The following is a 72,089-nucleotide window of genomic DNA, read 5'->3' as shown; positions in this document are numbered from 1 at the left end:
TACCACTTCTCCTGTCCTGTATATATACACTGCACAGTACCACATCTCCTGTCCTGTACACATACGCTGCACAGTATCCCTTCTCCTGTCCTGTATATATGCGCTGCACAGTAACACTCCTCCTGTCCTGTATATATACACTGCACAGTACCACTTCTCCTGTCCTGTATATACACACTGCACAGTACCACTCCTCCTGCCTGTATATATACACTGCACAGTACCACTCCTCCTGTCTTGTATATATACACTGCACAGTACCACTCCTCCTGTCTTGTATATATACACTGCACAGTACCACTCCTCCTGTCCTGTATATACACACTGCACAGTACCACTCCTCCTGTCCTGTATATATACACTGCACAGTACCACTCCTCCTGTCCTGTATATATACACTGCACAGTACCACTTCTCCTGTCCTGTATATATACACTGCACAGTACCACTTCTCCTGTCCTGTATATATACACTGCACAGTATCACTTCTCCTGTCCTGTATATATACACTGCACAGTACCACTTCTCCTGCCCTGTATGTATACACTGCTCAGTACCACTTCTCCTGTCCTGTATATATACACTGCACAGTATCACTTCTCCTGTCCTGTATATATACACTGCACAGTACCACTTCTCCTGCCCTGTATGTATACACTGCTCAGTACCACTCCTCCTGTCCTGCATATATACACTGCACAGTACCACTCCTCCTGTCCTGTATATATACACTGCACAGTACCACTCCTCCTGCCTGTATATATACACTGCACAGAACCAATTATCCTGTCCTGTATATATACAATGCACAGTACCACTTCTCCTGCCCTGTATGTATACACTGCTCAGTACCACTCCTCCTTTCCTGTATATTTACACTGCACAGTATCACTTCTCCTGTCCTGTATATATACACTGCACAGTACCACTCCTCCTGTCCTGTATATTTACACTGCACAGTACCACTCCTCCTGTCCTGTATATTTACACTGCACAGTACCACTCCTCCTGTCCTGTATATATACACTGCACAGTACCACTCCTCCTGTCCCGTATATTTACACTGCACAGTACCACTCCTCCTGTCCTGTATATTTACACTGCACAGTACCACTCCTCCTGTCCTGTATATATACACTGCACAGTACCACTTCTCCTGTCCTGTATATTTACACTGCACAGTACCACTCCTCCTGTCCTGTATATTTAAACTGCACAGTACCACTCCTCCTGTCCTGTATATTTACACTGCACAGTACCACTCCTCCTGTCCTGTATATTTACACTGCACAGTACCGCTCCTCCTGTCCTGTATATATACACTGCACAGTACCACTTCTCCTGTCCTGTATATTTACGCTGCACAGTACCACTCATCCTGTCCTGTATATTTACACTGCACAGTACCACTCCTCCTGTCCTGTATATTTACACTGCACAGTACCGCTCCTCCTGTCCTGTATATATACACTGCACAGTACCACTTCTCCTGTCCTGTATATATACTATATATACACTGCACAGTACCACTCCTCCTGTCCTGTATATATATACTGTACAGTACCACTCCTCCTGTCCTGTATATATACACTGCACAGTACCACTTCTCCTGTCCTGTATACATACACTACACAGTACCACTCCTCCTGTCCTGTATATTTACACTGCACAGTACCACTCCTCCTGTCCTGTATATATATACACTGAACAGTACCACTTCTCCTGCCCTGTGTATATACACTGCACAGTACCACTCCTCCTGTATATATACACTGCACAGTACCACTCCTCCTGTCCTGTATATATACACTGCATAGTACCACTCCTCCTGTCCTTTATATATACACTGCACAGTACCACTCATCCTGTCCTGTATATATACACTACACAGTACCACTCCTCCTGTCCTGTATATATACACTGCACAGTACCACTCCTCATGTCCTGTATATATACACTGCACAGAATCACTTCTCCTGTCCTGTATATATACACTGCACAGAATCATTTCTCCTGTCCTGTATATATACACTGCACAGAATCACTTCTCCTGTCCTGTATATACTGTATACACTGCACAGTACCACTCCTCCTGTCCTGTATATTTACACTGCACAGTACCGCTCCTCCTGTCCTGTATATATACACTGCACAGTACCACTTCTCCTGTCCTGTATATATACTATATATACACTGCACAGTACCACTCCTCCTGTCCTGTATATATATACTGTACAGTACCACTCCTCCTGTCCTGTATATATACACTGCACAGTACCACTTCTCCTGTCCTGTATACATACACTACACAGTACCACTCCTCCTGTCCTGTATATTTACACTGCACAGTACCACTCCTCCTGTCCTGTATATATATACACTGAACAGTACCACTTCTCCTGCCCTGTATATATACACTGCACAGTACCACTCCTCCTGTATATATACACTGCACAGTACCACTCCTCCTGTCCTGTATATATACACTGCATAGTACCACTCCTCCTGTCCTTTATATATACACTGCACAGTACCACTCATCCTGTCCTGTATATATACACTACACAGTACCACTCCTCCTGTCCTGTATATATACACTGCACAGTACCACTCCTCATGTCCTGTATATATACACTGCACAGAATCACTTCTCCTGTCCTGTATATATACACTGCACAGAATCATTTCTCCTGTCCTGTATATATACACTGCACAGAATCACTTCTCCTGTCCTGTATATACTGTATACACTGCACAGTACCACTCCTCCTGTCCTGTATATATACACTGCACAGAATAACTTCTCCTGTCCTGTATATATAGACGGCACAGAATCACTTCTCCTGTCCTGTATATACTGTATACACTGCACAGTACCACTCCTCCTGTCCTGTATATATACACTACGCAGTACCACTCCTCCTGTCCTGTATATATACACTGCACAGTACCACTCCTCCTGTCCTGTATATATACACTGCACAGTACCACTCCTCCTGTCCTGTATATATACACTGCACAGTACCACTCCTCCTGTCCTGTATATATACACTGCACAGTACCACTTCTCCTGTCCTGTATATATACACTGCACAGTACCACTCCTCCTGTCCTGTATATATACACTGCACAGTACAACTCCTCCTGTCCTGTATATATGCACTGCACAGTACCAATTCTCCTGTCCTGTATATATACACTGCACAGTACCAATTCTCCTGTCCTGTATATATACACTGCACAGTACCACTCCTCCTGTCCTGTATATATACACTGCACAGTACCAATTCTCCTGTCCTGTATATATACACTGCACAGTACCACTCCTCCTGTCCTGTATATATACACTGCACAGTACCACTTCTCCTGTCCTGTATATATACACTGCACAGTACCACTTCTCCTGTCCTGTATATATACACTGCGCAATACCACTTCTCCTGTCCTGTATATATACACTGCATAGTACCACTCCTCCTGTATATATACACTGCACAGTACCACTTCTCCTGTCCTGTATATACACTGCACATTACCACTCCTCATGTCCTGTATATACACACTGCACAGTACCACTTCTCCTGTCCTGTATATATACACTGCACAGTACCACTCCTCCTGTCCTGTATATATACACTGCACAGTACCACTTCTCCTGTCCTGTATATATACACTGCACAGTACCACTTCTTCTGTCCTGTATATATACACTGCACAGTACCACTTCTCCTGTCCTGTATATATACACTGCACAGTACTTCTCCTGTCCTGTATATATACACTGTACAGTACCACTCCTCCTGTCCTGTATATATACACTGCACAGTACCACTTCTCCTGTCCTGTATATATACACTGCACAGTACCACTTCTCCTGTCCTGTATATATACACTGCACAGTACCACTTCTCCTGTCCTGTATATATACACTGCACAGTACCACTCCTCCTGTCCTGTATATATACACTGCACAGTACCACTTCTCCTGTCCTGTATATATACACTGCACAGTACCTCTCCTCCTGTCCTGTATATATACACTGCACAGAATCACTTCTCCTGTCCTGTATATATACACTGCACAGTACCACTTCTCCTGTCCTGTATATATACACTGCACAGTACCACTTCTCCTGTCCTGTATATATACACTGCACAGTACTTCTCCTGTCCTGTATATATACACTGTACAGTACCACTCCTCCTGTCCTGTATATATACACTGCACAGTACCACTTCTCCTGTCCTGTATATATACACTGCACAGTACCACTTCTCCTGTCCTGTATATATACACTGCACAGTACCACTTCTCCTGTCCTGTATATATACACTGCACAGTACCACTCCTCCTGTCCTGTATATATACACTGCACAGTACCACTTCTCCTGTCCTGTATATATGCACTGCACAGTACCACTCCTCCTGTCCTGTATATATACACTGCACAGAATCACTTCTCCTGTCCTGTATATATACACTGCACAGTACCACTTCTCCTGTCCTGTATATATACACTGCACAGTACCACTTCTCGTGTCCTGTATATATACACTGCACAGTACTTCTCCTCTCCTGTATATATACACTGTACAGTACCACTCCTCCTGTCCTGTATATATACACTGCACAGTACCACTTCTCCTGTCCTGTATATATACACTGCACAGTACCACTCCTCCTGTCCTGTATATATACACTGCACAGTACCACTTCTCCTGTCCTGTATATATACACTGCACAGTACCACTCCTCCTGTCCTGTATATATACACTGCACAGTACCACTTCTCCTGTCCTGTATATATACACTGCACAGAATCACTTCTCCTGTCCTGTATATATACACTGCACAGTACCACTCCTCCTGTCTGTATATATACACTGCACAGAACCAATTCTCCTGTCCTGTATATATACACTGCACAGTACCACTCCTCCTGTCTTGTATATATACACTGCACAGTACCACTCCTCCTGTCTTGTATATATACACTGCACAGTACCACTCCTCAAGTCCTATATATACACACTGCACAGTACCACTCCTCCTGTCCTGTATATATACACTGCACAGTACCACTTCTCCTGTCCTGTATATATACACTGCACAGTACCACTTCTTCTGTCCTGTATATATACACTGCACAGTACCACTCCTCCTGCCTGTATATATACACTGCACAGAACCAATTCTCCTGTCCTGTATATATACACTGCACAGTATCACTTCTCCTGTCCTGTATATATACACTGCACAGTACCACTTCTCCTGCCCTGTATGTATACACTGCTCAGTACCACTTCTCCTGTCCTGTATATATACACTGCACAGTACCACTTCTCCTGCCCTGTATGTATACACTGCTCAGTACCACTTCTCCTGTCCTGTATATATACACTGCTCAGTACCACTCCTCCTTTCCTGTATATTTACACTGCACAGTATCACTCCTCCTGTCCTGTATATTTACACTGCACAGTACCACTCCTCCTGCCCTGTATGTATACACTGCTCAGTACCACTCCTCCTGTCCTGTATATATACACTGCACAGTACCACTTTTCCTGTCCTGTATATATGCAATGCACAGTACCACTCCTCCTGTACTGTATATATACAATGCACAGTACCACTCCTCCTGTCCTGTATATATACACTGCACAGTATTAATTCTCCTGCCCTGTATATATACACTGCACAGTACCACTCCTCCTGTCCTGTATATTTACACTGCACAGTACCACTCCTCCTGTCCTGTATATATACACTGCACAGTACCAATTATCATGTCCTGTATATATACACTGCACAGTATCACTTCTCCTGTCCTGTATATATGCACTGCACAGTAACACTCCTCCTGTCCTGTATATATACACTGCACAGTACCACTTCTCCTGTCCTGTATATATACACTGCACAGTACCACATCTCCTGTCCTGTACACATACGCTGCACAGTATCTCTTCTCCTGTCCTGTATATATGCACAGCACAGTACCACTTCTCCTGTCCTGTATATATACACTGCACAGTACCACTCCTCCTGCCTGTACATATACACTGCACAGAACCAATTCTCCTGTCCTGTATATATACACTGCACAGTACCACTCCTCCTGTCTTGTATATATACACTGCACAGTAGCACTTCTCCTATCTTGTATATATACACTGCACAGTACCACTCCTCCTGTCTTGTATATATACACTGCACAGTACCACTCCTCCTGTCCTGTATATACACACTGCACAGTACCACTCCTCCTGTCCTGTATATATACACTGCACAGTACCACTTCTCCTGTCCTGTATACAGTGGGGCAAAAAAGTATTTAGTCAGTCAGCAATAGTGCAAGTTCCACCACTTAAAAAGATGAGAGGCGTCTGTAATTTACATCATAGGTAGACCTCAACTATGGGAGACAAACTGAGAAAAAAAAATCCAGAAAATCACATTGTCTGTTTTTTTAACATTTTATTTGCATATTATGGTGGAAAATAAGTATTTGGTCAGAAACAAAATTTCATCTCAATACTTTGTAATATATCCTTTGTTGGCAATGACAGAGGTCAAACGTTTTCTGTAAGTCTTCACAAGGTTGCCACACACTGTTGTTGGTATGTTGGCCCATTCCTCCATGCAGATCTCCTCTAGAGCAGTGATGTTTTTGGCTTTTCGCTTGGCAACACGGACTTTCAACTCCCTCCAAAGGTTTTCTATAGGGTTAAGATCTGGAGACTGGCTAGGCCACTCCAGGACCTCGAAATGCTTCTTACGAAGCCACTCCTTCGTTGCCCTGGCGGTGTGCTTTGGATCATTGTCATGTTGAAAGACCCAGCCACGTTTCATCTTCAATGCCCTTGCTGATGGAAGGAGGTTTGCACTCAAAATCTCACGATACATGGCCCCATTCATTCTTTCATGTACCCGGATCAGTCGTCCTGGCCCCTTTGCAGAGAAACAGCCCCAAAGCATGATGTTTCCACCACCATGCTTTACAGTAGGTATGGTGTTTGATGGATGCAACTCAGTATTCTTTTTCCTCCAAACACGACAAGTTGTGTTTCTACCAAACAGTTCCAGTTTGGTTTCATCAGACCATAGGACATTCTCCCAAAACTCCTCTGGATCATCCAAATGCTCTCTAGCAAACTTCAGACGGGCCCGGACATGTACTGGCTTAAGCAGTCTAGGGACACGTCTTGCACTGCAGGATCTGAGTCCATGGTGGCGTAGTGTGTTACTTATGGTAGGCCTTGTTACATTGGTCCCAGCTCTCTGCAGTTCATTCACTAGGTCCCCCCGCGTGGTTCTGGGATTTTTGCTCACCGTTCTTGTGATCATTCTGACCCCACGGGGTGGGATTTTGCGTGGAGCCCCAGATCGAGGGAGATTATCAGTGGTCTTGTATGTCTTCCATTTTCTAATTATTGCTCCCACTGTTGATTTCTTCACTCCAAGCTGGTTGGCTATCGCAGATTCAGTCTTCCCAGCCTGGTGCAGGGCTACAATTTTGTTTCTGGTGTCCTTTGACAGCTCTTTGGTCTTCACCATAGTGGAGTTTGGAGTCAGACTGTTTGAGGGTGTGCACAGGTGTCTTTTTATACTGATAACAAGTTTAAACAGGTGCCATTACTACAGGTAATGAGTGGAGGAAAGAGGAGACTCTTAAAGAAGAAGTTACAGGTCTGTGAGAGCCAGAAATCTTGATTGTTTGTTTCTGACCAAATACTTATTTTCCACCATAAAATGCAAAAAAAATGATAAAAAAACAGACAATGTGATTTTCTGGATTTTTTTTTCTCAGTTTGTCTCCCATAGTTGAGGTCTACCTATGATGTAAATTACAGACGCCTCTCATCTTTTTAAGTGGTGGAACTTGAACTATTGCTGACTGACTAAATACTTTTTTGCCCCACTGTATATACACTGCACAGTACCACTTCTCCTGTCCTGTATATATACACTGCACAGGACCACTCCTCCTGCCTGTATATATACATTGCACAGAACCAATTCTCCTGTCCTGTATATATACACTGCACAGTATCACTTCTCCTGTCCTGTATATATACACACTGCACAGTACCACTTCTCCTGCCCTGTATGTATACACTGCTCAGTACCACTTCTCCTGTCCTGTATATATACACTGCACAGTACCACTCCTCCTGCCTGTATATATACACTGCACAGAACCAATTATCCTGTCCTGTATATATACACTGCACAGTATCACTTCTCCTGTCCTGTATATATACACTGCACAGTACCACTTCTCCTGCCCTGTATGTATACACTGCTCAGTACCACTCCTCCTTTCCTGTATATTTACACTGCACAGTATCACTTCTCCTGTCCTGTATATATACACTGCACAGTACCACTTCTCCTGTCCTGTATATATGCAATGCACAGTACCACTCCTCCTGTCCTGTATATATACAATGCACAGTACCACTCCTCCTGTCCTGTATATATACACTGCACAGTACCAATTCTCCTGCCCTGTATATATACACTGCACAGTACCACTCCTCCTGTCCTGTATATTTACACTGCACAGTACCACTCCTCCTGTCCTGTATATATACACTGCACAGTACCAATTATCATGTCCTGTATATATACACTGCACAGTATCACTTCTCCTGTCCTGTACACATACGCTGCACAGTATCTCTTCTCCTGTCCTGTATATATGCACAGCACAGTACCACTTCTCCTGTCCTGTATATATACACTGCACAGTACCACTCCTCCTGCCTGTACATATACACTGCACAGAACCAATTCTCCTGTCCTGTATATATACACTGCACAGGACCACTCCTCCTGCCTGTATATATACATTGCACAGAACCAATTCTCCTGTCCTGTATATATACACTGCACAGTATCACTTCTCCTGTCCTGTATATATACACTGCACAGTACCACTTCTCCTGCCCTGTATGTATACACTGCTCAGTACCACTTCTCCTGTCCTGTATATATACACTGCACAGTACCACTCCTCCTGCCTGTATATATACACTGCACAGAACCAATTATCCTGTCCTGTATATATACACTGCACAGTATCACTTCTCCTGTCCTGTATATATACACTGCACAGTACCACTTCTCCTGCCCTGTATGTATACACTGCTCAGTACCACTCCTCCGTTCCTGTATATTTACACTGCACAGTATCACTTCTCCTGTCCTGTATATATACACTGCACAGTACCACTCCTCCTGCCCTGTATGTATACACTGCTCAGTACCACTCCTCCTGTCCTGTATATATACACTGCACAGTACCACTCCTCCTGCCTGTATATATACACTGCACAGAACCAATTCTCCTGTCCTGTATATATACACTGCACAGTACCACTTCTCCTTCCCTGTATGTATACACTGCTCAGTACCACTTCTCCTGTCCTGTATATATACACTGCACAGTACCACTCCTCCTGCCTGTATATATACACTGCACAGTACCACTCCTCCTGTCCTGTATATATACACTGCACAGTACCACTCCTCCAGTCCTGTATATATACACTGGATAGTACCACTCCTCCTGTCCTGTATATATACACTGCTCAGTACCACTTCTCCTGCCCTGTATGTATACACTGCTCAGTACCACTTCTCCTGTCCTGTATATATACACTGCACAGTACCACTCCTCCTGCCCTGTATGTATACACTGCTCAGTACCACTCCTCCTGTCCTGTATATATACACTGCACAGTATCACTTCTCCTGTCCTGTACACATACGCTGCACAGTATCTCTTCTCCTGTCCTGTATATATGCACAGCACAGTACCACTTCTCCTGTCCTGTATATATACACTGCACAGTACCACTCCTCCTGCCTGTACATATACACTGCACAGAACCAATTCTCCTGTCCTGTATATATACACTGCACAGTACCACTCCTCCTGTCTTGTATATATACACTGCACAGTAGCACTTCTCCTGTCTTGTATATATACACTGCACAGTACCACCCCTCCTGTCTTGTATATATACACTGCACAGTACCACTCCTCCTGTCCTGTATATACATACTGCACAGTACCACTCCTCCTGTCCTGTATATATACACTGCACAGTACCACTTCTCCTGTCCTGTATATATACACTGCACAGTACCACTTCTCCTGTCCTGTATATATACACTGCACAGGACCACTCCTCCTGCCTGTATATATACATTGCACAGAACCAATTCTCCTGTCCTGTATATATACACTGCACAGTATCACTTCTCCTGTCCTGTATATATACACTGCACAGTACCACTTCTCCTGCCCTGTATGTATACACTGCTCAGTACCACTTCTCCTGTCCTGTATATATACACTGCACAGTACCACTCCTCCTGCCTGTATATATACACTGCACAGAACCAATTATCCTGTCCTGTATATATACACTGCACAGTATCACTTCTCCTGTCCTGTATATATACACTGCACACTACCACTTCTCCTGCCCTGTATGTATACACTGCTCAGTACCACTCCTCCTTTCCTGTATATTTACACTGCACAGTATCACTTCTCCTGTCCTGTATATATACACTGCACAGTACCACTCCTCCTGCCCTGTATGTATACACTGCTCAGTACCACTCCTCCTGTCCTGTATATATACACTGCACAGTACCACTCCTCCTGCCTGTATATATACACTGCACAGAACCAATTCTCCTGTCCTGTATATATACACTGCACAGTACCACTTCTCCTTCCCTGTATGTATACACTGCTCAGTACCACTTCTCCTGTCCTGTATATATACACTGCACAGTACCACTCCTCCTGCCTGTATATATACACTGCACAGTACCACTCCTCCTGTCCTGTATATATACACTGCACAGTGCCACTCCTCCAGTCCTGTATATATACACTGCATAGTACCACTCCTCCTGTCCTGTATATATACACTGCTCAGTACCACTTCTCCTGCCCTGTATGTATACACTGCTCAGTACCACTTCTCCTGTCCTGTATATATACACTGCACAGTACCACTCCTCCTGTCCTGTATATATACACTGCACAGTATCACTTCTCCTGTCCTGTACACATACGCTGCACAGTATCTCTTCTCCTGTCCTGTATATATGCACAGCACAGTACCACTTCTCCTGTCCTGTATATATACACTGCACAGTACCACTCCTCCTGCCTGTACATATACACTGCACAGAACCAATTCTCCTGTCCTGTATATATACACTGCACAGTACCACTCCTCCTGTCTTGTATATATACACTGCACAGTAGCACTTCTCCTGTCTTGTATATATACACTGCACAGTACCACTCCTCCTGTCTTGTATATATACACTGCACAGTACCACTCCTCCTGTCCTGTATATACATACTGCACAGTACCACTCCTCCTGTCCTGTATATATACACTGCACAGTACCACTTCTCCTGTCCTGTATATATACACTGCACAGTACCACTTCTCCTGTCCTGTATATATACACTGCACAGGACCACTCCTCCTGCCTGTATATATACATTGCACAGAACCAATTCTCCTGTCCTGTATATATACACTGCACAGTATCACTTCTCCTGTCCTGTATATATACACTGCACAGTACCACTTCTCCTGCCCTGTATGTATACACTGCTCAGTACCACTTCTCCTGTCCTGTATATATACACTGTACAGTACCACTCCTCCTGCCTGTATATATACACTGCACAGAACCAATTATCCTGTCCTGTATATATACACTGCACAGTATCACTTCTCCTGTCCTGTATATATACACTGCACAGTACCACTTCTCCTGCCCTGTATTTATACACTGCTCAGTACCACTCCTCCTTTCCTGTATATTTACACTGCACAGTATCACTTCTCCTGTCCTGTATATATACACTGCACAGTACCACTCCTCCTGCCCTGTATGTATACACTGCTCAGTACCACTCCTCCTGTCCTGTATATATACACTGCACAGTACCACTCCTCCTGCCTGTATATATACACTGCACAGAACCAATTCTCCTGTCCTGTATATATACACTGCACAGTACCACTTCTCCTTCCCTGTATGTATACACTGCTCAGTACCACTTCTCCTGTCCTGTATATATACACTGCACAGTACCACTCCTCCTGCCTGTATATATACACTGCACAGTACCACTCCTCCTGTCCTGTATATATACACTGCACAGTGCCACTCCTCCAGTCCTGTATATATACACTGCATAGTACCACTCCTCCTGTCCTGTATATATACACTGCTCAGTACCACTTCTCCTGCCCTGTATGTATACACTGCTCAGTACCACTTCTCCTGTCCTGTATATATACACTGCACAGTACCACTCCTCCTGCCCTGTATGTATACACTGCTCAGTACCACTCCTCCTGTCCTGTATATATACACTGCACAGTACCACTTCTCCTGTCCTGTATATATACAATGAACAGTACCACTCCTCCTGTCCTGTATATATACAATGCACAGTACCACTCCTCCTGTCCTGTATATTTACACTGCACAGTACCAATTATCCTGCCCTGTATATATACACTGCACAGTACCACTCCTCCTGTCCTGTATATTTACACTGCACAGTACCACTCCTCCTGTCCTGTATATATACACTGCACAGTACCAATTATCAGGTCCTGTATATATACACTGCACAGTATCACTTCTCCTGTCCTGTATATATGCACTGCACAGTAACACTCCTCCTGTCCTGTATATATACACTGCACAGTACCACTTCTCCTGTCCTGTATATATACACTGCACAGTACCACATCTCCTGTCCTGTACACATACGCTGCACAGTATCCCTTCTCCTGTCCTGTATATATGCACTGCACAGTAACACTCCTCCTGTCCTGTATATATACACTGCACAGTACCACTTCTCCTGTCCTGTATATACACACTGCACAGTACCACTCCTCCTGCCTGTATATATACACTGCACAGTACCACTCCTCCTGTCTTTTATATATACACTGCACAGTACCACTCCTCCTGTCTTGTATATATACACTGCACAGTACCACTCCTCCTGTCCTGTATATACACACTGCACAGTACCACTCCTCCTGTCCTGTATATATACACTGCACAGTACCACTCCTCCTGTCCTGTATATATACACTGCACAGTACCACTTCTCCTGTCCTGTATATATACACTGCACAGTACCACTTCTCCTGTCCTGTATATATACACTGCACAGTATCACTTCTCCTGTCCTGTATATATACACTGCACAGTACCACTTCTCCTGCCCTGTATGTATACACTGCTCAGTACCACTTCTCCTGTCCTGTATATATACACTGCACAGTACCACTCCTCCTGCCTGTATATATACACTGCACAGAACCAATTATCCTGTCCTGTATATATACAATGCACAGTACCACTTCTCCTGCCCTGTATGTATACACTGCTCAGTACCACTCCTCCTTTCCTGTATATTTACACTGCACAGTTTCACTTCTCCTGTCCTGTATATATACACTGCACAGTACCACTGCTCCTGCCCTGTATGTATACACTGCTCAGTACCACTCCTCCTGTCCTGTATATATACACTGCACAGTACCACTCCTCCTGTCCTGTATATTTACACTGCACAGTACCACTCCTCCTGTCCTGTATATTTACACTGCACAGTACCACTCCTCCTGTCCTGTATATATACACTGCACAGTACCACTCCTCCTGTCCCGTATATTTACACTGCACAGTACCACTCCTCCTGTCCTGTATATTTACACTGCACAGTACCACTCCTCCTGTCCTGTATATATACACTGCACAGTACCACTACTCCTGTCCTGTATATTTACACTGCACAGTACCACTCCTCCTGTCCTGTATATTTAAACTGCACAGTACCACTCCTCCTGTCCTGTATATTTACACTGCACAGTACCACTCCTCCTGTCCTGTATATTTACACTGCACAGTACCGCTTCTCCTGTCCTGTATATATACACTGCACAGTACCACTTCTCCTGTCCTGTATATTTACGCTGCGCAGTACCACTCATCCTGTCCTGTATATTTACACTGCACAGTACCACTCCTCCTGTCCTGTATATTTACACTGCACAGTACCGCTCCTCCTGTCCTGTATATATACACTGCACAGTACCACTTCTCCTGTCCTGTATATATACTATATATACACTGCACAGTACCACTCCTCCTGTCCTGTATATATATACTGTACAGTACCACTCCTCCTGTCCTGTATATATACACTGCACAGTACCACTTCTCCTGTCCTGTATACATACACTACACAGTACCACTCCTCCTGTCCTGTATATTTACACTGCACAGTACCACTCCTCCTGTCCTGTATATATATACACTGAACAGTACCACTTCTCCTGCCCTGTATATATACACTGCACAGTACCACTCCTCCTGTATATATACACTGCACAGTACCACTCCTCCTGTCCTGTATATATACACTGCATAGTACCACTCCTCCTGTCCTTTATATATACACTGCACAGTACCACTCATCCTGTCCTGTATATATACACTACACAGTACCACTCCTCCTGTCCTGTATATATACACTGCACAGTACCACTCCTCATGTCCTGTATATATACACTGCACAGAATCACTTCTCCTGTCCTGTATATATACACTGCACAGAATCATTTCTCCTGTCCTGTATATATACACTGCACAGAATCACTTCTCCTGTCCTGTATATACTGTATACACTGCACAGTACCACTCCTCCTGTCCTGTATATTTACACTGCACAGTACCGCTCCTCCTGTCCTGTATATATACACTGCACAGTACCACTTCTCCTGTCCTGTATATATACTATATATACACTGCACAGTACCACTCCTCCTGTCCTGTATATATATACTGTACAGTACCACTCCTCCTGTCCTGTATATATACACTGCACAGTACCACTTCTCCTGTCCTGTATACATACACTACACAGTACCACTCCTCCTGTCCTGTATATTTACACTGCACAGTACCACTCCTCCTGTCCTGTATATATATACACTGAACAGTACCACTTCTCCTGCCCTGTATATATACACTGCACAGTACCACTCCTCCTGTATATATACACTGCACAGTACCACTCCTCCTGTCCTGTATATATACACTGCATAGTACCACTCCTCCTGTCCTTTATATATACACTGCACAGTACCACTCATCCTGTCCTGTATATATACACTAAACAGTACCACTCCTCCTGTCCTGTATATATACACTGCACAGTATCACTCCTCATGTCCTGTATATATACACTGCACAGAATCACTTCTCCTGTCCTGTATATATACACTGCACAGAATCATTTCTCCTGTCCTGTATATATACACTGCACAGAATCACTTCTCCTGTCCTGTATATACTGTATACACTGCACAGTACCACTCCTCCTGTCCTGTATATATACACTGCACAGAATAACTTCTCCTGTCCTGTATATATAGACGGCACAGAATCACTTCTCCTGTCCTGTATATACTGTATACACTGCACAGTACCACTCCTCCTGTCCTGTATATATACACTACACAGTACCACTCCTCCTGTCCTGTATATATACACTGCACAGTACCACTCCTCCTGTCCTGTATATATACACTCTACAGTACCACTTCTCCTGTCCTGTATATGTACACTGCACAGAATCACTTCTCCTGTCCTGTATATATACACTGCACAGTACCACTTCTCCTGTCTTGTATATATACACTGCACAGTACCACTTCTCCTGTCCTGTATATATACACTGCACAGTACCACTTCTGCTGTCCTGTATATATACACTGCACAGTACCGCTCCTCCTATCCTGTACATATACACTGCACAGTATCACTCCTCCTGTCCTGTATTTATACACTGCACAGTACCACTTCTCCTGTCCTGTATATATACACTGCACAGAATCACTTCTCCTGTCCTGTATATATACACTGCACAGAATCACTTCTCCTGTCCTGTATATATACACTGCACAGTACCACTCCTCCTGTCCTGTATATATACACTGCACAGTACCACTCCTCCTGTCCTGTATATATACACTGCACAGTACCAATTCTCCTGTCCTGTATATATACACTGCACAGTACCACTTCTCCTGTCCTGTATATTTACACTGCACAGTACCACTCCTCCTGTCCTGTATATATACACTGCACAGTACCAATTCTCCTGTCCTGTATATATACACTGCACAGTACCACTCCTCCTGTCCTGTATATATACACTGCACAGTACCACTTCTCCTGTCCTGTATATATATACACTGCACAGTACCACTTCTCCTGTCCTGTATATATACACTGCGCAATACCACTTCTCCTGTCCTGTATATATACACTGCATAGTACCACTCCTCCTGTATATATACACTGCATAGTACCACTCCTCCTGTATATATACACTGCACAGTACCACTTCTCCTGTCCTGTGTATACACTGCACAGTACCACTCCTCCTGTCCTGTATATATACACTGCACAGTACCACTTCTCCTGTCCTGTATATATACACTGCACAGTACCACTTCTCCTGTCCTGTATATATACACTGCTCAGTACCACTTCAACTGTCCTGTATATACACACTGCACAGTACTACTTCTCCTGTCCTGTATATATACACTGCACAGTACTTCTCCTGTCCTGTATATATACACTGCACAGTACCACTCCTCCTGTCCTGTATATATACACTGCACAGTACCACTTCTCCTGTCCTGTATATATACACACTGCACAGTACCACTTCTCCTGTCCTGAATATATACACTGCACAGTACCACTTCTCCTGTCCTGTATATATACACTGCACAGTACCACTCCTCCTGTCCTGTATATATACACTGCACAGTACCACTTCTCCTGTCCTGTATATATACACTGCACAGTACCACTCCTCCTGTCCTGTATATATACACTGCACAGAATCACTTCTCCTGTCCTGTATATATACACTGCACAGTACCACTTCTCCTGTCCTGTATATATACACTGCACAGTACCACTTCTCCTGTCCTGTATATATACACTGCACAGTACTTCTCCTCTCCTGTATATATACACTGTACAGTACCACTCCTCCTGTCCTGTATATATACACTGCACAGTACCACTCCTCCTGTCCTGTATATATACACTGCACAGTACCACTTCTCCTGTCCTGTATATATACACTGCACAGTACCACTTCTCCTGTCCTGTATATATACACTGCACAGTACCACTCCTCCTGTCCTGTATATATACACTGCACAGTACCACTTCTCCTGTCCTATATATATACACTGCACAGTACCACTCCTCCTGTCCTGTATATATACACTGCACAGTACCACTTCTCCTGTCCTGTATATATACACTGCACAGTACCACTCCTCCTGTCCTGTATATATACACTGCACAGTACCACTTCTCCTGTCCTGTATATATACACTGCACAGTACCACTCCTCCTGTCCTGTATATATACACTGCACAGTACCACTTCTCCTGTCCTGTATATATACACTGCACAGTACCACTCCTCCTGTCCTTTATATATACACTGCACAGTACCACTTCTCCTGTCCTGTATATATACACTGTACAGTACCACTCCTCCTGTCCTGTATATATACACTGCACAGTACTTCTCCTGTCCTGTATATATACACTGTACAGTACCACTCCTCCTGTCCTGTATATATACACTGCACAGTACCACTTCTCCTGTCCTGTATATATACACTGCACAGTACCACTTCTCCTGTCCTGTATATACTGTATACACTGCACAGTACCACTTCTCCTGTCCTGTATATATACACTGCACAGTACCACTCCTCCTGTCCTGTATATATACACTGCACAGTACCACTTCTCCTGTCCTGTATATACAGTGGGGCAAAAAAGTATTTAGTCAGTCAGCAATAGTGCAAGTTCCACCACTTAAAAAGATGAGAGGCGTCTGTAATTTACATCATAGGTAGACCTCAACTATGGGAGACAAACTGAGAAAAAAAAATCCAGAAAATCACATTGTCTGTTTTTTTATCATTTTTTTGCATATTATGGTGGAAAATAAGTATTTGGTCAGAAACAAACAATCAAGATTTCTGGCTCTCACAGACCTGTAACTTCTTCTTTAAGAATCTCCTCTTTCCTCCACTCATTACCTGTAGTAATGGCACCTGTTTAAACTTGTTATCAGTATAAAAAGACACCTGTGCACACCCTCAGTCTGACTCCAAACTCCACTATGGTGAAGACCAAAGAGCTGTCAAAGGACACCAGAAACAAAATTGTAGCCCTGCACCAGGCTGGGAAGACTGAATCTGCAATAGCCAACCAGCTTGGAGTGAAGAAATCAACAGTGGGAGCAATAATTAGAAAATGGAAGACATACAAGACCACTGATCATCTCCCTCGATCTGGGGCTCCACGCAAAATCCCACCCCGTGGGGTCAGAATGATCACAAGAACGGTGAGCAAAAATCCCAGAACCACGTGGGGGGACCTAGTGAATGAACTGCAGAGAGCTGGGCCCAATGTAACAAGGCCTACCATAAGTAACACACTACGCCACCATGGACTCAGATCCTGCAGTGCCAGACGTGTCCCACTGCTTAAACCAGTACATGTCCGGGCCCGTCTGAAGTTTGCTAGAGAGCATTTGGATGATCCAGAGGAGTTTTGGGAGAATGTCCTATGGTCTGATGAAACCAAACTGGAACTCTTTGGTAGAAACACAACTTGTCGTGTTTGGAAGAAAAAGAATACTGAGTTGCATCCATCAAACACCATACCTACTGTAAAGCATGGTGATGGAAACATCATGCTTTGGGGCTGTTTCTCTGCAAAGGGGCCAGGACGACTGATCCGGGTACATGAAAGAATGAATCTGGCCATGTATCGTGAGATTTTGAGTGCAAACCTCCTTCCATCAGCAAGGGCATTGAAGATGAAACGTGGCTGGGTCTTTCAACATGACAATGATCCAAAGCACACCGCCAGGGCAACGAAGGAGTGGCTTCGTAAGAAGCATTTCAAGGTCCTGGAGTGGCCTAGCCAGTCTCCAGATCTCAACCCTATAGAAAACCTTTGGAGGGAGTTGAAAGTCCGTGTTGCCAAAAACATCACTGCTCTAGAGGAGATCTGCATGGAGGAATGGGCCAACATACCAACAACAGTGTGTGGCAACCTTGTGAAGACTTACAGAAAACGTTTGACCTCTGTCATTGCCAACAAAGGATATATTACAAAGTATTGAGATGAAATTTTGTTTCTGACCAAATACTTATTTTCCACCATAATATGCAAATAAAATGTTAAAAAAACAGACAATGTGATTTTCTGGATTTTTTTTTCTCAGTTTGTCTCCCATAGTTGAGGTCTACCTATGATGTAAATTACAGACGCCTCTCATCTTTTTAAGTGGTGGAACTTGCACTATTGCTGACTGACTAAATACTTTTTTGCCCCACTGTATACACTGCACAGTACCTCTCCTCCTGTCCTGTATATATACACTGCACAGAATCACTTCTCCTGTCCTGTATATATACACTGCACAGTACCACTTCTGCTGTCCTGTATATATACACTGCACAGTACCACTTCTCCTGTCCTGTATATATACACTGCACAGTACTTCTCCTGTCCTGTATATATACACTGTACAGTACCACTCCTCCTGTCCTGTATATATACACTGCACAGTACCACTTCTCCTGTCCTGTATATATACACTGCACAGTACCACTTCTCCTGTCCTGTATATATACACTGCACAGTACCACTTCTCCTGTCCTGTATATATACACTGCACAGTACCACTTCTCCTGTCTTGTATATATACACTGCACAGTACTTCTCCTCTCCTGTGTATATACACTGTACAGTACCACTCCTCCTGTCCTGTATATATACACTGCACAGTACCACTCCTCCTGTCCTGTATATATACACTGCACAGTACCACTTCTCCTGTCCTGTATATATACACTGCACAGTACCACTTCTCCTGTCCTGTATATATACACTGCACAGTACCACTCCTCCTGTCCTGTATATATACACTGCACAGTACCACTTCTCCTGTCCTGTATATATACACTGCACAGTACCACTCCTCCTGTCCTGTATATATACACTGCACAGTACCACTTCTCCTGTCCTGTATATATACACTGCACAGAATCACTTCTCCTGTCCTGTATATATATACACTGCACAGTACCACTCCTCCTGTCCTGTATATATACACTGCACAGTACCACTTCTCCTGTCCTGTATATATACACTGCACAGTACCACTTCTCCTGTCCTGTATATATACACTGCACAGTACCACTCCTCCTGTCCTGTATATATACACTGCACAGTACCACTTCTCCTGTCCTGTATATATACACTGCACAGAATCACTTCTCCTGTCCTGTATATATATACACTGCACAGTACCACTCCTCCTGTCCTGTATATATACACTGCACAGTACCACTTCTCCTGTCCTGTATATATACACTGCACAGTACCACTTCTCCTGTCCTGTATATATACACTGCACAGTACCACTCCTCCTGTCCTGTATATATACACTGCACAGTACCACTTCTCCTGTCCTGTATATATACACTGCACAGTACCACTCCTCCTGTCCTGTATATATACACTGCACAGTACCACTCCTCCTGTCCTGTATATATACACTGCACAGTACCACTTCTCCTGTCCTGTATATATACACTGCACAGTACCACTTCTCCTGTCCTGTATATATACACTGCACAGTACCACTCCTCCTGTCCTGTATATATACACTGCACAGTACCACTTCTCCTGTCCTGTATATATACACTGCACAGTACCACTCCTCCTGTTCTGTATATATACACTGCACAGTACCACTTCTCCTGTCCTGTATATATACACTGCACAGTACCACTCCTCCTGTCCTGTATATATACACTGCACAGTACCACTTCTCCTGTCCTGTATATATACACTGCACAGAATCACTTCTCCTGTCCTGTATATATACACTGCACAGTACCACTCCTCCTGTCCTGTATATATACACTGCACAGTACCATTCCTCCTGTCCTGTATATATACACTGCACAGTACCACTCCTCCTGTCCTGTATATATACAGTGGGGCAAAAAAGTATTTAGTCAGTCAGCAACAGTGCAAGTTCCACCACTTAAAAAGATGAGAGGCGTCTGTAATTTACATCATAGGTAGACCTCAACTATGGGAGACAAACTGAGAAAAAAAAATCCAGAAAATCACATTGTCTGTTTATTTAACAATTTTTTTGCATATTATGGTGGAAAATAAGTATTTGGTCAGAAACAAACAATCAAGATTTCTGGCTCTCACAGACCTGTAACTTCTTCTTTAAGAGTCTCCTCTTTCCTCCACTCATTACCTGTAGTAATGGCACCTGTTTAAACTTGTTATCAGTATAAAAAGACACCTGTGCACACCCTCAAACAGTCTGACTCCAAACTCCACTATGGTGAAGACCAAAGAGCTGTCAAAGGACACCAGAAACAAAATTGTAGCCCTGCACCAGGCTGGGAAGACTGAATCTGCAATAGCCAACCAGCTTGGAGTGAAGAAATCAACAGTGGGAGCAATAATTAGAAAATGGAAGACATACAAGACCACTGATATTCTCCCTCGATTTTGGGCTCCACGCAAAATCCCACCCCGTGGGGTCAGAATGATCACAAGAACGGTGAGCAAAAATCCCAGAACCACGCGGGGGGACCTAGTGAATGAACTGCAGAGAGCTGGGACCAATGTAACAAGGCCTACCATAAGTAACACACTACGCCACCATGGACTCAGATCCTGCAGTGCCAGACGTGTCCCACTGCTTAAGCCAGTACATGTCCGGGCCCGTCTGAAGTTTGCTAGAGAGCATTTGGATGATCCAGAGGAGTTTTGGGAGAATGTCCTATGGTCTGATGAAACCAAACTGGAACTGTTTGGTAGAAACACAACTTGTCGTGTTTGGAGGAAAAAGAATACTGAGTTGCATCCATCAAACACCATACCTACTGTAAAGCATGGTGGTGGAAACATCATGCTTTGGGGCTGTTTCTCTGCAAAGGGGCCAGGACGACTGATCCGGGTACATGAAAGAATGAATGGGGCCATGTATCGTGAGATTTTGAGTGCAAACCTCCTTCCATCAGCAAGGGCATTGAAGATGAAACGTGGCTGGGTCTTTCAACATGACAATGATCCAAAGCACACCGCCAGGGCAACGAAGGAGTGGCTTCGTAAGAAGCATTTCAAGGTCCTGGAGTGGCCTAGCCAGTCTCCAGATCTCAACCCTATAGAAAACCTTTGGAGGGAGTTAAAAGTCCGTGTTGCCAAGCGAAAAGCCAAAAACATTACTGCTCTAGAGGAGATCTGCATGGAGGAATGGGCCAACATACCAACAACAGTGTGTGGCAACCTTGTGAAGACTTACAGAAAATGTTTGACCTCTGTCATTGCCAACAAAGGATATATTACAAAGTATTGAGATTAAATTTTGTTTCTGACCAAATACTTATTTTCCACCATAATATGCAAATAAATTGTTAAAAAAACAGACAATGTGATTTTCTGGATTTTTTTTTTCTCAGTTTGTCTCCCATAGTTGAGGTCTACCTATGATGTAAATTACAGACGCCTCTCATCTTTTTAAGTGGTGAAACTTGCACTATTGCTGACTGACTAAATACTTTTTTGCCCCACTGTACACTGCACAGTACCACTCCTCCTGCCCTGTATATATACACTGCACAGTACCACTCCTCCTGTCCTGTATATATACACTGTACAGTACCTCTCCTCATGTCCTGTATATATACACTGCACAGTACCACTCCTCCTGTCCTGTATATATATACTGCACAGTACCACTTCTCCTGTCCTGTATATATACACTGCACAGTACCACTCCTCCTGTCCTGCATATATACACTACGCAGTACCACTCCTCCTGTCCTGTATATATACACTGCACAGTACCACTCCTCCTGTCCTGTATATATACACTGCACAGTACCATTCCTCCTGTCCTGTATATATACACTGCACAGTACCACTCCTCCTGTCCTGTATATATACACTGCACAGTACCACTCCTCCTGCCCTGTATATATACACTGCACAGTACCACTCCTCCTGTCCTGTATATATACACTGCACAGTACCACTTCTCCTGTCCTGTATATATACACTGCACAGAATCACTTCTCCTGTCCTGTATATATACACTGCACAGTACCACTCCTCCTGTCCTGTATATATACACTGCACAGTACCACTCCTCCTGTCCTGTATATATACACTGCACAGTACCACTCCTCCTGTCCTGTATATATACACTGCACAGTACCACTCCTCCTGTCCTGTATATATACACTGCACAGTACCACTTCTCCTGTCCTGTATATATACACTGCACAGTACCACTTCTCCTGTCCTGTATATATACACTGCACAGTACCACTCCTCCTGTCCTGTATATATACACTGCACAGTACCACTTCTCCTGTCCTGTATATATACACTGCACAGTACCACTCCTCCTGTCCTGTATATATACACTGCACAGTACCACTCCTCCTGTCCTGTATATATACACTGCACAGTACCACTTCTCCTGTCCTGTATATATACACTGCACAGTACCACTCCTCCTGTCCTGTATATATACACTGCACAGTACCACTTCTCCTGTCCTGTATATATACACTGCACAGAATCACTTCTCCTGTCCTGTATATATACACTGCACAGTACCACTCCTCCTGTCCTGTATATATTCACTGCACAGTACCATTCCTCCTGTCCTGTATATATACACTGCACAGTACCACTCCTCCTGTCCTGTATATATACACTGCACAGTACCACTCCTCCTGCCCTGTATATATACACTGCACAGTACCACTCCTCCTGTCCTGTATATATACACTGTACAGTACCTCTCCTCATGTCCTGTATATATACACTGCACAGTACCACTTCTCCTGTCCTGTATATATACACTGCACAGAATCACTTCTCCTGTCCTGTATATATACACTGCACAGTACCACTTCTCCTGTCCTGTATATATACACTGCACAGTACCACTCCTCCTGTCCTGTATATATACACTGCACAGTACCACTCCTCCTGTCCTGTATATATACACTGCACAGTACCATTCCTCCTGTCCTGTATATATACACTGCACAGTACCACTCCTCCTGTCCTGTATATATACACTGCACAGTACCACTCCTCCTGCCCTGTATATATACACTGCACAGTACCACTCCTCCTGTCCTGTATATATACACTGCACAGTACCACTTCTCCTGTCCTGTATATATACACTGCACAGAATCACTTCTCCTGTCCTGTATATATACACTGCACAGTACCACTCCTCCTGTCCTGTATATATACACTGCACAGTACCACTCCTCCTGCCCTGTATATATACACTGCACAGTACCACTCCTCCTGTCCTGTATATATACACTGCACAGTACCACTCCTCCTGTCCTGTATATATACACAGCACAGTACCACTCCTCCTGCCCTGTATGTATACACTGCACAGTACCATTCCTCCTGTCCTGTATATATACACTGCACAGTACCACTCCTCCTGCCCTGTATATATACACTGCACAGTACCACTTCTCCTGTCCTGTATATATACACTGCACAGAATCACTTCTCCTGTCCTGTATATATACACTGCACAGTACCACTCCTCCTGTCCTGTATATATACACTGCACAGTACCACTCCTCCTGTCCTGTATATATACACAGCACAGTACCACTCCTCCTGCCCTGTATGTATACACTGCACAGTACCATTCCTCCTGTCCTGTATATATACACTGCACAGTACCACTCCTCCTGCCCTGTATATATACACTGCACAGTACCACTTCTCCTGTCCTGTATATATACACTGCACAGAATCACTTCTCCTGTCCTGTATATATACACTGCACAGTACCACTCCTCCTGTCCTGTATATATACACTGCACAGTACCACTCCTCCTGTCCTGTATATATACACTGCACAGTACCACTCCTCCTGCCCTGTATATATACACTGCACAGTACCACTCCTCCTGTCCTGTATATATACACTGCACAGTACCACTTCTCCTGTCCTGTATATATACACTGCACAGAATCACTTCTCCTGTCCTGTATATATACACTGCACAGTACCACTCCTCCTGTCCTGTATATATACACTGCACAGTACCACTCCTCCTGTCCTGTATATATACACTGCACAGAATCACTTCTCCTGTCCTATTGTAGGAGGGGCAACATTGGACTTTGGGGAGGTTCAATATTTGTTTATTATTTTCAATATTCCTATGGCAAAATACAAATAAATATTGGAAATCTCATTTAAATGGATTATTCCATGTAAACTCCTACCCCAAGAACTTTCCACTCGCTGTGGGTCTGACTGTTGGGACCCCCATGATCCCGAGAATCGGCGATCTGAGGAGCACTGTGTAAATGGATCTGTGGTCGATCATGCGCACTGTGGCGTCATTCACATGGGGCTGTTTAAATAACTCCTGAAAGAGGAATGTTGAGGGGTACGACAAAGTATAGCAAAAATCTACTTATTGGAGGTGGGGAGTGTTATAGTATGTGGACCGGTGGGATTTGTGTGGCTGGGTTGCTTTTTAGGCTATGTGCACACGTTGCGGATTAGGCTTAGGAATTTCTGGTGCGGATTCTGCCTCTCCTGGCAGAAAACGCACCTGCGGTTCCGCAGCGTTTTTTTAGCGGTACCGCAGCATTTTTTGTGTGTTTTTGCTGCGGTTTTCTTGCGGATTTGCTGCGGTTTTTACCCCTGCGGTTTTCTGTAATGGAATGGGTGCAAAAACGCTGCAGAGTCACAAAAAAGAAGTGACATGCTACTTCTTTTAAACCGCAGCGTTTCTGCAGCGGATTTTCCGTAAAGTGTGCACAGCATTTTTGTTTTCTCATTGATTTACATTGTACTGTAAATCAATTGCGGATCTGCAGCATTTCTGTACCTCAAAAAACGTTGCGGATCCGCAGAGAATCCGCAACGTGTGCACATAGCCTTAGTCCCACTCAAGCCAAGGTCCATTCAGAGTGGTTGATCTTCAAAGTGGGTTCCTACGAACAAAAAGAATCTGTCACCAGTTTATACCTTATAAACCCTGCACATCACCTTTAAAAGCATGTAAATAGGGTTCCTACAGCCCCTTTATACCCTCATGGGCGCCTCTGCATACCTACAAAAGAGTGTTTTATTCATTGCATAGGTGTGTGTGATCCCAATTACACACCAATTTCCGTCTTTTTACAGCCTTGTTACCTCTAATTTATGAAGCAGCCAGAGATAAATATGATACTGATGAGCCGCAAATCATGGGCCACTGCTGTGTGCTTGCCCCTATCTAAAATTTTCCAGCCCCTGCGTATTGTCATCATTACCAATGAATTTATATTGAATAGCAGCCCGATATTAATTATTCATGACATCACAATGGCTTAGAACGCTGACTGACAGGTGATGATGTCACAATCATCCCCCGCTTATGACACGGAGGAAGGTTTGGACACAATCAGATTCTCTTGTCTGTTGCAGTCACAACTTGTGTTGCAAAATTTGCTAGAGAGTTTTAAAAAGTGATACAGAGAAGATTTATATCTTGGTACTGTGTTAGCCAGTGGATAGAAAAATATTTAGAATTGAGAGTCCTCATCGTTAATACCAACTGAAGAGCGATAGGAATTGTCAGCGCCCTCTGGTGGAGAGAACAAGGTAAGCTTAACCTTATTTTAGTTACTAAACGGTGGTCTACCACTGGATAACCCCTCTCATTAATTTGAGTGTATTATATACAAGTAAAACACTCAACACCTTTTGGACCGGTGCCGTTCCTGTAATGTAGGCACTGTGTTTCCCAGCAGTCAGAGTGTATAATAACAAAATATATTGTGGTATCATGTTAGCCAGAAAAATCGATGTGAATACCTTTATGCCCAATGATGACAAAAGTTTTCTTGGAGTGATACCTTTATTGGCCTTCCAGAAAATAATATCTGTTTGCAGCTTTCAGAGCACAGAGGCTCCTTCTTCAGGCAGGATTACAAATGAGTTAATAAGAAAAAGGCAGGACATTTATGGCGGGTGCACACGATCTGGAAGTAGCAGCACTTTGGACGTAGCACATGTTCGCTGCATCCAAAGCGCTGACGTCCATTGAGCACAGGTGATTCCGCATGTGTTCACTGAACCGAGCGGATTCATCGTGTTCAATACATTTCTATTGGTGACATATCTCTTGTGGAGACTAGAGCCTCCGTAACAGAAATTGACATACTGTGGTCTGGAACGAAGCGCTCATGTCAGTCTCCACGGGTGGAGACATACTGGACATGGGATTTCTGCTGTAACATCTGGCGCTGCATAAGTTCACAGTGTCAAACCTGCAGCAACTCCGGATCCTGTGCACATACCCCTAGAGAAAATACAGCAGGACATTTGTTCATGAGGCCGGAGGGGTGATGCCTCCTAAAAATAAGCCAAGGAAATCATAATAGGCATTTTGTTATAAATGGAGAGGCAGTAGGAATGTTCTTCTTAGGCTATGTTCACATTAGCGTTTTGCGTGTTTGCGTCGGGCGACGCAGCGGCGATGCATGCGTCATGCGCCCCTATATTTAACATGGGGGACGCATGGACATGCGTTGTGCTGCGTTGTGCGACGCATGCATTTTTTTTGCTGCAAGCGTCGGGCGCAGAAAAAGCAACAAGTTGCATTTTTCTTGCATCCAAATTTCGGGAAAAAAGGACGCATGCGTCGCAAAACGCAGCGTTTTTGTGTGCGTTTTGGTGCGTTTTTATTTGCGTTGTGCGTTGCGTCGCTGACGCAGCGGTGCACAACGCAAATGTGAACGTAGCCTTAGTTATCTGGGGTCCCTCTGGTGGGGTGAATTGTATCCATGTAGTGACTCATAAATCCAGGTGTCCTAGTCTCAAAGAATGAAACATCTTTATGAATTCCCAAATTTTTCTCTCTTTGTCGTCCTTAAAATGACATTTTAGTACTAAGACTTTTAAATCTGTCATCCAGTGTCCAGATCCAGAGACATGTTTTCCCACCGGTGTGTCCATTTCATTCCTGATTATGTGTCTGTGTAGATTCATCCTTATTTGTAGTTTTTGCATGGTTTCCCCAATAAAGAAACCTCCAGGGCACCTTGTACATTGTATCATGTCACCATATTGGATGTTGTACATGAAAAGAAACCCATGACCTTATAGTCCAGATTTACTTTTGATATGTGGACTGTGTTTGTGGGTAATATGTGGGTACAAGATTTGCATTTTTTATTGTTACAATGGAATGTGCCAGCCACTAATGGTGATGAGAGGACACTTCTCACAAGGAGATTTCTTGTTAGGGGGCTGTTTGTGGGAGAGAAGTGGTAGTTCTGGGATTATTTCTTTCAATTTGTGGTCTCTGTGGAATATGGGTTGGAGATCAGCACCAATTTTCCTTAGGATGTTCATGTGGGGGTTGTATGTGACCACAAGAGGCACCCTGTTGTTGTTCTCCCTCAGTCTGTAATCCAGGAGGCTGCTTCTTGTGACCCTTGTAGCTCTGTAGATCTATTCATCTATTACCAGTGGATGGTATCCGTGTAGTAGGAAAGTATTCCTCAGTGATCGCAGCTGTAGTTTTCTGTCTTTACTGTCTGAACAGATTTGAATGTATCTCATAGCTTGACTGTAGATGATGAATTTTTTGTGTGTCTTGGATGAAAGTTGTTCCATTTAAGATATGCCAGACATCCTGTGGGCTTTATGATAAATTGATGTGTTGTCCTTGATGTATATGGTCGTGTCCAAAAAATGTATTTGGGGCTTTGAGAAGTTGAAGGTGATCTTTATGGTTGGGTTGGACTTGTTGAAGTTAATGTGGAAGGTAAGCAGATCATCTTTTGAGCCTGTCCAGATTATTAGCAGATCATCAATGTAGCGGAAGTGTGCAAGAGGTTTAATAGAGCAAGATGACAAAAATTCCTCCTCCAGTTCAGCCATAAGCTGTTGTATACCCTGGGTAACCTTCCACACCTTCTAGCCTAGATTTATATATGCCTTTATGTGATACTATGCACTTGCCATTGCTTTGAGCTATGGTGTGCAAAACAAAACTTCTTTTGTTTCTAGACTCTCCTATAAATTAATTTTTTTTTTACCTAGCTCATTATACCCTTTGTATAACACGTTATAGGAGTTACCAGAGACAAAACCCAGCAGTGTCCAGCTTATTTATTTAGGTCCTTGTCTACATCTAGTCATTTGCACCTTGCACTATATTCCTCTTTATTTGAATACACCTGTCTTTATATACTAATTCAGAGCCTATTTTTGCAAGTTGCTGTAATTTATATATAACTTTGGACATAACTTACTTACTTGCTCAGTGTTGGCTTGTTTTCTATTCCTGTTCTGTGTATTTACATCTCCATTTTTTAACCTTTTCATCATGTGTTCTAATAAAATGATTTACTTTTCATACAAATTATTATTGGAGGGCTACTTCTTTACATAGGTTGTCCCTTTTGTCACGGTCCTCCGTGTTACTTTGCAGGGCACTCTTGTGTTCTCATTAGGAGGAAGAGACTGATTTCTCTAATATATATTACACATTTTATTATTTTCATTTGCACTATTGATTTATGAGATAAATAATAAATAATTAGGAAAATAGCGCAGTATAACATTCTTACATGACACCAGCTTGTGTAGACCAGTCTGATGATGAGAGTAATTCAATGTTTTTTCTGTTTTCTTTGTCTATCTCCAGTGTTTACAGGGCTCTGTGATCATGGCCTCTGCCCAGAGTTGTACACATACTACCATTCAGATGTTTGATGATGAAGAAGAGGAAAAAGCTATGATTGAAAGGCAGAACATTGATGACCGGAGTGCAACTTCTTACGTACGCTCCATCATTATTGTACTAATTCTGTCCTACATAAATCTAGTTATCTACATGGATTCCTTTACTGAAAGCGGTAGGTGAAGGAGGGGTAAAATGTTTTATGTCTGGTGGCAAGATTTTTTAATCCCATAGCTGTGAAGGTGTCTATAATAGCACCACGACTGTCTGACTCTTCATGGCATATAAGAATCCTATTGAAAAAAAAGTAATACAGTTCCCTAATTACAAATGATCATTTGTGCTCTTCTCTTGTTCATGTAGGCGTGATGCCAAATCTGCAAAGCCACTTTAAAATGGAGAGCAGTGGACTTGGATTAAAGAACACAGGTAAATGTCAACTACAAATCATATTCTGCAAGTCCCCATGAAAGCTGGCATCGGGAGGACTAATCTGAAATCCCTTACTCAAATTTGAGATCATCTCAGTTTCAAAGAGCGAGAACAGGTGTATGTAGCGGGCTATTCCCAGCAGATAATAGCTGTGACACACAGCCAGATTGTGCCTGCGATTGGAGAGGGGTCCACCAGCAACTGTGAACCTGTTAAATACCTCTGGCATTTTTTTGACAGCGGCATTAACAACCAATGTCATGGTGACGCGTCATTGTATATGTCCATCAGCCATCGTGTGAACAAGCCTATGGGTTGCTAAAACAGTTTCACGCAGTGACTGTACTTGATAAGTGAAAGGGGCCTTGAACTGTCTCTAACTATCCCTGCTTCCAAAGGTACCTCTAAAGGTGAGGAGGTTTGGGCCACCAGCTTTACTGTTCTCTTTCTATTTCCTAAGTCAGTGTTCCCCAACTCCGGTCCTCAAGAGCCACCAACAGGTCATGTTTTCAGGATTTCCTCTGTATTGCACAGGTGATGGAATTATTGCCTGTGCAGGTGATGCAATTATCACCTGTGCAATACTAAGGAAATCCTGAAAACATGACCTGGTGGTGGCTCTTGATGACCGCAGTTGGGGAACACTGCCCTAAGTTGTCCTCTCCCCCAGGAGGCCTAGAATAGAAATATTAGTGTTTTAACACATAAGACAGACAGGGATAACAGAAACATGCAAAAACACTCACCAACGGTAGAGAGGTGTTTAGAGAGGGATAGGAATGTTCCACCAAATGGGAATAGGACAATGAGGAAAGCATACACTAAAAACAGCACACAACAATCTCTGTTATGAACAGGTGATTCAGAACCACAATAGACCTGGTGGTCACGAGCACAGAAAATGACATGATAGTTGCTAATCACATAGGACGAACTCTGAGACGTGGGAACTCTGCTGACCGCAATCCCTAATCCTATCACACCACACTAGAGGTAGCCGTGGAGCGCTCCTGACCAGACCTAGGCGCCTCGGGCACAGCCTGAGAAACTAGCTAGCCCTGAAGATAGAAAAATAAGCCTACCTTGCCTCAGAGAAATTCCCCAAAGGAAAAGGCAGCCCCCCACACACATATAATGACTGTGAGCAAAGATGAAAACACAAACACAGAGATGAAATAGATTTTAGCAAAGTGAGGCCCGACTTACTAAATAGACCGAGGATAGGAAAGATAGCTTTGCGGTCAGCACAAAAACCTACAAACAACCACGCAGAGGGCGCAAAAAGACCCTCCGCACCGACTAACGGTACGGAGGTGCTTCCTCTGCGTCCCAGAGCTTCCAGCAAGCAAGACAAACCAATATAGCAAGCTGGACAGAAAAAATAGCAAACAAAGTAACACAAGCAGAACTTAGCTTATGCAGGGCAGACAGGCCACAAGAACGATCCAGGAGAGAGCCAGACCAATACTGGAACATTGACTGGAGGCCAGGAACAAAGAACTAGGTGGAGTTAAATAGAGCAGCACCTAACAACTTAACCTCGTCACCTGAGGAAGGAAACCCAGAAGCCGCAGCCCCACCCACATCCACCAAAGGAAGCCCACGGACAGAACCAGCCGAAGCACCACCACGACCACAGGAGGGAGCCTGACCACAGAACTCACAACAGTACCCCCCCTTGAGGAGGGGTCACCGAACCCTCACCAGAGCCCCCAGGCCGACCAGGATGAGCCAAATGAAAGGCACGAACCAGATCGGCAGCATGAACATCAGAGGCAAAGACCCAGGAATTATCTTCCTGACCATAACCCTTCCACTTAACCAGGTACTGGAGTTTCCGTCTCGAAATACGAGAATCCAAAATCTTCTCCACTATATACTCCAACTCCCCCTCAACCAAAACTGGGGCAGGAGGATCAACGGATGGAAACACAGGTGCCACGTATCTCCGCAACAATGACCTATGGAATACATTATGGATGGAAAAAGAAGCTGGAAGGGTCAAACGAAAAAACACAGGATTAAGAACCTCAGAAATCCTATACGGACCAATGAAACGAGGCTTAAACTTAGGAGAGGAAACTTTCATAGGAATATAACGAGACGACAACCAAACCAAATCCCCAACACGAAGTCGGGGACCCACACAGCGCCTGCGGTTAGCGAAACGTTGAGCCTTCTCCTGGGACAATGTCAAATTGTCCACTACATGAGTCCAAATCTGTTGCAACCTATCCACCACAGTATCCACACCAGGACAGTCCGAAGACTCAACCTGCCCTGAAGAGAAACGAGGATGGAAACCAGAATTGCAGAAAAACGGCGAAACCAAAGTAGCCGAGCTGGCCCGATTATTAAGGGCGAACTCAGCCAAAGTCAAAAAGGACACCCAATCATCCTGATCAGCAGAAACAAAACATCTCAGATATGTTTCCAAGGTCTGATTGGTTCGTTCAGTTTGGCCATTTGTCTGAGGATGGAAAGCCGAGGAAAAAGACAAATCAATGCCCATCCTAAAACAAAAGGCTCGCCAAAACCTCGAAACAAACTGGGAACCTCTGTCAGAAACGATGTTCTCCGGAATGCCATGTAAACGAACCACATGCTGGAAAAACAATGGCACCAAATCAGAGGAGGAGGGTAATTTAGACAAGGGTACCAAATGGACCATCTTAGAGAAGCGATCACAAACCACCCAAATGACCGACATTTTTTGAGAGACGGGGAGATCCGAAATAAAATCCATAGAGATATGTGTCCAGGGCCTCTTCGGGACCGGCAAGGGCAAAAGCAACCCACTGGCACGAGAACAGCAGGGCTTAGCCCGAGCACAAATCCCACAGGACTGCACAAACGAACGCACATCCCGCGACAGAGATGGCCGCCAAAAGGATCTAGCCACCAAATCTCTGGTACCAAAGATTCCAGGATGACCAGCCAACACCGAACAATGAACCTCAGAGATAACTCTACTCGTCCATCTATCCGGCACAAACAGTTTCTCCGTCGGGCAACGGTCAGGTCTATTAGCCTGAAATTTTTGCAGCACCCGCCGCAAATCAGGGGAGATGGCAGACAAAATTACCCCCTCTTTGAGAATACCCGCCGGCTCTTGCAAACCCGGAGAGTCGGGCACAAAACTCCTAGACAGGGCATCCGCCTTCACATTTTTAGAGCCCGGAAGGTACGAAACCACAAAGTCAAAACGGGAGAAAAACAGCGACCAACGAGCCTGTCTAGGATTCAACCGCTTGGCAGACTCGAGATAAGTCAAGTTCTTGTGATGAGTCAAGACCACCACGCGATGCTTAGCTCCTTCAAGCCAATGACGCCACTCCTCGAATGCCCACTTCATGGCCAGCAACTCTCGATTGCCAACATCATAATTACGCTCAGCAGGCGAAAACTTCCTGGAAAAGAAGGCACATGGTTTCATCACTGAGCCATCAGAACTTCTTTGCGACAAAACAGCCCCTGCTCCAATCTCAGAAGCATCAACCTCGACCTGAACGGGAGCAAAACATCTGGCTGGCACAACACAGGGGCAGAAGAAAAATGACGCTTCAACTCCTGAAAAGCTTCCACAGCAGCAGAAGACCAATTGACCACATCAGCACCCTTCTTGGTTAAATCAGTCAACGGTTTAGCAATACTAGAAAAATTATTGATGAAGCGACGATAAAAATTAGCAAAGCCCAGGAACTTTTGCAGACTCTACAGAGATGTCGGCTGAGTCCAATCATAAATGGCCTGAACTTTGACAGGGTCCATCTCGATAGTAGAAGGGGAAAAAATGAAACCCAAAAATGAAACCTTCTGAACACCAAAGAGACACTTTGACCCCTTCACAAACAAAGAATTAGCACGCAGGACCTGGAACACCATTCTAACCTGCTTCACGTGCGACTCCCAATCATCCGAGAAGACCAAAATATCATCCAAGTACACAATCAGGAATTTATCCAGGTACTCTCGGAAGATGTCATGCATAAAGGACTGAAATACAGATGGAGCATTGGAAAGCCCGAATGGCATAACCAGGTACTCAAAATGGCCCTCGGGCGTATTAAATGCTGTTTTCCATTCATCGCCCTGTTTAATACGCACAAGATTATACGCACCACGAAGATCTATCTTGGTGAACCAACTAGCCCCCTTAATCCGAGCAAACAAATCAGACAGCAGCGGCAAGGGGTACTGAAATTTGACTGTGATTTTATTTAGAAGGCGGTAATCAATACAAGGTCTCAACGAACCATCCTTCTTGGCCACAAAAAAGAACCCTGCCCCCAATGGCGACGACGAGGGGCGAATATGACCCTTCTCCAAGGATTCCTTTACGTAACTCCGCATAGCGGCGTGCTCAGGTACAGACAAATTAAACAGTCGACCTTTAGGAAACTTACTACCAGGAATCAAATCGATAGCACAATCCCAATCCCTATGCGGAGGTAGGGCACTGGACTTGGGCTCATCAAATATATCGCGGTAATCTGACAAGAACTCTGGGACCTCAGAAGGGGTGGATGATGAAATAGACAGAAATGGAACATTACCATGTACCCCCTGACAACCCCAGCTGGACACAGACATTGATTTCCAATCCAATACTGGGTTATGGACTTGTAGCCATGGCAACCCCAACACGACCACATCATGCAGATTCTGCAACACCAAAAAGCGAATATCCTCCTGATGCGCAGGAGCCATGCACATGGTCAGTTGGGTCCAATACTGAGGCTTATTCTTGGTGAAAGGCGTGGCATCAATTCCTCTCAATGGAATAGGATGCTGCAAGGGCTCCAAGAAAAACCCACAGCGCCTAGCAAACTCCAAGTCCATCAAATTCAGGGCAGCGCCTGAATCCACAAATGCCATGACAGAAAAGGATGACAATGAGCAGATCAAAGTAACGGACAAAAGAAATTTCGACTGTACCGTACCAATGGTGGCAGACCTAGCGAAACGCATAATGCGCTTAGGACAATCGGAGATAGCATGAGTAGACTCACCACAGTAAAAACACAGCCAATTCCGTCGTCTGTGTTCTTGCCGTTCAGCTCTGGTCAAAGTCCTATTACATTGCATAGGCTCAGGTTTATGCTCAGATAATACCGCCAAATGGTGCACAGTTTTACGCTCACGTAAGCGTCGATCGATCTGAATGGCCAAAGACATAGACTCATTCAGACCAGCAGGCATAGGAAATACCACCATGACATCCTTAAGGGCTTCAGAGAGACCCTTTCTGAAAATTGCTGCCAGAGCACATTCATTCCATTGAGTGAGCACAGACCACTTCCTAAATTTCTGACAATATATCTCTACCTCATCCTGACCCTGACACAGAGCCAGCAAGATTTTCTCTGCCTGATCCACTGAATTAGGTTCATCATAAAGCAACTCGAGCGCCAGAAAAAACGCATCAATATCACATAATGCAGGATCTCCTGGCGCAAGGGAAAATGGCCAGTCTTGAGGGTCGCCACGTAATAAAGAAATAATGATCTTTACTTGTTGAACTGGGTCACCAGAGGAGCGGGGTTTCAAAGCCAGAAATAGTTTACAATTATTTTTAAAATTCAGAAACTCAGCTCTATATCCAGAAAATAACTCAGGAATAGGAATTTTAGGTTCTAACTTAGGATTCTGAACCACTAAATCTTGAATGTTCTGTACACTTATAGCGAGATTATCCATCAAAGAGGACAGACCTTGAATGTCCATGTCTACACCTGTGTTCTGAACCACCCTGATGTAAAGGGGAAAAGAAAGACAAAACACAGTGCAAAGAAAAAAAAATGGTCTCAGAACTTCTCTTTTCCCTCTATTGAGAAGCATTAGTACTTTGGGCCTCCAGTACTGTTATGAACAGGTGATTCAGAACCACAATGGACCTGGTGGTCACGAGCACAGAAAATGACCTGATAGTTGCTAATCACATAGGACGAGCTCTGAGACGTGGGAACTCTGCTGACCGCAATCCCTAATCCTATCACACCACACTAGAGGTAGCCGTGGAGCGCTCCTGACCAGACCTAGGCGCCTCGCGCACAGCCTGAGAAACTAGCTAGCCCTGAAGATAGAAAAATAAGCCTACCTTGCCTCAGAGAAATTCCCCAAAGGAAAAGGCAGCCCCCCACACACATATAATGACTGTGAGCAAAGATGAAAACACAAACACAGAGATGAAATAGATTTTAGCAAAGTGAGGCCCGACTTACTAAATAGACCGAGGATAGGAAAGATAGCTTTGCGGTCAGCACAAAAACCTACAAACAACCACGCAGAGGGCGCAAAAAGACCCTCCGCACCGACTAACGGTACGGAGGTGCTTCCTCTGCGTCCCAGAGCTTCCAGCAAGCAAGACAAACCAATATAGCAAGCTGGACAGAAAAAATAGCAAACAAAGTAACACAAGCAGAACTTAGCTTATGCAGGGCAGACAGGCCACAAGAACGATCCAGGAGAGAGCCAGACCAATACTGGAACATTGACTGGAGGCCAGGAACAAAGAACTAGGTGGAGTTAAATAGAGCAGCACCTAACAACTTAACCTCGTCACCTGAGGAAGGAAACCCAGAAGCCGCAGCCCCACCCATATCCACCAAAGGAAGCCCACGGACAGAACCAGCCGAAGCACCACCCACGACCACAGGACGGAGCCTGACCACAGAACTCACAACAAATCTCCAGTAGCAACAAGGATCTCCAATTCAGCACAGCATCTCCAATGAGCTAGGAAGCAAAGCTTTCACTGGCAAGGAAGAGAAGGTCTGGTCAGATTTTATAGGGAAAGAACAGCTGTGAGATGGAGCTGCAAGTTTCTGACCGGCATAGAAAGGGTCATTAACCCCTTCATGACCGGGGGATTTTTCGTTTTTCCGTGTTTGTTTTTCGCTCCCCTCCTTCCCAGAGCCATAACTTTTTTATTTTTCCGTCAATTTGGCCATGTGGGGCTTATTTTTTGCGGGACGAGTTGTACTTTTGAACAACATCATTGGTTTTAGCATGTCGTGTACTAGAAAACGGGAAAAAAATTCCAAGTGCGGTGAAATTGCAAAAAAAGTGCAATCCCACATTGGTTTTTTGTTTGGCTTTTTTGCTAGGTTCACTAAATGCTAAAAATGACCTGCCATTATGATTCTCCAGGTCATTACGTGTTCATAGACACCAAACATGACTAGGTTATTTTTTATCTAAGTGGTGAAAAAAAATTCCAAACTTTGCTAAAAAAAAAAATAAAAATTGCGCCATTTTCCGATACTAGTAGCGTCTCCATTTTTCATCATCTGGGGTCGGTTGAGGGCTTATTTTTTGCGTGCCAAGATGACGTTTTTAATGATAGCATTTCGGTGCAGATACGTTCTTTTGATCGCCCGTTATTGCATTTTAATGCAATGTCGCGGCAACCAAAAAAACGTAATTCTGGCGTTTCGAATTTTTTTCCCGCTACGCTGTTTAGCGATCAGGTTAATACTTTTTTTTAATTGATAGATCGGGCGATTCTGAGCGCGGCGATACCAAATATGCATAGATTTGATATTTTTTTTATTGATTTATTTTGATTGGGGCGAAAGGGGGGTGATTTAAACTTTTATGTTTTTTTTATTTTTTTCACATTTTTTTAAACTTTTTTTTTAACTTTTGCCATGCTTCAATAGCCTCCATGGGAGGCTATAAGCAGGCACAGCACGATCGGCTCTGCTACATAGCAGCGATCTGCTGATCGCTGCTATGTAGCAGAATTGCACGTGTGCTGTGAGCGCCGACCACAGGGTGGCGCTCACAGCGACGGGCAATCAGTAACCATAGAGGTCTCTAGGACCTCTATGGTTACCATTCACAAGCATCGCCGACCCCCGATCATGTGACAGGGGGCGGCGATGACGTCATTTCCGGCCGCCCGGCCGGAAGCGGTAGTTAAATGCCGCTGTCTGCGTTTGACAGCGGCATTTAACTAGTTAATAGGTACGGGCAGATCGCGATTCTGCCCGCGCCTATTACGGGCACATGTCAGCTGTTCAAAACAGCTGACATGTCCCGGCTTTGGTGCGGGCTCACCGCGGAGCCCTGCATCAAAGCAGGGGAGCCGGCATCGGACGGTATAGTACGTCCGATGCCGGTAAGGGGTTAACCTATTCAGCAGCAATGAAAACTAAATCCATTTACTATGAAACACAAACACATCGGCTATATGGAAGATCTGTGATTCACAATACGTAGTTACTTTCTAACCCCAGATCTCCCATAGGGACGTGACCCACTGGTGACAGACAGTCAGGAGTTGGGGATCTGTTGAAGACCTCAATGTCAATACAGAGCTGGATTTTTTTATTCTGTGTTATTGCTGTATATAGTACAAGTGATGATTTCAGGTTCTAGTTATCTAGGGGGACTTGCAAATAATCAAAATAAAAAGTTTTAAACCATATGAAAATCAATGAAAATGTTGCCCCCCCCCCCCCCCCATAAAAAGTAAACCCTACATTGTTCTATCAACTGAAAAATGAAGATGTTGCGGGTCTCGGAAAATATTTTTTTCACAATTTTACCGCTCCTGGAATTTATTTGCCTTTTTCAGTACATTATGTGGTAAATTTAATGGTGTTATTCAAAAAGACAACTTTTGCAGACAAAAACAAGACCAGATAGGTCTATGAATACAGAAAAATAAAAAAGTAATGGCGCTTGGAAAGGGGGGAGGCAAAAGCAAAAACATGAAAGCTGGCCATATCGAGATGGGGTTAAGTGATAATCTGTTACATTGACATCTTTTTTTTTCCCTTGCCACTTCAGTTCCCATATGCAGCCAAGTCCTGGCTGATCACGTCTTTGGATACCTGGGTGACCGCTTTAATAGGAAGAACATAATGTGTGCAGGGATGTCCTTCTGGGCAATCATGAACCTCTGCATTACCTTCATTCCCAACGAGGTAGGTAGAACATGAACTGTTTCGGTAGAAGCTTATACTCTTCGTAGATCTTTCTTCTACAGATGCAATATTAACATAGTAAATATATTATTTTATGACTGAGGTCATATCCTTTTAGAGCCTCTTTCGCAGATTCAGTGTTTTCTTTGGAGGGAAAAATGGTGCTTATTACAGCCAACTCAATAATATGTATCATAAGTAATGTGGTAGACCTCGTCTAGTCCAACATGAGACACGTTTCTGTTTACAATCAAAACTTTGGCACTGATGCGAACAAAATTGGATTGGTATTTCTCTGCCCTTTGTTGGTAAGACAATACGGTCCGTATATTATGGCCGTAATACGCTGAAAAGTCCCCAAAATAGTGGTCCGTAGCTCCTCCGTAGGCAGGGTGTATCAGCGTATTTTGCGCATGGCATCCTCCGTATGTAATCCGTATGGCATCCGTACTGCGTGTTTTTCTCGCAGGCTTGCAAAACCGACATACGGCTATACAAGGGATCCATGTGTAAAAAAAAAACAAAAAAAAAACATATATACTGTCTATATATATATGTGTCAGTAGACACATATATGTATATATATTATTACTTCATACAGCGCTAGATAGCTTAAAAGCCGGTAATTCAATTACCGGCTTTTGCTATCTCCTTCCTAAATCCGACATGATATGAGACATGGTTTACATACAGTAAACCATCTCATATCACCATTTTTTTTGCATATTCCACACTACTAATGTTAGTAGTGTGTATGTGCAAAATTTGGCCGTTCTAGCTATTAAATTAAAGGGTTAAATGGCGGAAAAAATTGGCGTGGGCTCCCGCGCAATTTTCTCTGCCAGAGTAGTAAAGCCAGTGACTGAGGGCAGATATTAATAGCCTGGAGAGGGTCCATGGTTATTGGCCCCCCCCCGGCTAAAAACACCTGCCCCCAGCCACCCCAGAAAAGGCACATCTGGAAGATGCGCCTATTCTGGCACTTGGCCACTCTCTTCCCATTCCCGTGTAGCGGTGGGATATGGGGTAATGAAGGGTTAATGCCACCTTGCTAATGTAAGGTGACATTAAGCCAAATTAATAATGGAGAGGCGTCAATTATGACACCTATCCATTATTAATCCAATACTAGTAAAGGGTTAAAAAAACACAAACACATTATTAAAAATTATTTTAATGAAATAAAAACAAAGGTTGTTGTAATAATTTATTCTACGCTCAATCCATCTGAAGACCCTCGCTCTGTAACAAAGAAAAAATAATAAACCAACAATATCCATACCTTCCGAAGATCTGTAAGGTCCCATGATGTAAATCCATCTGAAGGGGTTAAAATATTTTGCAGCCAGGAGCTCTGTTAATGCAGCGGTGCTCGTGGCTGCAAAACCCCGGGGAATGAAGGTAAAGTAGGTCAATGACCTATATTTACCTTCATTCGTGGTGAGGCGCCCTCTGCTGGTTGTTCCTGGAGCGTGGGAACTTTCCTAGAAAGCTCCCAGGCTCGAGTTCATATGAGGACAACTGTTGTGAATTTGCTTTTTGGCTCCCTCTAGTGGTTACTAGTTTTTTGACTCTGGTTTTTCTGTCTTTCCTTTTATCCGCACCTGGGTCGTTAGTTAGGGGCGTTGCTTTATAAGCTCCCTGGACACTCAGTTCTATGCCTGGCAACGTAGTTATCAGAGCTAATCTGCTGTGCTCTTGTCTACTGATCCTGGTCCGGTTATTCAGCTAAGTCATTTACTTTGCTTTTTGCTATTTGTTTTTGGTTTTGTATTTTTGTCCAGCTTGTTCCTAATCTGTATCCTGACTTTTGCTGGAAGCTCTAGGGCGCTGGTGTTCTCCCCCCGGACCGTTAGACGGTTCGGGGGTTCTTGAATTTCCAGTGTGGATTTTTGATAGGGTTTTTTGTTGACCATATAAGTTACCTTTCTATATTCTGCTATTAGTTAGCGGGCCTCTCTGTGCTAAACCTGGTTCATTTCTGTGTTTGTCATTTCCTCTTACCTCACCGTTATTATTTGTGGGGGGCTTCTATCCTGCTTTGGGGTCCCTTTCTCTGGAGGCAAGAGAGGTCTTTGTTTTCCTCTACTAGGGGTATTTAGATTCTCCGGCTGGCGCGAGTCATCTAGGATCAACGTAGGTATGACCCCCGGCTACTTCTAGTGTTGGCGTTAGGAGTAGATATATGGTCAACCCAGTTACCACTGCCCTATGAGCTGGATTTTTGTATCTTGCAGACTTCCACGTTCCTCTGAGACCCTCGCCATTGGGGTCATAACAGTTTGCCAGGCCTATATTAAATGTTTAATGCATTGCAAAAGAGGGATGTGCGGTCATTTGTGCAGTCCTGTGGGACTTGTGCTAGAGCTAAGCCTTGCTGTTCTCGTGCCAGCGGGTTGCTCTTGCCCTTGCCTGTCCCGAAGAGACCTTGGACACATATCTCCATGGATTTCATTTCTGATCTTCCGCTATCTCAGGGCATGTCTGTTATCTGGGTGATATGTGATCGCTTCTCCAAGATGGTCCATTTGGTTCCTTTGCCTAAGCTGCCTTCCTCTTCCGATCTGGTTCCTGTGTTTTTCCAGAACGTGGTTCGTTTGCACGGCATCCCTGAGAATATTGTGTCAGATAGAGGATCCCAGTTCGTTTCCAGGTTCTGGCGATCCTTTTGTAGTAGGATGGGCATTGATTTGTCGTTTTCCTCTGCTTTCCATCCTCAGACTAATGGACAGACGGAGCGAACCAATCAGACTTTGGAGGCTTATTTGAGGTGTTTTGTCTCTGCTGATCAGGACGATTGGGTGACATTCTTGCCGTTGGCTGAGTTTGCCCTTAATAATCGGGCTAGTTCCGCCACCTTGGTTTCGCCTTTTTTCTGCAACACTGGTTTCCATCCTCGCTTTTCTTCAGGTCATGTGGAGTCTTCTGACTGTCCTGGGGTGGATTCTGTGGTGGATAGGTTGCAGCGGATCTGGAATCATGTGGTGGACAACTTGAAGTTGTCACAGGAGAGGGCTCAGCGCTTTGCCAACCGCCGCCGCGGTGTGGGTCCCCGACTACGCGTTGGGGATTTGGTATGGCTTTCTTCCCGCTTTGTTCCTATGAAGGTCTCCTCTCCCAAATTTAAACCTCGTTTTATTGGTCCTTACAAGATATTGGAAATCCTTAATCCTGTATCTTTTCGTCTGGATCTTCCTGTGTCGTTTGCTATTCACAATGTATTTCATAGGTCCTTGTTGCGGCGGTACGTTGTGCCTGTAGTTCCTTCTGCTGAGCCTCCTGCTCCGGTGTTGGTTGAGGGCGAGTTGGAGTACGTGGTGGAGAAGATCTTGGATTCTCGCCTCTCCAGGCGAAGACTTCAGTACCTGGTCAAGTGGAAGGGCTATGGTCAGGAGGATAATTCCTGGGTGGTCGCCTCTGATGTTCATGCGGCCGATTTAGTTCGTGCCTTTCATGCCGCTCATCCTGATCGCCCTGGTGGTCGTGGTGAGGGTTCGGTGACCCCTCACTAAGGGGGGGGTACTGTTGTGAATTTGCTTTTTGGCTCCCTCTAGTGGTTACTAGTTTTTTGACTCTGGTTTTTCTGTCTTTCCTTTTATCCGCACCTGGGTCGTTAGTTAGGGGCGTTGCTTTATAAGCTCCCTGGACACTCAGTTCTATGCCTGGCAACGTAGTTATCAGAGCTAATCTGCTGTGCTCTTGTCTACTGATCCTGGTCCGGTTATTCAGCTAAGTCATTTACTTTGCTTTTTGCTATTTGTTTTTGGTTTTGTATTTTTGTCCAGCTTGTTCCTAATCTGTATCCTGACTTTTGCTGGAAGCTCTAGGGCGCTGGTGTTCTCCCCCCGGACCGTTAGACGGTTCGGGGGTTCTTGAATTTCCAGTGTGGATTTTTGATAGGGTTTTTTGTTGACCATATAAGTTACCTTTCTATATTCTGCTATTAGTTAGCGGGCCTCTCTGTGCTAAACCTGGTTCATTTCTGTGTTTGTCATTTCCTCTTACCTCACCGTTATTATTTGTGGGGGGCTTCTATCCTGCTTTGGGGTCCCTTTCTCTGGAGGCAAGAGAGGTCTTTGTTTTCCTCTACTAGGGGTATTTAGATTCTCCGGCTGGCGCGAGTCATCTAGGATCAACGTAGGTATGACCCCCGGCTACTTCTAGTGTTGGCGTTAGGAGTAGATATATGGTCAACCCAGTTACCACTGCCCTATGAGCTGGATTTTTGTATCTTGCAGACTTCCACGTTCCTCTGAGACCCTCGCCATTGGGGTCATAACAGACAACCAGCAGAGGGTGCCTCACCGCAAATGAAGGTAAATATAGGTCATTGACCTACTTTACCTTCATTCCACGGGGTTTTGCAGCCAGGAGCAGCGCTGCATTAACGGAGCTCCTGGCTGCAAAATATTTTAACCCCTTCAGATGGATTTACATCGTGGAACGTTACAGATCTTCGGAAGGTATGTATATTGTTGGTTTATTATTTTTTCTTTGTTACAGAGCGAGGGTCTTCAGATGGATTGAGCGTAGAATAAATTATTACAACAACCTTTTTGTTTATTTCATTAAAATAATAATAGCTAGAACGGCCAAATTTTGCATATACACACTACTAACATTAGTAGTGTGGAATATGCAAAAAAAAAGGGGGATATGACACCGGCCTCACTCAGAAACTTTAACTAATATGGCCACAGTTAAGGGAGGCTTACTTGTAAGGGTGGACATGGCGCACTGACACCACTGAATGGGAAATCTGCTGTAGGCCTCTCACTTGTCAGTATTTAGATCAGTATTTTGTAAGAAAAAAAGAGGAGTGGGGCAAACTGGGGAAAAGCTAAAAATCTTTCTGTTTTTTTTTCTGCTGTTAAGTTCTAATCCTGATTTTTTTTTTACAAGTACTGATGCAAAATACTGATGTGTAAATGTGGCCTTAAAGGGGTTATTCCCCTTTATCTGCTATTGATCACTATGGATCACTTTTGGGTCTGACATCACAGTTATCACTCTCCGATTACTAAAGATGAGGTTCCAAATTAACTAATACCTCAAAGGCCTCGCTCACACTGCCATATAACAGGACTCTCTGATGTTTTGAAGCATACCGCGAGTGCTTCCGAGAATTGAAGTGCAGTCAGCCATCCAAGTCTATGGGGAGATAAACATTGGACTGCACTTGCACGTCATCACAGTGCAGTTCGATTACCGCTGACGCCGGAAATGGAGGAGATGGAGAAATTACTTTCTCTGTCTCCTCCGCACCTACGTTGGGATGCGATTCTCTCATGCTTTAGAATTGGATCACTGTGCACTGACACTCGGATCCCGCTCGCAGCAGTGTTTTAGCTGAGTGACATTTGCAATATCAGCCCCATTCTCTTGCATGAGAGAATCGATGGCTGTGTGACCCAAGCCAAAGATTTTTAGATTTTTCATTGGGCAGGGTGCAGCGAGGCCCTTTATTGTTGGCTTGGGGAATTAAAGTGTCCGTACTTGTGGGGTGCACATATTTAATGCTGAACATCTTGTTTGATCTGTGCACTACATTTATCTGTGTGACTGGCACCTAATATAAGCCTTATCCATGTGCATTCTGCATTTCTCTACGTTGCACCTGTGCACGTTCCATCATATGGTATTGACCTTGGGGAGTCATTTACATTAGGTCTATTCTTGGCTACTGCCTTTGTTAGGGCAGGATTCTATGCAGGGGGCATGACAGGGGACAATAGGGTAACAAGAATTACCTTTTCCCCTTGCCCCAGAGTTCTCATCTATGGGCTACATGCACTACAATGGACACAGGTGAGACCTTTCCTTTTTTAACCTGCAATGTTGTCACTGTGGGCACCTTATTGTTATTATCATGTATAGACCTGAATCTATGCACATTAGCTTCTATTTCTTTTAATGTTCTTGAGCATGACTCTTTTCTTCATTTTGCATTGAAGGTTAAGTTTTATTGGTCCTCTCATTGCTTGTTATATACATTAATTCTACCAGAGAGAACTGTGGCTACTACTATTGGTGGCCACATTTAGCTGGTCTTATCATTTTATTTTATGAAACAAAAATTAAACTGATTGTTACTCTTTAAATGATGTGTTGTGGATTTAATGTCTTTTTTCAACACATTTCTCAAACACCAACTTTCATACCTCTGCAGAACCAAGTAGGCAGTTGTCTAAGAAAAGTTCCTAATAGATTAACTGAATTTTTATTTTATGTTTTCACAGTATTTTCACCTTTTTCTGGAAATGAGAAGACTGCTTGGAGTCCTGAAGGCATGCTTTTCCACAATGGCCCCCAGTATCATTGCTGATCTCTTTGTGGGAAGACAGCGCGGCTGCATGCTTTCCATCTATTACTTCACTGCACCTGTAGGCTGGTAAGTATGTTACCTGAAGAGTGAATTCATGTACGAACAGCTTCTTATTCAGGCTCATTCCTCCTGAAATCTACCTGCAAAACCACTGCTAAAAGTGGGCATAGTGCACAGCAATGCAAAAACAACATTGCTCTGCACATGTTCAGTCTTTTTTTACTACTGGTTTGGAAACTATGAAGTAACATGATCATTGTGCGGTCTTGCCACAGTAATGTAAAACTCAAAGAAAATACACTGGTAGCAGAGCCACCATAAATAAAGAGGACAAGACCACCAACAAGGCCTCTTCAGAAAGTGGCTTCAACTTGTAAAATTTGCCTGTTCCGTCAGCGGTACAAAGACGTTATGGGAACATACCCTAACATTAAGTTTAGACATGGTGGAATGATTTGCTGTGAATTTTCCATAAAGATTCAGCACTGTCAATGAATTGCAAATGATAGCACAATAGATATGGATGAGGTTTTACAAAAAACCTACACATGCTGCAGCAAATTCACCTGAAATCTTCTAGATTGGAGGAGCGTGGGTTTACATGTTGAGCATATCATTCAACTTTGAAAAATAGGAAAGAAGGACACTTATTGTAGTGTGCACATTGTTTTTATTTTTCACACACAGTTTCTGAGTACTGTTCCTACTGAGCCCTTTTACTGTTCCCACATAGTACAACACTATTCTCATGGGCCTCACAGTGTCCCACACACACAGAGAGGTGCCCACAGTGGTCCCCTACACAATATAATGTTATCCTCATAATATCTTGCTCTCAGTGTAATGCCCTCCACCAACAATATGATGCCACTCACTTATTAGTTTGATGCCCCCACTTTCCAGCAGGGACACCTGTGCTGTGCTGCTGAGTGGACTACAAGTTCCAGACACTTAAAGGGAGAGTTGCTAAGCGGAGAGATGGCTGTTAAGTTTGAGGCTGCAGATAAGGCCATAGCTAAAATCAAATCTGTTTTTTTTTTACCACACCTGCCCGTATCTTTTTCACAGTACTGTAAATGTATATTTGTATGTGTATATAGATATATATAATGTTCAGAAATGATGACCATTTTGCTTCTTGTTTGTATAACAGTGGCCTCGGATTCATTATTGCATCGACAGTGACAAGAGCGGCAGGTGGAGACTGGCACTGGGCCTTTCGGGTAAGTACTAAGAATGGGGGATTCTTATAGATAAATCTCTAAATCTGAAAGCTAATCTCTTAATAGAACTACTTCCATATCCACAGTTTACTAAAGGTAACCTGTTACAGTGTCCAATCAGTGGACAGCATGGTATAGAGGAGAAGCTGAGCAGAATGATATTGGTTTCTGGGAAAGATTCAGCTTAACTTGTAATTTATTCTGTGAAATCCCTGGTGTTTGTATGTATAGGAGTCCATTGGGTGGTCCTACTCTGTGACTGACCGCTACCTCTGCATGGGAAGATTATTAATCATTGAGTAGGACCACCCACTGGACTTATATACATACTAACACCAGGGATTTCAATAAATATAATGCGTGTTTTACTGAAATGTTTTTAACAATTACACTGGTTAACGCAATTTTTCTGGCAAAAGGTTTTAAAACATATTTTGAGTCAATTTTGGCTGCTGATTACGAATTTGGGTATCACATCAGGATTTCGAGATATTTTCAATTTTTGATGAAAATTACTCCTAATGTTTTATGTTAAAAAAACATGATTTTCGGTACTACATTTTGTATATTTTTAATCAAGGAATAACAAAGATTACAAAGTCTATGTACAGCAAATCAAATATACTTACAGAATTAAACTACAAAATATAAAAAGACATATATATGGCACACAGATGAATGACAAATGGCAGTTATTTGAACTTTCTTTTCTTGGCTGATCTGTGATGTACAGCTTCTGGGTTGTCTCTCATCAAGCTCCAGCAATAGTCAGCCATCATATGTGAGTCCCACCAGCCTTGATACCGTTGTTCCATTGTTTTAATGTCCTGATGAAAACGCTCCCCTTGTTCCTCGCTCACATCCCCAAGGTTCTCTGAAAAAAAGTCCAAATGGCTGTGTAAATAGTGAATCTTGATACTCATTCTACATCCAAGATTTCGCAGACTCATTAGTAGCTCTTCCACAAACTCTTCATAGTTGTCTGCTTTCTTATTCCCTAGAAAATTCTGCACCACATTACAAAATGCATTCCAAGCTCCTTCTTCTGTCTCATTCATTGATGCGATAAAATTTGGGTCTCTCATAAGTGTTCTTATTTGAGGTCCATCAAATATTCCAGCCTTTTTCTTCTCTTCACTAAGACCAGGAAAAGTTGAACATATATAGTTAAAGCATTCTCCACTGTGATTGAGAGCTTTGATGAACTGCTTCATCAATCCAAGTTTTATGTGTAAGGGAGGAAAGACAATGTCTTTCCTATCCACTAGAGGATCATAGATGACATTCTTATCGCCAGATGCCAAACTCTGTCGCTGAGGCCATTCAGTTTTTCACCCAATGCTATGCTGTAGCTCTACTGTCCCAATAGCACAGAAAACAAGGGTGTTATCATAACAAATGGGAATTATGCATGTTCAAAGAAAACAAAGATATTCTCACATTTATTGGGAGACTAAATGAAAACTAAATTTACCTTAGTTATAAACCGGCACTTTTCATACACTACTTATATTTATCATGGAATTCATGAAGATGGGCTATATACCTATAGCGCAAAAACGCGATGTGATAGAGACATTATAAAATCAGATTTGAATTCAGCACCTTCAAATTAGTCTAAAACTGTTCTTAAAGTCCATGCCAGAAATTATTTTTTTTTTGTAGACCAGTGTTATGTATATCAATCTGCTCAGCTTCTCCTGCTCGAGAACATCCTGCATGGAGATCAGGTTCCATTTTCAGCATTATAACTTCCTTTTAAACTAGACTGTGGACACTTTCTTTATATGGTGACACCACTGTATATTAACTATGCAATGTCTCTTATGTCTCCCTCTTCTTTGACACAGGTTACCCCTGGTCTGGGCCTTATAGCAGTCCTGCTAATTATTAGCTTTGTGAAGGAACCTCACAGAGAAATCTTTGACAGGAACAACAACAAACTACCAATCTGCAAGACTTGGATGATGGATATCAAACACCTGTTAAAAAAGTGAGTGTTTTCTGTGGAGTGACTGTTTTCGCTGATTTACCTCGTGACTTGTCTTATTGAAATGTTTCTTCCTTTTTCATTCTCTGCAGCAAAAGTTTTATGCTTTCTACATTCGGGAATGCAAATGTAACATTTGTGACAGCTGCCATTACCTTCTGGGCTCCTTCTTTCCTGATGCTTTCAGGGGCTGTCACCAAACAAAAGGAACCATGTCAGACTGACGTGTGCAACTATCATGACAGGTACAAGTTTAGTAAACCTTAATTTGACTTTCACTGGAGGGGGGGGGGGTGTTGGTGATATAATATTTCCTCTATGCCAGACCGGGGTGTTGGTGATATAACATTTCCTCTATGCCAGACTGGGGTGTTGGTGATATAATATTTCCTCTATGCCAGACCGGGGTGTTGGTGATATAATATTTCCTCTATGCCAGACCGGGGTGTTGGTGATATGATATTTCCTCTATGCCAGACCAACTTAATGGTATTAACAAAAAGTTGTATTTTATGGATGTCATATTTGCTCAATAATTTTCAATTTTTTCTCTTCTCTGCCATGATCAGTTTATTTTCCAAAAATATACACATAGCAAGGGATCATGGACACCCATGACATAACAAATTTACTGTAATTTACACCATAACTTGGCAGGCGTATATTTAATTTTCTGACACACTGACTGCCGTAAATATGGCAAACTTTTAAAAAGGTTTGCTTCTTAATATATTAGTCATAACTTATTTTTTTAAACAAGTTACTTATAAAGACAGGTGTAAAAAATTCCTGTCCTAGTAAATTTTCTCCAATTTGTTAGAATACCATGTTATAACAAAGTTCAATTCATACTTGCCATCTTCTCAGAATCGCCACTCCAGAGGGGCATTCACAGGTCACAAAGTTTCCCACAGAAATTTTTCTCATGTAGTCATGCCTCCATTTTAGACCACTTCTCTCCATCCATTGACATCTTCCTCACCCTCCATGAATTTGCATTTGGCTGTCTCCGAAGCTTTAAGCCACATTATATCAACTTTTTGGTAGATTTTGAATGACTTACACTATGCCCTGGAGATTTGTCAACTAATTCAAGAGAACTTACCTTTTTCATATAGTCTCTACTAAAGTTGGCAAATATATCTGAACTAAGCATTCAACATATCTCATGCCATTAAAACATTAAGGTAAAGTTAGTTTCCTGTATGTTCCGCAGATTATCACAATGACTTCTGCTACAGTTAGGATCTAGACATAATTAGTAGAGATAAGGCACTGTACCCGTGAAGAATGTTCAATCACCAATTCTCTGAAGAAGCTACATTAGTTGAAGCAATACATCATTTGTAATCCATTACTTGGAGTTCCTTTACTAATCTCTGTAACACATTTCCTTGCAGCCTGATTTTCGGCATACTTGCTGTCTCCTCCAGCGTCTTTGGAATTGTAGCAGGAGTGAAAATTGCTGAGATATACAAGAAATATGACCCTTGTGGAGATCCAAAAGTTTGCGCAGTTAGCTTGCTAATCGGCTCCATTTTCTTGTATTTGGCGCTGTTTCTCGCAAATATCAGTTTCATGGCCTCTTATGTAAGTCCTGATTTACAGATTGCTGTAATACTTTATTGAATCTATATTAAAACCGATGTATTGAGCACTAGCTGTCATTGTTACGGTACATGGTGAGGCGGTCTAGCAGGGGTGGATTAAGGGTAGCCAGGGCCCCGGGCTGTTCAGACACTGTGGGCCCCCCCGGTCATGTGACGGGGGTCATGTGACGGGGGTCATGTGACGGGGGTCAGGGTCATGATATACCCGAACCAGATTATTCCAAAAAAATGGCCGGGCCCTACTCTACTGTAACCTATTAAATATTTGTTAAAATCTGCAATACAATTTAGGTATATTTTGACCAATAATATCACATACAAGGAACAAATACCACCGCACCATGACCAGACCACAAATTACAACCACAGTGATCGAATAATATCACATACAAGGAACAAATACCACCGCACCATGTCAAGACCACATATTACCATCACTTGGTGACCAAATAGCATACAAGGGACAAATACCACAACACCAATTCCAGACCACATATTACCACCACATAGTGACTGAATACTACAATACTGATCAGTAATGAAAAAAGAAAAAACACAATACTATCACCATAAGTGCCAGTATTCACAGGAGATCTGTATTTAGTATGCAGTGTCTGTGTAGAGGTAATACAGAGATCACTGGTGGTATTATACACAGGAGTTCTGTATATAGTATACAGTGTATAGTGTCAGTGTATAGGCAACACTGACTCACCAGTGACGTCTCTAGGTGAAGACCTTCATCTTTCATCCAGCACAGACCGCCATCATTTCTTCCAGCCAGGATTTGTTTCTGCAGGAAATAACAGTTATCTCGAGCTCCGCTTGCAGAACACATTACTTAATTTTTCACAACTTCTACATTACACCACATGAAGAAAAAAAGGCAATATAGTGTCACTCTGCACAGTAACAGGACCGCCCCCCTATTTAAAACAGTATACTCAAAAAATAAAATAAATACATCACTGCAGTAATAATATCCCTTAATTAGCCCCTATGGTAATAATATTCCCCACCCTGGCCCCGTGTGTCTCATTCCTGGCTCCAGCCATATGTTCTCACATCCTGCCCTCATGAGTATCCATTCTACCCCATATGATCTCCACATCCTGCCCCATCTGTCTCCATCGTATCCATCCTGCCCCATGATCCTGCACGATCTGTCTCCAATCCTGCCCCTGGTGTCTCCAATTCTGCCCCATGTCTTTCATTCAGCCCCATGTCTCCAATCATGCCCCGTGTCTACATTCTGCCCATGCCTCCAGTCCTGTCCCCAGTGTGTCCAGCAATCTGCCCCAGTGTGTCTAGCATATTACCCCCAGTGTGTCCAGCAATCTGCCCCAGTATGGCCAGCATATTGCCCCAGTGTCCAGCAATCTGCCCCAGTGTGTCCAGCATTGCCCCCAGACAGTGTCTCCAGCATATTGCCCCCAGTGTGTCCAGCATATTACCACCAGTGTGTCCAGCAATCTGCCCCAGTATGTCCAGCATTGCCCCCAGTGTGTCCAGCAATCTGCCCCAGTATGTCCAATTGTCCAGCATTGCCCACAGTGTATCCAGCAATCTGCCCCAGTATGTCCAATTGTCCAGCATTGCCCAGTGTGTCCAGCAATCTGTCCCAGTGTGTCCTCCAGCATTGCCCCAGTGTGTCCAGCAATCTGTCCCAGTGTGTCCAGCATTGCCCCAGTGTGTCCAGCATTGCCCCAGTGTCTCCAGCATTGCCCCAGTGTCTCCAGCAATCTGCCCCAGTGTCTCCAGCAATCTGCCCCAGTGTCTCCAGCAATCTGCCCCAGTGTGTCCTCCAGCATTGCCCCAGTGTGTCCTCCAGCATTCATCTGCCCCAGTGTGTCCTCCAGCATTCATCTGCCCCAGTGTGTCCTCCAGCATTCATCTGCCCCAGTGTGTCCTCCAGCATTCACATGCCCCAGTGTGTCCACCGTTATCAAAAAAAAAAAAAAAAAAACAGTCTCCTCATCTGACCTGTGCGCTCCAGCGGCGAGCTCCAGACGCCGGCGACGTGTTCGCTGCGGCCAACTTCAGCTGTCAGCCTCCAATTGGCTGGCAGCTGTTAACTATTGACGTGCAATAGGAAACCACCGCAGCGCCGGAAGGGGCCCGGTGAGTAGATGAGAAGGGGCCCGATGCGGGCCCCCTCTCTCTGCCCACCGGGTCCGGGGGCTGTTGTGAATTCTGTTGTCGGGCTCCCTCCTGTGGTCATGAATGGTACTTCAGCTGGTTCTGTCCATGGACTTCCTCTGGTGGGTGTTTCTGAGTTTCCTTTCACAGGTGACGAGGTTAATTCGTTAGCTGGCTGCTCTATTTAACTCCACTTAGATCTTTGCTCCATGCCACCTGTCAATGTTCCAGTATTGGTCTAGTTCACTCCTGGATCGTTCTTGTGACCTGTCTTCCCAGCAGAAGCTAAGTTCCAGCTTGTATTTCTTTTGTTTGCTATTTTTCTGTCCAGCTTGCTATTTTTATTGTTCTCTTGCTTGCTGGAAGCTCTGGGACGCAGAGGGAGCGCCTCCGCACCGTGAGTCGGTGCGGAGGGTCTTTTTGCGCCCTCTGCGTGGTCTTTTTGTAGGTTTTTGTGCTGACCGCAAAGTAACCTTTCCTATCCTCGGTCTGTTCAGTAAGTCGGGCCTCACTTTGCTAAATCTATTTCATCTCTGTGTTTGTATTTTCATCTTTACTCACAGTCATTATATGTGGGGGGCTGCCTTTTCCTTTGGGGAATTTCTCTGAGGCAAGGTAGGCTTTATTTTTCTATTTTCAGGGCTAGCTAGTTCCTTAGGCTGTGCCGAGTTGCATAGGGAGCGTTAGGCGCAATCCACGGCTATTTCTAGTGTGTTTGATAGGATTAGGGATTGCGGTCAGCACAGTTCCCACGTCCCAGAGCTCGTCCTTTATTATCAGTATCTAGCAGGTCATTCCGTGTGCTCTTAACCACCAGGTCCATTATTGTCCTGACCACCAGGTCATAACAGTACAGGTGGCCCAAAGTACTAATGCATCTCAATAGAGGGATAAGAGAAGTTCTGAGACCATTTTTTTTTCTTTGCAGTGTGTTTTGTCTCTCTTCTCCCCTTTACCTCTGGGTGGTTCAGGACACTGGTGTAAACATGGACATTCAAGGTCTGTCCTCTTGGATGGATAATCTCACTACAAGGGTACAAAACATTCAAGATTTTGTGGTTCAGAATCCGATGTCAGAGCCTAGGATTTCAATTCCTGATTTGTTTTTTGGTGATAGATCTAAGTTCTTGAATTTCAAAAATAATTGTAAATTGTTTCTTGCCTTGAAACCTCGCTCCTCAGGTGACCCTGTTCAACAAGTAAAGATCATTACTTCTTTGTTACGTGGTGACCCTCAAGACTGGGCATTTTCCCTTGCGCCAGGAGATCCGGCATTGCGTGATGTTGATGCGTTTTTCCTGGCGCTTGGATTGCTTTATGACGAACCTAATTCAGTGGATCAGGCAGAGAAAATCTTGCTGGCTCTGTGTCAGGGTCAGGATGAAGCGGAGTATATTGTCAGAAGTTTAGAAAGTGGTCTGTGCTCACTCAGTGGAATGAATGTGCCCTGGCAGCAATCTTCAGAAAGGGTCTCTCTGAAGCCCTTAAGGATGTCATAGTGGGATTTCCCATGCCTGCTGGTCTGAATGAGTCTATGTCCTTGGCCATTCAGATCGATCGACGCTTGCGTGAGCGTAAAGCTGTGCACCATTTGGTGCTACTATCTGAGCATGGGCCTGAGCCTATGCAATGTGATAGGACTTTGACCAGAGCTGAACAGCAAGAACACAGACGTCGGAATGGGCTATGTTTTTACTGTGGTGATTACACTCATGCTATCTCCGATTGTCCTAAGCGCACTAAGCGGTTTGCTAGGTCTGACACCATTGGTACGGTACAGTCTAAATTTCTATTGTCCGTTACTCTGATTTTTTCTTTGTCATCCTATTCTGTTATGGCATTTGTGGATTCAGGCGCTGCCCTGAATTTGATGGACTAGGAGTATGCTAGGCGCTGTGGTTTTTTCTTGGAGCCCTTGCAGTATCCTATTCCATTGAGAGGAATTGATGCTACGCCTTTGGCCAAGAATAAGCCTCAGTACTGGACCCAATTGACCATGTGCATGGCTCCTGCACATCAGGAGGATATCCGCTTTCTGGTGTTGCATAATCTGCATGATGTGGTCGTTTTGGGGTTGCCATGGCTACAGGTTCATAATCCAGTATTGGACTGGAAATCTATGTCTGTGTCCAGCTGGGGTTGCCAGGGGGTACATGGTGATGTTCCATTTTTGTCTATTTCGTCTTCCACTCCTTCTGAAGTTCCAGAGTTTTTGTCGGATTATCGGGATGTATTTGATGAGCCCAAAGCCAGTGCCCTACCTCCTCATAGGGATTGTGATTGTGCAATTAATTTGATTCCTGGTAGTAAGTTTCCTAAGGGCCGATTGTTCAATTTATCTGTGCCAGAACACGCCGCTATGCGGAGTTATATAAAGGAATCCTTGGAGAAAGGCCATATTCGCCCGTCGTCATCACCGTTAGGATCAGGGTTCTTTTTTGTGGCCAAGAAGGATGGTTCTTTGAGACCTTGTATTGATTACCGCCTTCTTAATAAAATTACAGTCAAATTTCAGTATCCTTTGCCGTTGCTGTCTGATTTGATTGCTCGTATTAAAGGGGCTAGTTGGTTCACCAAAATAGATCTTCGAGGGGCGTATAATCTTGTGCGTATTAAACAAGGCAATGAATGGAAAACAGCATTTAATACGCCCGAGGGCCATTTTGAGTACCTGGTTATGCCATTCGGGCTTTCCAATGCTCCATCAGTATTTCAGTCCTTTATGCATGACATCTTCCGAGAGTACCTGGATAAATTCCTGATTGTGTATTTGGATGATATTTTGGTCTTTTTGGATGATTGGGAGTCTCATGTGAAGCAGGTCAGAATGGTGTTCCAGGTCCTTCGTGCGAATTCCTTGTTTGTGAAGGGGTCAAAGTGTCTCTTTGGAGTTCAGAAGGTTTAATTTTTGGGGTTCATTTTTTCCCCTTCTACTATCGAGATGGACCCTGTTAAAGTCCAGGCCATTTACGATTGGACTCAGCCGACATCTGTGAAGAGCCTGCAAAAGTTCCTGGGCTTTGCTAATTTTTATCGGCGCTTCATCGCTAATTTTTCTACTGTTGCTAAACCATTGACTGATTTGACCAAGAAGGGTGCTGATGTGGTCAATTGGTCTTCTGCAGCTGTAGAGGCTTTTCAGGAGTTGAAGCGTCGTTTTTCTTCTGCCCCTGTGTTGTGCCAGCCAGATGTTTCGCTCCCGTTTCAGGTTGAGGTTGATGCTTCTGAGATTGGAGCAGGGGCTGTTTTGTCGCAAAGAAGTTCTGATGGCTCGGTGATGAAGCCATGTGCTTTCTTTTCTAGAAAGTTTTCGCCTGCAGAGCGTAATTATGATGTTGGTAATCGTGAGTTGTTGGCCATGAAGTGGGCATTCGAGGAGTGGCGTCATTGGCTTGAAGGAGCCAAGCATCGCGTGGTGGTCTTGACAGATCACAAGAATTTGACTTATCTTGAGTCTGCCAAACGGTTGAATCCGAGACAGGCTCGATGGTCGTTATTTTTCTCCCGTTTTGATTTTGTGGTTTCGTACCTTCCGGGCTCTAAGAATGTGAAGGCTGATGCCCTGTCAAGGAGTTTTGTGCCTGACTCTCCGGGTGTTCCTGAGCCGGCGGGTATTCTCAAAGAGGGGGTAATTTTGTCTGCCATCTCCCCTGATTTGCGGCGGGTGCTGCAAAAATTTCAGGCTGATAGACCTGACCGTTGCCCAGCGGAGAAACTGTTTGTCCCTGATAGATGGACTAGTAGAGTTATCTCTGAGATTCATTGTTCAGTGTTGGCTGGGCATCCTGGAATCTTTGGTACCAGAGATTTGGTGGCTAGATCCTTTTGGTGGCCGTCTTTGTCACGGGATGTGCGTTCTTTTGTGCAGTCCTGTGGGACTTGTGCTCGGGCTAAGCCCTGCTGTTCTCGTGCCAGTGGTTTGCTTTTGCCCTTGCCGGTCCCGAAGAGGCCCTGGACGCATATTTCTATGGATTTTATTTCGGATCTCCCCATCTCTCAAAAGATGTCGGTCATTTGGGTGGTTTGTGATCGCTTTTCTAAGATGGTCCATTTGGTACCTTTGTCTAAATTGCCTTCCTCCTCTGATTTGGTGCCATTATTTTTCCAGCATGTGGTTCGGTTACATGGTATCCCGGAGAACATCGTTTCTGACAGAGGTTCCCAGTTTGTTTCGAGGTTTTGGCGATCCTTTTGTGCTAGGATGGGCATTGATTTGTCTTTTTCCTCGGCTTTCCATCCTCAGACAAATGGCCAAACCGAACGAACTAATCAAACTTTGGAAACATATCTGAGATGCTTTGTTTCTGCTGATCAGGATGATTGGGTGTCCTTTTTGCCGTTGGCTGAGTTCGCCCTTAATAATCGGGCCAGCTCGGCTACTTTGGTTTCGCCGTTTTTCTGCAATTCTGGTTTCCATCCTCGTTTCTCTTCAGGGCAGGTTGAGTCTTCAGACTGTCCTGGTGTAGATACTGTGGTGGATAGGTTGCAGCAGATTTGGACTCATGTGGTGGACAATTTGACATTGTCCCAGGAGAAGGCTCAACGTTTCGCTAACCGCCGGCGCTGTGTGGGTCCCCGACTTCGTGTTGGGGATTTGGTTTGGTTGTCGTCTCGTTATGTTCCTATGAAGGTTTCCTCTCCTAAGTTTAAGCCTCGTTTCATTGGTCCGTATAAGATTTCTGAGGTTATCAATCCTGTGTCATTTCGTTTGGCCCTTCCTGCTTCTTTTGCCATCCATAATGTGTTCCATAGGTCGTTATTGCGGAGATACGTGGCGCCTGTGGTTCCATCCGTTGATCCTCCTGCCCCGGTGTTGGTTGAGGGGGAGTTGGAGTATGTGGTGGAGAAGATTTTGGATTCTCGTGTTTCGAGACGGAATCTCCAGTACCTGGTCAAGTGGAAGGGTTATGGTCAGGAAGATAATTCCTGGGTTTTTGCCTCTGATGTTCATGCTGCCGATCTGGTTCGTGCCTTTCATTTGGCTCATCCTGGTCGGCCTGGGGGCTCTGGTGAGGGTTCGGTGACCCCTCCTCAAGGGGGGGTACTGTTGTGAATTCTGTTGTCGGGCTCCCTCCTGTGGTCATGAATGGTACTTCAGCTGGTTCTGTCCATGGACTTCCTCTGGTGGGTGTTTCTGAGTTTCCTTTCACAGGTGACGAGGTTAATTCATTAGCTGGCTGCTCTATTTAACTCCACTTAGATCTTTGCTCCATGCCACCTGTCAATGTTCCAGTATTGGTCTAGTTCACTCCTGGATCGTTCTTGTGACCGGTCTTCCCAGCAGAAGCTAAGTTCCAGCTTGTATTTCTTTTGTTTGCTATTTTTCTGTCCAGCTTGCTATTTTTATTGTTCTCTTGCTTGCTGGAAGCTCTGGGACGCAGAGGGAGCGCCTCCGCACCGTGAGTCGGTGCGGAGGGTCTTTTTGCGCCCTCTGCGTGGTCTTTTTGTAGGTTTTTGTGCTGACCGCAAAGTAACCTTTCCTATCCTCGGTCTGTTCAGTAAGTCGGGCCTCACTTTGCTAAATCTATTTCATCTCTGTGTTTGTATTTTCATCTTTACTCACAGTCATTATATGTGGGGGGCTGCCTTTTCCTTTGGGGAATTTCTCTGAGGCAAGGTAGGCTTTATTTTTCTATTTTCAGGGCTAGCTAATTCCTTAGGCTGTGCCGAGTTGCATAGGGAGCGTTAGGCGCAATCCACGGCTATTTCTAGTGTGTTTGATAGGATTAGGGATTGCGGTCAGCAGAGTTCCCACGTCCCAGAGCTCGTCCTTTATTATCAGTATCTATCAGGTCATTCCGTGTGCTCTTAACCACCAGGTCCATTATTGTCCTGACCACCAGGTCATAACAGGGGGCACACAAATGCTGGCGGGCAGTCACACTCGGGCGAGTCGGGCGGATTATCAGAGGGTCAATCTGTGAGGTAGCCCAGGGCCCCCCCACACCACTGGGCCCTGGGCTACCGCCCATATTGACCCTCTGATAATCCTCCCCTGCGGTCTAGGAATGTTTGGATTTGGAGTGAATGAATAGATTAAAAAGCAAAACAATTAATGTTATTATAGTAATGTGCACATAGAATATCTCATACCCCAATATGGAGAAGCATTCAATACATAAAGATATATATATCATATTCTTCACTCTTTGCAGGTCTTTATAGTCATCGTAGAGATATTACTTTCCCTGAACTTCGCCATTGCAACTGACATCCGCCTGGTGAGTAAAGAAAAATGCTAAACCATGGCCGTATTTAGAGTTTGTGCTGCCCTAGGCACTTTTAATGCTGCCTCCCCCATTGGTATGACTAAGGGCTCATACTCACATGCAAGAAACTCGGAAGAGTGTCACACGTCAATACCCGGCACTGAGATCGGAACCTGTGGCCGCATAGCAGTACACGCTCCGCTCATGGGTTCCAGGTATTGATGTGCGACACTCATCCGGGTATCTTGCATGCGAGTATAAGCCCTAATGCAGACATTGTCGGCAGTCACTTAGGTGACTTTCACATCAGCGATTTTTGCCATTCGTGGCACACATACATACAGCCTCGCACACACACATACAGCTCCGCACACACATACAGCTCCACACTTACCCATACAACCCCACACATACAGCTCCTCACACACACATACAGCCCCGCACACACACACACATACAGCCCCGCACACACACATACAGACCCACACATATAGCTCCGCACACACATACACAGCCCCTCACACACATACAGCTCCGCACACACACACACACAGCTCTGCACACACACACATACAGCTCCACACACACCTACAGCCCCACACACACCTACAGCCTCGCACACACACACATACAGCTCTGCACACATACAGCGCCACACACACATACACAGCCCCCCACACACATACAGCTCAGCGCACACACACACACATACAGTTCCACACACACAAATACAGCCCCACACATACAGCTTCACACACACACATACAGCCCCACATATACACATACAGCCTCACACATACAGCCCCGCACACACACATTCAGCCCCGCACACACACATACAGCCCCACACATACAGCTCCGCACACACACACATATACAGCTACACACACAGCTCCACACACACACACACACAGCTCCGCACACACACATATACAGCTACACACACAGCTCCACACACACACACAGCTCCGCACACACACACAGCTCTGAACACACACACACAGCTCAGCACACACACAGCTCTACACATGTTTGCTCCCAGGACACACCCCACTCACTCTAACGCTGAGGAATCTGAGGGAAGAGGTGAGGGGAGTCACGACAGAGCCACGCAGCGCGCAGGTGGGAGATCATTACAGTACTTACTGTGTACTGCTCTACTACGAGTCCTGGCCAGTGGCCAGCAATGTGTGTGTCCCAGCCAGGGTCGGGAGAGAGGGCGCCGCCACTCCTCCTCAGCCCCAGCAAGTGGACTTCTGGGCATGCAGGAGTTAGGCTGTGAGCAGGGGGTCACTGTGTCTCACTCAGCAGGGAGTAGGGAGAGTCGACATCAGCACCACGCTTTCTGACTGCTGCTCTGCCACCCCCTGTCTTCAGGAACCAAGGGATGCACTGGAAAAAAAAAACCCTTGCTCAGGCGCCGCCCTAACCCCCCCCCCCCGCATCTTCCTGCCCAAGGCACGCACCCTCAAGTGCCTAGTGGCAAATACCGCCCTGTGCTAAACTATACTTGTAAAGTCCTCTTCTCGCGACTTAGCTGTTTACTTATGTCTCAAAGATTTTCATTTTTCTCTGTGGTCACTTTGTCCAAGTTCTTTTGTTTTGTTGGGTTTTATGTCATCCCTCTACTTACTCAGATTATCCTATTGTTTCAGTATGTGGTATCTCCCAGAACACGTTCTACAGGACAGGCCATAGCTATTATGGTGTCTGTCCTGCCGGAGAAAGCTGAGAGCAGCTATGTCTTTGGAAAGGTAAGTAGATGTTATTGCTTCCAGAATGAAATATGAACATCAGTTTTAGCATGAGGTCTAATTCATACAGTGCCTTGTGTGAAGCTGTATTTTTGTGGTAGCCTCCATTTCTGCATACAGAATCCAGAATATACAGATGTAGCAGGTGTAAAATTAACTTTCAGAGGTGAGCATAGCATGCGTCTGTAGTTACTGTAAAAGAGACTCTCATTTTCTTTGTGTTAGTGTTTCCACATTAAGACTGGGTTCACATTGCGTTGAACTTGTCCGTCAGAAGGACTACGTTACACCGCGGCTTAACGCGGTGTAACGCAGTCTGTTAACGCCGTCACTGAATCCAATGTCGGACTCATCGCCAGCAATGGGCATGAGCTATTAATGTGCCGTCATTGAGTGACGGACCCCGAGACTCGGGCTGCAGCGTTTCTGGGTCCGTCACCGCTAGCGTAGATAGAACTAGCAGATGCTCTATCTGCACTAGCGCGCTGCCATACCGGCAATTGCGTTAACAGCAGCACGTTAACGTATGTGTTGAATGGGCTGCTGTTAACGCAATGTGAACCCGGCCTTAGGGGAACCTGTCAGCAGAATTGTTCTCAGTAACCTACAGCCAGTGTCAGGTTAATTAATTAAAATAATACCTTGGTTGGTGAAATCCGTCTTGCTTATTCTTTATTTTCAGGTGTGAGTTAATGATATGCTCGTGCTCCAGGGCGGCCTGTGGGGGGTCTTCATGTGGTGCTCTGATTAGGTATTTCCCAACCAAAACCAACCAACAAAGCTAACCTTATATTCTAATGATAATAAAGATAAAAAATACCTTTTAATTTGTACCTTTAAATCATGAAACAACCACAATCGACATGACAAACAACCATGCTCACTATACGTATCCCTGTCACAGTGGCCTAATAAGCACTGCCTACCAGCGGAGGTTGGCACCCTACTACAAGATACGAGATTGGCACCCCCGCTCAACGGCGGCTCTCCTTAAATCTCCTAGATATAACCTGAGCTAGTGTATCGTTTGGGCCACCTTTTATACATCACAGTAAAAATTAGAAGGAGAAAGAGATTACTGTAAACTGATGTTGGCTTATAGGCATCAATATAATTACTGTGACAGGGTGAACGACACAAAAGACAATAAAGTACAAAAGTGCTCGTGAACATAAATAACCTCACTAAACTGTTCCCTGCTGCTGAAAAGTCCTGCCTTGCTACGGGGGTTGGCACCCTACTGTTCTGCGGATATAGCGCCCCCACGACAGCTCTCCCTAAGAGACCCTATAACCAGTTAAGACATGTCAAACGATAAACACAAAACTGATAGCGATGTCATATAAATGAATAAATGAGGCAGAACTAATGTTAAGTCATACACAGCCCTGGTTATCAGCTGGTATTACATATGATAACAGCAAGTGCGGAAAGATACTCATCGCATATGATGTCCAAACACGCCTCAGCGCGTTTCACCTATACGGATCATCAGGAGGCTCTGATGTGTGGATGCTGCATGGAACCATTCAAATGCCCTAATATATATAGATTACCCCTGAGCCCAGGGGGAGATACTTCCTCTAAATTGTAGAGGTAGATTTTTATGTCCTTTAAAATGGGGCCAGTTTGTATCAAATCTACCGTTCATATTGATCCCCCATCCTCATTGTCTTGCATGTGCGCCTTGAACAGTAGTATGTAGCTCATTAGTGCACTAACCTTAAAGAAACCACCGGAGACTAGACGGAGGTGGACATGACTTGGGGATGGGTGGACTGAGAACTCCTGCAGCCTTTGTTTGTATTGCAGTGTAGATTTTAAACAAGAGTGATGTTGCTTTAAGAGGAAGGAGTTTAGATGTTTGTGCCTGGTGTATTACTGTAAGGAGGGTGGGGCTTATATAGGGGAGGCAACTCTGGCTCTCCCTCTTTCTCTCACACGATGGACAGGAGGAAACATTACCCGCCCTCCTGCCCTGTTTATAATCTCTGTCCTTAAACTTTTTAATTATTGCTTGTATAATGATAAATGCTTTATTGTATTTTTGAATTTGTCATTGTAGATCTTGTACCAGGTTCAATTGTATATTGGCTATAAAGAGTTATTATTTGCGGTAACCTTCTAAGCCCAAGGGAAGGGCAATCCTTCAGCCATGGTTCCCTGGAGGTTTCCTCCACAGGGGGTTTTTCCTCTCCTGAGCGCTGTAGGATGACTCTTTGTGAGTCGGGGGTTTGCCAAGTTTAGTCCCATTAATGCTTTTGCAGGGACTCCTAATTTTTAAGTTTGCAAAAATGATTTAATTATAAAAAAAAAAAAAAAAAATGGTGTCAAATGAGACTTGGAATTCATAACCCGTCACGGCTTTGCGGTTTAGGAGTCAGGTGGAAGTTGCAGACAAGTTAAGGTGGACTCATTTTAACTAATAGAGGATGTAAAACCTCATGGTGGTGAGCAGGCTCGGCTTTGGTGGCCAGCCTCAAGGACGTTGTAATGGTAACATCAATCAGGGGCGGGCACAGTGGTTAAGCACAGGAGTGAGGATAATAGGGTCATTGGTGCCCTGAAAGTTTACTGGCTCTGCTTGAATGGCAAGCCAGTGCGTGCCACCCCTTTATGGCTGTCTGTCCTGGTGCTGTATGTCAGACAGCTGGGGATATCGCAGTACTTGTGAATCCCAATGTACTAGCACTCCACCTGACTCCTACTGTGATTATTTAATCCTGTGATTTGAATAAAAGCTGTGGCCATTTTGACAACCAAAATAATGTGTTTTGTGTATTTATTTTAGTACCTAGGTTTACAGTAGTTATGGTGGTTTTAAGAAGGAGTGGGGTCCATCCCATATCCAAAAGTCATGTGCCACAATGACGGTGAGAACCACCGCTGGACCGGAAATGTGATCGGCGTGCGTGTCAGCTGGAACACAGTTGTACTCACCAGTGCCTCTGCGCATATCCGGAAGTGTCCAATCATAGCACCGCTGCTAGCCCGGATAAGCTGGTCGGCGTGTATGTCGGCTGGAATGCAGGTGTGATCTCTAATATCACTGCGCATGTCCGGAAGCATCCAGCCTACGATGCAATACAATACCAGAGCGGGACTGCGCATGCCGGTCACAAATAATACGCTACCTGCCCAAGTGCCCAGCAGAGATGAAGCGCACCACCGACGACATGTGCTCCATGCAGAGACACAAATATACTAGGTCCAAGTAGAGCAACAATGTAGCACTGACCAGATGTGAATAAAAAGGCCGCACAACTACCAAAGGGCAGTGAGGATATAAGATGGTTATATATATATATATATATATATAACTATAGCGAATATGAATGTTGAAATAGAATAAATGTATATAGATAACAGTAAGTTATTGATATTAACAATATTCACAGTAAACACTGTGCTCCCTGCTAGAGAAACAGGGCATTTCACCAGCATTCACCATGGCTTATGACAGGTCAGTGACCTGCCCCCTATTTTACATAATCATAATGAATATTATATATTTATCTTACCAGTATGGCTTCTTACAGGTCACTGATCCCTCAGTGACCTGCCCCCTATTTAACATAATGAATATTATATATTTATGTTAAAAAAAAGAGCACCACCGAGGTATCATTTTAGTCAGTATAATGGCACCAACCTGACACTGTCTGTAGGTTACTGTGCACAATCCTGCTGTCAGGTTCCCTTTTAAGCAAAATGAACTAATGTTTATAGGAACTTTGTTTCCTATACATGAATGTTTATGGTGTAATAAATGGTTATTTGACTAATGCTACATCTGTAGGCTGCATACATTCAGTACAAACATGCAGAATCAGTACACATCCAGCACAAATCTATTACCCCGACAGAAAACAAATAGAACGTATATACAAGCAAACTATTCTAATCTTGTGGTCATGACAAAACTCCAAAGACAAGATGACCTGGCGCTATGCCAGATTATCTGATGAAGAAGGATGCCACATGATCTGTGGCTGCAGTGGCGTAACTAGAAAGTTATGGGCCCCGATGCGAACTTTCAAATGGGGCCCCCCCAACCATGCAAAAATGGTCCAAACAGTCAGACCCCCACCAATCAATACGTTATCACTTATCCTGTGAAGAGGTGATTACTTTTTTCCACAGGAAACCCCCTGTAAGTGCATCTCCGCCGCTGTGTACAAAGCATTAAAACTAATGGAAATAAAGAATCTTCTCCTAATTAATATCAGAGAGAACAAATGACCGCCATACACAACACAATCCACTATACCAAGACCAATAATATCACATACAGGAAGAAACACCACCACACCAGGACCAGACCACATAGTGACCGAATAATACTATATACAAGGGACAAATACCGCCACACCATGAACAGATCACATATTACCACCACTTGGTGACCAAATAGCACAAACAAGGGACAAATACCACAACACCATTTCCAGACCACATATTACCACCACATAGTGACTGAATACTACAATACTGATCAGTAATTAAAAAAAACCACAATACTATCACCATAAGTGCCAGTATTCACAGGAGATCTGTACTTAGTATGCAGTGTCTGTGTAGAGGTAATACAGAGATCACTGGTGGTATTATACCCAGGAGCTCTGTACATAATGTATAGGTAATACAGTGATCACTGGTGACATTGTACACAGGAGCTCTGTATATAATGTATAGGTAATACAGTGATCACTGGTGACATTATACACAGGACCTCTGTATATAGTATACAGTGTATAGTGTCAGTGTATAGGTAACACTGACTCACCAGTGACGTCTCTAGGTGAAGTCCTTCATCTTTCATCCAGCACAGACCGCCATCATTTCTTCCAGCCAGGGCTCGTTTCTGCAGGAAATAACACAGTTATCACAAGCTCCGATTGCAGAACACATTACTTAATTTTTAACAACTTCTACATTACACCACATGAAGAAAAAAAGGCGATATAGTGTCACTCTGCACAGTAACAGGACCGCCCCCCCATTTAAAACAGTATACTCAAAAAATAAAATAAATACATCACTGCAGTAACAATATCCCTTAATTAGCCCTTATGGTAATAATATTCCCCACCCTGGCCACGTTTATCTGATTCCTGGCTCCAGCCATATGTTCTTTCATCCTGCCCTCATGAGTATCCATTTTACCCCATAAGATCTCCCCATCCTGCCCCATCTGTCTCCATCGTATCCATCCTGCCCCATGATCCAATCCTGCCCCATGTCTTTCATTCTGCCCCGTGTCTCCAATCATGCCCCATGTCTACATTCTGCCCATGCCTCCAGTCCTGCCCCCAGTGTGTCCAGTGTTATGAATAGGTAATTCAGAACCACAATGGACCTTGAAGTTTAGAGCACAACAAGTGACCTGACAAAAACTACAAAACATAGGACGAGCTCTGAGACGTGGGAACTCTGCTGACCGCAATCCCTAAACCTATCAAACAACACTAGAGGTAGCCGTGGATTGCGCCTAACGCTCCCTATGCAACTCGGCACAGCCTGAGAAACTAGCTAGACCTGAAGATAGAAAAATAAGCCTACCTTGCCTCAGAGAAATTCCCCAAAGGAAAAGGCAGCCCCCCACATATAATGACTGTGAGTAAGATGAAAACACAAACACAGAGATGAAATAGATTTAGCAAAGTGAGGCCCGACTTACTGAATAGACCGAGGATAGGAAAGATAGCTTTGTGGTCAACACAAAAACCTACAAACAACCACGCAGAGGGGCAAAAAGACCCTCCGCACCGACTAACGGTATGGAGGTGCTCCCTCTGCGTCTCAGAGCTTCCAGCAAGCAAGCAAAACCAAAAACGCAAGCTGGACAGAAAATAAAGCAACAAAAAGTAACACAAGCAGAACTTAGCTTATGCTGAGCAGACAGGCCACAGGAACGATCCAGGAGGAAGCAAGACCAATACTAGAACATTGACTGGAGGCCAGGATCAAAGTACTAGGTGGAGTTAAATAGAGCAGCACCTAACGACTTAACCTCATCACCTGAGGAAGGAAACTCAGAAGCCGCAGTACCACTCGTGACCACAGAAGGGAGCTTGATCACAGAACTCACAACAGTACCCCACCCTTGAGGAGGGGTCACCAAACCCTCACCAGAGCCCCCAGGCCGACCAGGATGAGCCATATGAAAGGCACGAACAAGATCGGCAGCATGGACATCAGAGGCAAAGACCCAGGAATTATCTTCCTGACCATAACCCTTCCACTTAACCAGATACTGGAGTTTCCGTCTCGAAACACGAGAATCCAAAATCTTCTCCACTATATACTCCAACTCCCCCTCCACCAAAACCGGGGCAGGAGGATCAACAGATGGAACCACAGGCGCCACGTATCTCCGCAACAATGACCTATGGAATACATTATGGATGGAAAAAGAATCTGAAAGGGTCAAACGAAAAGACACAGGATTAAGAACCTCAGAAATCCTATACGGACCAATAAAACGAGGCTTAAACTTAGGAGAGGAAACCTTCATACGAATATAACGAGATGACAACCAAACCAAATCCCCAACACGAAGTCGGGGACCCACACAGCGTCTGCGATTAGCGAAACGTTGAGCCTTCTCCTGGGACAAGGTCAAATTGTCCACTACATGAGTCCAAATCCGCTGCAACCTGTCCACCACAGTATCCACACTAGGACAGTCCGAAGACTCAACCTGCCCTGAAGAGAAACGAGGATGGAACCCAGAATTGCAGAAAAACGGTGAAACCAAGGTAGCCGAGCTGGCCCGATTATTAAGAGCGAACTCAGCCAACAGCAAAAAGGACACCCAATCATCCTGATCAGCAGAAATAAAACATCTCAGATATGTTTCCAAGGTCTGATTGGTTCGTTCAGTCTGGCCATTTGTCTGAGGATGGAAAGCCGAGGAAAAAGACAAATCAATGCCCATCCTAGCACAAAAGGCTCGCCAAAACCTTGAAACAAACTGGGAACCTCTGTCAGAAACGATGTTCTCTGGAATGCCATGTAAATGAACCACATGCTGGAAGAACAATGGCACCAAATCAGAGGAGGAAGGTAATTTAGACAAGGGTACCAAATGGATCATCTAAGAGAAGTGATCACAAACTACCCAAATGACCGACATTTTTTGAGAGACGGGGAGATCCGAAATAAAATCCATAGAGATATATGTCCAAGGCCTCTTCGGGATCGGCAAGGGCAAAAGCAACCCACTGGCACGAGAACAGCAGGGCTTAGCCCGAGCACAAATCCCACAGGACTGCACAAAAGAACGCACATCCCGCGACAGAGACGGCCACCAAAAGGATCTAGCCACCAAATCTCTGGTACCAAAGATTCCAGGATGACCAGCCAACAACGAACAATGAACCTCAGAGATAACTTTATTCGTCCACCTATCAGGGACAAACAGTTTCTCTGCTGGGCAACGATCAGGTTTATTAGCCTGAAATTTTTGCAGCACCCGCCGCAAATCAGGGGAGATGGCAGACACAATTACTCCCTCTTTGAGAATACCCGCCGGCTCAGGCAAACCCGGAGAGTCGGGCACAAAACTCCTAGACAGGGCATCCGCCTTCACATTTTTAGAGCCCGGAAGGTACGAAACCACAAAGTCAAAACGGGAGAAAAACAGCGACCAACGAGCCTGTCTAGGATTCAACCGTTTGGCAGACTAGAGATAAGTCAAGTTCTTGTGATCAGTCAAGACCACCACGCGATGCTTAGCTCCTTCAAGCCAATGACGCCACTCCTTGAATGCCCACTTCATGGCCAGCAACTCTCGATTGCCAACATAATAATTTCGCTCAGCAGGCGAAAACTTCCTGGAAAAGAAGGCGCATGGCTTCATCACCGAGCAATCAGCACCTCTTTGCAACAAAACAGCCCCCGCTCCAATTTCAGAAGCATCAACCTCAACCTGGAATGGAAGCGAAACATCTGGTTGACACAACACAGGGGCAGAAGAAAAACGATGCTTTAACTCTTGAAAAGCTTCCACAGCAGCAGAAGACCAATTGACCACATCAGCACCCTTCTTGGTCAAATCGGTCAATGGTTTGGCAATACTAGAAAAATTACAGATGAAGCGACGATAAAAATTAGCAAAACCAAGGAACTTTTGCAGACTCTTCAGAGATGTCGGCTGAGTCCAATCATAAATGGCCTGGACCTTAACAGGGTCCATCTCGATGGTAGAAGGGGAAAAAATGAACCCCAAAAATGAAACCTTCTGAACACCAAAGAGACACTTTGATCCCTTCACAAACAAAGAATTAGCACGCAGGACCTGGAACACCATTCTGACCTGCTTCACATGAGACTCCCAATCATCCGAGAAGACCAAAATATCATCCAAGTATACAATCAGGAATTTATCCAGGTACTCTCGGAAGATGTCATGCATAAAGGACTGAAATACTGATGGAGCATTGGCAAGTCCGAATGGCATAACTAGGTACTCAAAATGGCCCTCGGGCGTATTAAATGCAGTTTTCCATTCATCGCCCCGTTTAATACGCACAAGATTATATGCACCACGAAGATCTATCTTGGTGAACCAACTAGCCCCCTTAATCCGAGCAAACAAATCAGATAGCAGTGGCAAGGGGTACTGAAATTTGACCGTGATTTTATTTAGAAGGCAGTAATCAATACAAGGTCTCAGCGAACCATCCTTCTTGGCCACAAAAAAGAACCCTGCTCCCAATGGCGATGACGACGGGCGAATATGACCCTTCTCCAAGGATTCTTTTACGTAACTCCGCATAGCGGCGTGCTCAGGTACAGATAAATTAAACAGTCGCCCCTTAGGAAACTTACTACCAGGAATCAAATTGATAGCACAATCACAATCCCTATGCGGAGGTAGGGCATTGGACTTGGGCTCATCAAATACATCCCTGTAATCAGACAAGAACTCTGGGACCTCAGAAGTGGTGGATGATGAGATAGACAGAAATGGAACATCACCATGTACCCCCTGACAACCCCAGCTGGACACAGACATCGATTTCCAATCTAATACTGGGTTATGGACTTGGAGCCATGGCAACCCCAACACGACCACATCATGCAGATTTTGCAACACCAGAAAGCGAATATCCTCCTGATGCGCAGGAGCCATGCACATGGTCAGCTGGGTCCAATACTGAGGCTTATTCTTGGCCAAAGGCGTAGCATCAATTCCTCTCAATGGAATAAGACACTGCAAGGGCTCCAAGACAAACCCACAGCGCCTAGCAAACTCCAAGTCCATCAAATTCAGGGCAGCGCCTGAATCCACAAATGCCATGACAGAATAGGAAGACAAAGAGCAGATCAAAGTAACGGACAAAAGAAATTTCGACTGTACCGTACCAATGGTGGCAGACTTAGCGAACCGCTTAGTGCGCTTAGGACAATCGGAGATGGCATGAGTGGAATAACCACAGTAGAAACACAGCCCATTCTGACGTCTGTGTTCTTGCCTTTCAGCTCTGGTCAAAGTCCTATCGCACTGTATAGGCTCAGGTTTATGCTCAGATAATACCGCCAAATGGTGCACAGATTTACGCTCACGCAAGCGTCGACCGATCTGAATGGCCAAAGACATAGACTCATTCAGACCAGCAGGCATAGGAAATCCCACCATGACATCCTTAAGGGCTTCAGAGAGACCCTTTCTGAAGATTGCTGCCAAAGCACATCCAATCCATTGAGTGAGCACAGACCACTTTCTAAACTTCTGACAATAAATCTCTATCTCATCCTGACCCTGACACAGAGCCAGCAAATTTTTCTCTGCCTGATTCACTGAATTAGGTTCATCGTACAGTAATCCGAGCGCCAGAAAAAACGCATCAATATTACGTAATGCAGGATCTCCTGGCGCAAGGGAAAATGCCCAGTCTTGAGGGTCGCCACGTAATAAAGAAATAATGATCTTAACTTGTTGAACTGGGTCACCAGAGGAGCGAGGTTTCAACGCCAGAAACAGTTTGCAATTATTTTTGAAGCTCAGAAATTTAGCTCTATCTCCAGAAAACAAATCAGGAATAGGAATTCTTGGTTCTAACATAGAATTCTGAGCCACAAAGTCTTGAATATTTTGTACTCTTGCAGTGAGAAGATCCACACATGAAGACAGACCTTTAATGTCCATCACCACACCTGTGTCCTGAACCACCCAAATGTCTAGGGGAAAAAAAAGGCAAAACACAGTGCAAAGAAAAAAAAATGGTCTCAGAACTTCTTTTTTCCCTCTATTGAGAAGCATAGTACTTTGGGCCTCCAGTACTGTTATGAATAGGTAATTCAGAACCACAATGGACCTTGAAGTTTAGAGCACAACAAGTGACCTGACAAAAACCACAAAACATAGGATGAGCTCTGAGACGTGGGAACTCTGCTGACCGCAATCCCTAAACCTATCAAACAACACTAGAGGTAGCCGTGGATTGCGCCTAACTCTCCCTACGCAACTCGGCACAGCCTGAGAAACTAGCTAGACCTGAAGATAGAAAACTAAGCCTACCTTGCCTCAGAGAAATTCCCCAAAGGAAAAGGTAGCCCCCCACATATAATGACTGTGAGTAAGATGAAAACACAAACACAGAGATGAAATAGATTTAGCAAAGTGAGGCCCGACTTACTGAATAGACCGAGGATAGGAAAGATAGCTTTGCGGTCAACACAAAAACCTACAAACAACCACGCAAAGGGGCAAAAAGACCCTCCGCACCGACTAACGGTACGGAGGTGCTCCCTCTGCGTCTCAGAGCTTCCAGCAAGCAAGCAAAACCAAAAACGCAAGCTGGACAGAAAATAAAGCAACAAAAAGTAACACAAGCAGAACTTAGCTTATGCTGAGCAGACAGGCCACAGGAACGATCCAGGAGGAAGCAAGAGCAATACTAGAACATTGACTGGAGGCCAGGATCAAAGCACTAGGTGGAGTTAAATAGAGCAGCACCTAATGACTTAACCTCATCACCTGAGGAAGGAAACTCAGAAGCCGCAGTACCACTCGTGACCACAGGAGGGAGCTTGATCACAGAACTCACAACAGTCCAGCAATCTGCCCCAGTGTGTCCAGCATATTACCCCTAGTGTGTCCAGCATATTACCCCCAGTGTGTCCAGCAACCTGCCCCAGTATGTCCAGCATATTGCCCCAGTGTCCAGCAATCTGCCCCAGTGTCCAGCAATCTGCTCCAGTGTCCAGCATTGCCCCAGCGTGTCCAGCAATCAGGCCCCAGTGTCCAGCATTGCCCCAGTGTCCAGAAATCTTCCCCAGGGTCTCCAGCATTGCCCCAGTATGTCCGGAAATCTGCCCCAGTGTGTCCAGAAATCTGCCCCAGGGTCTCCAGCATTGCCCCAGTGTGTCCAGCAATCTGCCCCAGTGTGTCCAGCATTGCCCCAGTGTGTCCAGCATTGCCCCCAGTGTGTCCAGCATTGCCCCCAGTGTGTCCAGCAATCTGCC

At 44.4% G+C, this 72,089-nt stretch overlaps 1 protein-coding gene across 1 annotated transcript; it reads left to right on the top strand.

Annotated features, from left to right (window-relative positions):
* Positions 1-28,979: 28,979 nt before the first annotated feature.
* On the top strand, positions 28,980-49,169 carry LOC138671585 (protein spinster homolog 1-like). Its single transcript, XM_069759762.1, has 8 exons — positions 28,980-29,075; positions 29,961-30,171; positions 30,360-30,425; positions 39,228-39,364; positions 45,604-45,755; positions 46,843-46,912; positions 48,763-48,905; positions 48,995-49,169. Exons 1-8 carry the CDS (start codon positions 28,980-28,982, stop codon positions 49,167-49,169), a joined length of 1,050 nt encoding a protein of 349 aa, XP_069615863.1.
* Positions 49,170-72,089: the final 22,920 nt, after the last annotated feature.

This window comes from Ranitomeya imitator, chromosome 3, assembly GCF_032444005.1.
Source record: "Ranitomeya imitator isolate aRanImi1 chromosome 3, aRanImi1.pri, whole genome shotgun sequence".
Lineage (NCBI taxonomy): Eukaryota > Metazoa > Chordata > Amphibia > Anura > Dendrobatidae > Ranitomeya > Ranitomeya imitator.
The sequence above is the reverse complement of the archived record's forward strand: the minus strand, read 5'-3'. Positions and strand labels throughout refer to the sequence as shown.

What these genes read in the sequence shown, in the direction of transcription:
- LOC138671585 (XM_069759762.1), top strand. Translation starts at nt 28,980, where the DNA reads ATGTATATGGTCGTGTCCAAAAAATGTATTTGGGGCTTTGAGAAGTTG. An exon ending in TTACCTTCATTCCCAACGAG is followed by an intron (nt 39,365 to 45,603) that starts GTAGGTAGAACA and finishes ATGTTTTCACAG; the next exon opens with TATTTTCACCTTTTTCTGGA. An exon ending in ATCAAACACCTGTTAAAAAA is followed by an intron (nt 48,906 to 48,994) that starts GTGAGTGTTTTC and finishes CATTCTCTGCAG; the next exon opens with CAAAAGTTTTATGCTTTCTA.